Below are 71498 nucleotides of genomic sequence, written 5' to 3'. Positions count from 1 at the left end.
GCCACACCCAGTGGTACACAGGGCTTTCTCCCAACTCTGCGTTCAGGGATCACTCCCTGCCATGCGCAGGGGATCATATAGGATCCTGGGGATTGAACCCGGGCCAGCCGTATGCAAGGCAGATGTCATACCCGCTATACTCTGGCTCTGGTGTATTTTTTTGTATCTTAAACACTCCTTGCCACTTACTTTATAAATCTTGGTCTAGCGTTTCACTCTGGAATTTGGTATTGACTTTGATCCAACAAAACCTAATTTCTGATTACTTTTAATTTCAGCATACTCCTTAAACTAAATTGCATTTTTAGTTCAAGGAGTATGCTTTTATTATGAGTCCTGAGCTACTCATTGGACATTTAGTTTATTTTTTTCAAGCATAAAGCATAAAATATTGTCCACCAGTTGGATATTGGATATATATCCCAGGTCTGACCTAATCCTAATCTGAATTCTAGTGAGAGAAAGAGGTTCAAGTATATATATATATATATATATATATATATATATATAGAGAGAGAGAGAGAGAGAGAGAGAGAGAGGGAGGGAGGGAAAGAAGGAAAGAGAGAGGGGAGAAGAAAGAGAGAGAGAGAGACAGACAGACACACTGTTTGAAACTAACAATCAGGCCTTGGGCTCCCTGGATAGTGCTCTCACCCCAGCATGAAAAAGCTGTCTTTCCCAGCTCTCTAGCCTTTCCAGGGTGTGGAGCACGGTGGTGGAGCAGGGGCAAAGGGAGGACGTTACTGCAAGAGCAGACTGAGACAGGCTGGAGCAATAGCACAGCGGGTAGGGCTTTTGCCTTGCACGCGGCCAACCTGGGTTCAATTCCCAGCATCCCATATGGTCCCCTGAGCACCGCCAGGGGTAATTCCTGAGTGCAGAGCCAGGAGTAACCCCTGTGCATTGCTGGGTGTGACCCAAAAAGCAAAAAAAAAAAAAAAAAAAGCAGACAGACATATTTGGGGACTCCCAGAAAGAAGAATCCCAAGGTGAACCTCTGGTGCCAATGCTTTTGAATGAGACTAAAAATCTCTATGTGGCTCCTGTGAAGTACTTTCCAAGTTGAGACATGGGTCCCAAGTGTCAGACCCATTGGTTTCCCATTCTTGAACAATGAAAACCTTGAAATTAAACCCCACGACATGTAGCTTTTCCTCGATCTCTGAGTCCATGCTTTTAGAATTGTGGTGCTGGAATGTCTGTGCATATTCACCTGCTCTGTGGGGCCTCGGGTCCATTTCACACATGCTCTCTATCACGCTAGATACAATGAGAGCGCGTGCAAGCCTACCTTCATAGTGTCCCAGAAATTGCAGTCCCAAAACCCTCTGATAGATGGTAGGATAATTTAGTTTCATTCCCTTCAGAGAAAAATTTCTTCAAATTTTTTTTTTTACATATCAAATCCAGTTTTCTTTGCTCCTACTTTTGCTGGGACTCAAAATTCATATGCGTGGGAACATTTTCTTGCTTTCTCCCTATTCTCTCAAATGCCCCATGAACGGTATTCTTCCTCACTCAGATCAGGATGTGGAGGAAATCCCCCAATATCCAGCTAATGCATGGGAGCCTTTAGCTTGGTGATTACTACAATTGTTGCCTGTGCAATAGTGAGCCATTAGTTGGATCCTCACCCACCTATTAGTATTACCCTGTAATTTAATCACAATTAAGCTCCCAGAAACCTAGACATAGGAAACAATTGGGCAAAGGAGGCAGATGGCAGAAAACGGGAGCAGCCAGGGGTTGTAGTTAAAAGCACTGTTTTCAGAAGAACCAGGGCCAAGGATGAGTGAATTTGGAATAAGGGATAAGGTCATCCATTGAAGGGTTTGGAGTTCTGGCACTGAGGTTGAGGTCTATCCAACATTGATCTCATGGGCTGGGCTGGGCTGGATAACAAAAAAATTTAAAGAAGTTTTGGGCATGCCCTCACAGCCCCCTGTCACCTTTTGACTTTGGACTCAGTGGGAGGAAAGTCTCATCTCAGAGAACGTTCTTAGACAAGGACGCGTGTGTGTGTGTGTGTGTGTGTGTGTGTGTGTGTGTGTGTGTGTGTGTGTGTGTGTCTTTGCCTCACTTGGCTTCCTTCCCTGGGCCCAGAAGAAAGCTTCCCCATCCATCTGAACTTTGGAGGAGCTCATGGAAGGTTCAGGCCTGGAGCAGACCTTTCCATTGTGTCCTACTAGCAAGTGAGTTCAGATGAGATCGAGCACGTTCAGGGTGGTATGGTTGTAGACCATATGGTGGAGCAATAGCACAGCAGGTAGGGCATTTGCCTTGCATGTGGCCAACCCGGGTTCAATTCTGCCGTCTCTCTCGGAGAGCCTGGCAAGCTACCGAGAGTATTGAGCCCACACGGCAGAGCCTGGCAAGCTACCCATGGCACATTCGATATGCCAAAAACAGTAGCAACAAGTCTCACAATGGAGACGTTACTGGTGCCCACTTGAGAAAATCGATGAGCAACGGGATGACAGTGCTACAGTGCTACAGTGCTACAACAAGTGAGTTAAGCGTCAATGTATGTAATTCAAGAAGCAAATAGAGGAAATCGGAAATCGTAATGTAGAGTTTAGACAAGTATCATTAAACTCTACCACGACTGATTTCCTATTCAAACTCTGGAAACCCCTGGTGGCAGTGGAGAGTCACTCCTGCATTTTAATCCCCAAATGACTAGAGACAGTCCTATCTTTCTCCTCTGTGGAACTGATGTTCCCAGAAAAGAAGCAAGGAGGAAAGTTTAGGTCAGGCCAGTTGTGAGCAGAGCTGGCTGAAGGCTCTTGTGGGGCCAGGGATGGTGTTGGGGGTGGGTTGGAGCAGATCTGGGGGAGCAAGAAAGCTTTTAAGCTGAGTAGTTGTGAGCAAAATGATGACATCATTTTGAAGGCCTCCCACTTTCCATCCCTCTATTCCTCCTTCTCGTCTAGGTCCTGTCCTTCTTCAGCTGTATTTAATGACTGAATACCCCCAGGGTTTTAGGAGACATTTCTAAATTTTAAAAAGTGCCTCTGGCAGAAGGTTCTGGAAGGGTAAATCTTCTTTCCCCAAATCAAAAGGCAAGACCTGGATGCATGGAGAAAGCAATTCTCCTCCTCCTGACTTCCTTGGCATTGGAGTCTCCGTTTCTCATGGTAACCTTGCCATCGCAAGCTGGGGGCTTTCCAGGACAGTTCCACTTTTAAATATTTCATCTTATTGCCTCATAAGTACTCGTGAGGCCACATGCCCTGATTTTGTTATGGAAAAAAACTAAGGACAGCCCTAGCTCAGAGCATTTCCTGTCCAGCTGAGTCTCTATAAATTTTATCCTTCTCCAGCATCCAGACTCAGTGACATTTGGAAGCTTTGCTGAAATCCAGCTACGGAAAAGTTACCTTGTCAGTTTATCATAGAAGCAAGGATAGGTAGTCTCCTGTTTGGGCAACTTGATTCTGAAAGCCCCCCAAATTGTAAGTAAAGCTAACCTTTGGTTTTGACAGTTAAGACTTATTTTTACCATTAAGCCTTAGAAGTGGTTTTGTGGCTTCAGCTTTTCAGAAGTCTCTCTTCTACTAACTCTCTGATAATTCTCTGATAATTTTTTTAAAATAAAATCTTTTTTTTTATTAATTCACCGTGAGATACAGTAACAAAAATTTCATGCTTGAACTTTGATCATATGGTCATCCAACACCCATCCCTTCACCAGTGCACATTTTCCACCACCAAAATCCCTGGTATTTCCCCCTCCCCCCAATTCCATACCTGCTTGTGTGGCAGACAATTTGCAAGGTATTGTTTCTCTACTTTAGTTACCTTTGATATTTCAAGACCAGTCCTGCCTCCCCTCATATCTGCTGAAAATACAATTGCTAGACAATGTGTTTTGTATTGTTATGGATATAACATAATGTCGTGCGGCCATGAAAGCAGTCACGCGCTTTAGGAATTCTAAGATTTTAATAATTAGGGCCTGAAGAAATTGCTGTCGCAGGTTGCTCGTGTCCGAGATTTCTGTGTGTGTCTCTGGATCGTGGCCACGTGGGAGCTGGTGCTTCTTGCTGGCTTCTAGAAAATGGCGACCACTGGGCTCTTAGAGGGCAGGTGGTGGGGCGGCACCTGCCCCCGCCTGGATCGGCCCAGAGGAGAAGGCCTACTATTGCAAAGTCCCGGGCCATCTTTGCTGCAAGCTGCTCGGGCCCGAGATTTCTGTGTGTGTCACTGGATTGTGGCCACGTGGGAGCTTAAGTAGATGGTGAGTGGATGTGGAATCATCTCTGCGTCCCATCAGGGTGAGGGAAGGGCATAAAATCATTTTTTAAAGTAAACTCTAACTTGTTTGTTTGTTTGTTCGTTTGCTTGTTTGTTTGTTTATGGGCCACGCTTAGTGGTGCTCAAGGCTTACTCCTGGCTCAGCACTCAGGAATCACTCCTGGAGGGTTCGATGGTGGGTATCGAACCCAGTGGCCATATGCAAGGCAAGTGCCCTACCAGCTGTACTATCTAGCCCCTAAAAATATCTCCTTAATTGAATAGTCTCTTCACTCTATAAGGAGTAGTGAGTGTTAACTGGCTCTGCCTCCTGGGGCAGTGTTTGTTTTTACACATTGGAGGTCTTAATGCACTGTTTTGTCAATTTAGTGGGCTCTCCCTTTTGGCGATCCATCTGTATCTCTTTTTGTGTATGTGTGTGTCTTGGGACCGCACCCAACAGTGCTCAGGGGCTAGGTCTGGTTCTGACTCATCAGGAATGATTTCTGACAGTGCCTTGGGAGCATATGCGGTGGCAGGAATTCAAACCAGGGATAGAATAATGCAGGATAAGCACTTTAACCCCTGTATTGCTTCTCCAGGCTGCAATATATCTCACCTGTTTCTCCATATCAGAGGTGGGGAGTGTCCATCAAAGCCTAAGGCTCCTGGAATCTGTGGTCTGGCCCTGGTACATGATGGGATAGACAGATATGTTTCTTGTAAGCTGCCTGTGGCCTGTCTGCCTGTTTTCTTTGGCCATAAATTCTGGTATACATAACCCAGTGGACCTTTGGAAGGAGAAATATTTTCAACCCCTCCTCTGCACAGAGGAGAAAGATGAGACAGAGGAGATGAGAATATATCATATTTGATTTGAATAAGTTTTGTTTCATGAGTATCTCCCCTTTTTTTGTTTGGGGGTCATACCTGCCAGTGTTCAGGGCTTACTTCTAGCTCTGGTCTCAGGAATCACTCCTAGTGACACTCAGGAGACCATATGTGATGCTGGGGATCGAACCCAGGTCAGCCATGTACAAAGCAGGCACCTTGCCCGCTGTAAGACGGCTCCGGCTCTTGTTTTTGTTTATATATATAAGGTGTCTTTGATCACTGTAGGATAACATTGGTTTGTCCTTTCTGCCTTGCCGCAGGGAGCTTAGGTTTGTTGGGTTACTCTCATCACAGTACTCCCATTCCTCTATGTTTATTTGTAATGTCTTTCTTTGTGCTTTGTTAACTTGTAAATATTGCTTTTCTCCTTAAGTCCTTCACATGGTAAATTCAGAGCAATGTCCTTTTTGTATGGACACAAGAAGACAATTGATGCTATGCTTTTGTAACTTGGGAGTTAATTGACTCCAAATGATATTCATTTCTGGGGCATCTGTTCTCTCTACTTAAGCCTCAGTTGCCCTTAATTCCCAGCACCCTAAAAACAGGGTCCTGACAAGGGACTGAATGGATCCAGGGCAAGCTGTGAGCTACCCTGGCATCAAAATGGGCCTGGCCAAACGCCATAGTACTTAACTATAAGTTAAGAGTATGGCCATGGACAAATTCTGTCATGATCTAAAAAGTAATAACTAGGTTCTGACCCTGCTAGTGTTAGGAACGATTAATCTGTCCTGAGTAATAATTCTGAGTCTATAGCGAGATGTCCCCAGGAGAGCCACCCTACAAGCTCAATGTATCGGGGCTGGAGAGATAGCACAGCAGGTAGGGCATTTGCCTTGCACGCGGCCGACCCAGGTTCAAATCCCAGCATCCATATGGTCCCCTGAGCACAGCCAGGGGTAATTCCTGAGTGCAGAGCCAGGAGTAACCCCTATGCATTGCCAGGTGTGACCCCCCCCCAAAAAAAAAGCAAGCTCAATGTATCTCTTACTGTGTCCATACAAAATAACTAATATTAAGAAGTAGAATTAAGATGTTAATTAATATTTTAATTAAGTTATTGGACTAAGGAGAGGAGAAAAACAATATTTACAAGTCAACAGAGTCTGATCAGGAGGCAAAGGTAATTGACAGATTGGGGAAGCAGAGCACAAAGAAAGAGGTTACAAATAAACACAGAAAAATGGGAGCGCTGTGATGGGAGTAACCCTATAAACCTAAGCTCCCTGTGGCAAGGCTGAAAGGACAAACCAATGTCATCCTGCAGGTCACTATATAAAATCTTTTTCTGTGGGTCACAGTAATAACAGGTTTGAGACCACTCTCCGGGGCAGCCACAGTTATTGTTCATCCTGAGACAACAGTTGCTAAAGCAGGGCCCATCCCCACGACTGCATTGGGAAGAGCAGGCAGCTCTCCTGCCTGGTGGGGAGGAACTGGGCCATGGGGGTAAAGCAAAGGGTAGGGGAGAGCCTCTGTGTGGCAGTCCTCCCCAAGGGCCCCCAAGTGTCAACAGCACACCAGGCACTCTGCCTGAAATGAGCTAGCCTTTCAGAGTAGTGTTCCCATCATACAGATGAGGAAACTGAGTCTCAAGAGGTTAAACTGCTTGCCGAGGTCACCCAGTTTGGACCTGGTAGACAAAATGTGGCCTCACACCCTGATTTTTCAGCCCGCTCTCAGGCAATCAGAGCCAATAGTTCTTTGGCCTGAGAACGGGGTTTGCTCTTCGTTCAGGTAGCCGTGGTCAAGTCACTCAGCTTTGGGCTCTGTCTCTGGGCACAGGGTAGGCAGGCCAGGGCGGGATGGAGCCCTGGTCGAGGGCACAGGGCCAGGAGGGGCAGGTGCCAGTGGCTTCGAGGGTGGCCTCCCTCCCCCTGCCCTGCTTCAGCTCCCTGCAGCCTTGCTGTTGCAGAATCCACTGCTGCTAATTATAACCAAACAATGAGCAATCACAGCCCGCTGCCGGCTGGGCGCTCAGTTCAGTGCTCGCTTTTCATTAGAGCTTGCTTGCTGCCTGAGGGCTACGCGGGGCTGCAGGGCCCTGCTGCTCTCCCTGCTCCTTCGGGACTTTGGGACGGGGAGTAAGAGGAGTCAGAGCCCGGGGAGCCTCTCCTCTGGCCTGGGGGAACTACAGTGTTAACAGCTCTTGGGTCACCTGTGAACAAGCTTTCTGTGCCGCAACCTCCTCCGCTTTGTGGCCTTTCTTCAGGGGACCCAGGGCCCCTTCTTTCTGTGCGGTGGGAGGGCCTCCTCATCTCTCGACAGGCACTTGCAGGTCTTAGTTGAAAATTCCGCCAATATTACCCCTTGGAGCCCCCATGAGTGTTGGGGACACAACACTCTCTCTCTCTCTCTCTCTCTCTCTCTCTCTCTCTCTCTCTCTCTCACACACACACACACACACACACACACACACAAACATAACACAGTTGTGAGGGTGAATGCTGAACTCTGACCCCAACTGTGTACCCAGAGGGAGTTACTTCCTGCTACCATGTAGCTTCGTCCATATCGGGTATTATTGATACCTTATATAACACTTCCTGCGTGGGAGACACTGGTATAATAAAACTCAGTTTGGTCTTTGTCCCTGGTTCTGGCACAGAAGAGCTCCTGAAACAAAACCCGTGGAATTTCCCCAGGGATACTGTCTCTTGCTATTTGTCAGGGGCAATTCTTGTGTTCTGGTCCTTAGCCATGTGTACCTAATGCAGCAGCTCCAGGCCAGGCCTCTTGATATGCTAGAGGTAAAGTCTGGTCAGAAGGAAGACTGGTCTCTTTTTCTAGGAAGCGAAGAGGGCTAGGAGTCTTTCAGATAAGAATTCATTTTTTTCCCCCTAGGGGTAGAAGGGTTAGAGAGATGAAACCCAGAAACTCATATATGCAAGGCATGCAATCTACCTCTGTGCTATATCCCCCAAAAATGAAGTCTTTTTTTTTTTTTTTTTTTTTTTTTTTGCTTTTTGGGTCACACGTAGCGATGCACAGGGGTTACTCCTGGCTCTGCACTCAGGAATTACCCCTGGCGGTGCTCAGGGGACCATATGGGATGCTGGGATTTGAACCCGGGTCGGCTGCGTGCAAGGCAAACGCCCTACCCGCTGTGCTATCTCTCCAGCCCCCAAAAATGAAGTCTTAAACAGTGGCATCTGAGGAGCTGCCCGGTTGGTGAAATGCACCCACATACATGCAAAAAGGGTGGCCCTCCCAAACTTCAGGGGGAGAGAGGCTGCTGTATTGAGACCACTCCAGACTTAACCTATGAACCTCTCTTCATTGTATTCATCGTAATAAACCAATAGATGAAAGAAAGTGCTTTCATGAGTTCAGGGAATTAGTCTAGCAAATTATTGAACCCGAATTAGGGTGCTGTGAAAGCATCAAATTTGTGTGTGTGTGTGTGTGTGTGTGTGTGTTTGTGAGAGAGAGAGAGAGCCACACCCAACAGTACTTCAGGGCTACTTCTGTCTCTGTGCTCAGAGGTTACCCCATGCAGTGCCAGTAGCTGAACTGGGGTCAGCCGCTTGTGAAGTGAGTACACTTTAATTCCTGTACTATCTGGCCCAAGAAACCTCCATTTTCTAGTCATCTGGGCAGAGATGGGCTAAATCTAGCCACCCTACTTGAGACTGGCCTCTCAAGTGGGTGCAGTGAAGGGGCACTGAGTACTTTTCACTGGCGGACGCCAGGCAGGCCGTGTCTGGCTGGGCCTGAAAGCTTGAGTGCCCAGTTGCTGCCAAAATTCAGCTCTGAGTGAGAAAACACCTCACAAAGGCACGGTCTCAGCACGGGGTTAACTTTGCTCCTCAGAAAGGATCACCTCCTGTGCTCTGTGTGTGTGTGTGTGTGTGTGTGTGTGTGTGTGTGTTAGCGGCAGAGTCTGCCTCTCCTCATTCTCTTCTCCGTCTCTGGCTCTCAGACCCTTTGTTCTTTCCTTGCTTAGCAGTGTGCAGTGATCACTCTAGTACTAACGCTCACACAAACTCCTCCCAGAACCTCAGACTAAAAGGTCCCCACCTGCCGTCAGGCTCTGCCCCTCTGACAGTCCTCTATCCGTTTCCCTGTCTACCCGCTTTACCAGATTCTTTCCATCTCTGTCTCTCCAGTGTTGCTCTCACACTTGGCCCCTGTTAATTAACCTTCTCTCCACCAGTGATCTTATCCCTCCCTGCCACCCCAGTCATGTGCTCCTGTCATCTTATCCTAGACCTTGTCACCAGTATCAGCTGTGCTGTTGCACATAACCCCCCATTTCAGGCAGCTCTCTGACCTCATCTCGGTGCAGTTGGCTTCAGTGATTCAAAAGGAAAAAAACCAACAACGACATTTGAGAGAATTGTATAAAAGCTCCCTCCAAATCATTCAGGGCTCGCTCTTTAAGTCCATGTTCTCCCTTGAACATGTACCTCACTCGTTTGTTTCTTTCCTTTCTTATTTACTCTGGAGGAGCCTGTGTTCTCTCTTGACACATACTTCTCCCCCCCCCACCTCTCTCTCTCCTTATATAGTACTAAATAAATCTCAATTAAAACTATCTTGCTTCACCTTTTCACCTCCTCCTGAAATTCTTTTCTGTGAGGCAAAGGCAACAAACTCACAGCGTGTGTTCTGAGGTTGGAACAGACCTGATGTAGGCCAGGCACTTTCCTGAGCGTCGGTGCCCAAGGCGGGACGAGCAGAGAGTTGGATACACTCTTTTCTTCTTCTTTTTTTTCTTTTTATTTATTTATTGATTTATTGATTGCTTTTTGGGTCACACCCGGCGGTGCTCAGGGGTTTCTCCTGGTTCTGCACTCAGAAATTACTCCTGGCGGTGCTCAGAGGACCAAATGGGATGCTGGAAATCGAACCCGGGTTGGCAGCATGCAAGGCAAATGCCCTACCTGCTGTGCTATTGCTCCAGTCCCAGATACACTCTTTTCTTGAGTAAACCTCTTTGTTCCCTACTTTGCCGAACCACTGGCAAAAACACAAGCAAGCATGGTCTTTGTCTGTCTTCTTAGAAGTCCCAAATCTTGGGACTGGAGAGATATCACAGTGGGTAGGCACTGGCCAACTCGGGTTTGATCCCTGCATCCCATATGGTTCCTGAGCACCACTAGGAATAACTGTTGAGCCAGAAGTAATACCGGAGCATTGCCCGTGTGCCCCCTCCCCACCAATAAAGACAACACAAATGTTACTGGATCAGGGCCGCCTTACCTCACCTGAATCATTTCTGTAGACATGATCATTCTCAGTAGACAGCCACTCTGGAAACATGGTTAGAATGTCAACATATAGGGACCAGAGCAACAGTATAGTGGGTAGCACAATTGCCTTGCGTATGGCCAACTCGGATTTGGTCTCTAGCAACGCACATGGTCCCCTGAGCCCCACCAGAAGTGATCCCTGAATGCAAAACAAGGAGCAACTCTTGAGGATTGCCGGATGTGGGTCCCTCAAAAATAAACAAACAGGGGGCTAGAGTTATAGCACAGCAGGTAGGGCATTTGCCTTGCTCATGGCTGACTTGGGTTCGATCCCCGGCATCCCATATGGCACCCCGAACACCGCCAGGAGTAATTTGTGAATGCAGAGCCAGGAGGAACCCCTGAGCATTGCTGGGTGTGACCCAAAAAGCATAAATAAATAAATGAATAAAAACAAACAAAAATATTCAACATAGACATTTGGGGTGGACACAAACATAACATTATATTTCTTTTCCAAAGATAGAGTTAATCTCCCTCCCTTGCATGTGGGACAAACTTATCCAGTTGTTTTTCTGACAACTGGAATGTAGCCTGGCAAGTCTAGGTCATGAATGGGTCGCTTTTGCTTAGCTCTCACTGGATTGATAGCTTAGTGAGACCATCATCATGCTGTGATGCCACTTCAGCAGCCTGCTGCGGGGGTCCCCTGGGCAGGAACCTACTTATCTGGCAACAGCCACCTCTGAGTCTTCTTGCAACAGATCCTCCAGCCCCTGACAATTGCAGATGACCAATTCACATCTTTGTTTGCTTTGGGCCATACCCAGCAGTGTTCAGGGCTTACTCCTGGCTCTGAGCTCACTGATCACTCCTGGTGGGACTCGGGACCATTTGGGGTACTGGGATTGAACCCAAGTTAGCCAGATGCAAGGCAAGCACCTTACCCATTGTACTATCTCCCCAGTCTCCCAGCTCACATCTTGTCTGTATTCTCAGGACAGATCCCTCAGCCAGAACTTCCCAGCCATGCTGCTGCCCAATGATAAATTCTATCTCAGAAAAGAAAAAAAAAATAAAAAGAAATGGATGGCCATTGTTTTAGACCAGTAAATGTTGAATAACTGTTGAATACAGTCATCTTGACTTCCTTGTTTGCCAGCCTATGGGCCTAGCCAAACCCCAGTGCTAGTTAAATCTAGCCTGACCCTATTCCACACCTATACTCTATTTTTTTTCTTTTTGTGTCACACCCGGCGATGCTCAAGGGTTACTCCTGGCTCTGCACTCAGGAATCACTCCTGGCAGTGCTCGGGGGACCATATGGGATGCTGGGAATCAAACCCGGGTCGGCCACATGCAAGGCAAATGCCCTACCCGCTGTGCTATCGCTCCAGTCCCTCCACGCCTATAATCTGGCTGCTAAATGCAGTGAGAGAAACTATCACTTGTATCACTTGTCATCCCATTGCTCATCGATTTGCTCGAGCGGGCACCAGTAAAGCCAGAAACTATAATGCTTTAAATTTATGGCCTCAGTCAGACGTATCATTGCTGGAGAATTCGCTGTCCCCTACTCTTTGTTTATTACTACTTTTTGTTTATTTGTTTTGGTTTTGGGGCCACACCTTGTGGCTCTAGGATTACTGGCTCTGTGCTTAAGGGATCACTCCTAGCTTTGCTCAGGGGGTCATAAGCAGCGCAGGGGATAAACTGGGCTGGTTACATGCAAGGCATGTGCACTAACAGCTGTGCTATCTCTCCGGCCCCTCTTATTCCTTATACTAACTATATACTCTTCTTTTCTCATATCATTGTACAATGCTTTCTGCTTGTCATTTTCAATCATAATATTATTTTCCCAGCTGAGACAATGAATGGGTCATCCTAGATCTATCGAGGCTAGCCCTCCCCTTTTCCCCTGGATCCCTTCCCTTCTGTATTTTTTCTATAATTATTAGTTTTGGGGCCACACCAGGAAGGACTCAATGGTCACGGGTCACTCTCACGGGTGCCCAGAGGAACATGTATTGCCGGCAGTGGAAACTGGGCCTCTCGCATGCAAAGCATGTGCTCAGCCCACTGAAATATCTCCCTAATCCCCTTCTTGATTATTAAAAGACATTTCTCCCGCAATTATCTTCTCTCTCATCCATATCATCCAATTTTCTCTGTCTGGTGGACCATTCCCAGCTGCATACTAATGGGATATAACTCTCATGTTTTAAATTTTTTTTGACCTTACCTTTCCCTACAGTATTCATTTAATAAGAACCCAGAGCCAAACTGGAAAATTTCTCTTCTGTTCTATTTCCTCACTGCCTATTCTCTGTCACAGATGTTCCAAGTGAGCTTCAGTTCCTACCATGACTGTGAAGGAACATTGACCAGTTTTCCTGTGACTTCTTTTATATATATATTTAATTTTCATAAAAGTAGTTCACAATAGTTTGTTACAGATAATATTCAAACACCAATCTCACCACCGAGCACCATCCCAAAACAATAAGAGGTAAGTGTGTGAGGGTTGTTGTATTTCATTCTGGAGCCATTTAAGCCAGAATATAAGAGAATATAAGCAAATATGTTAGAAACCAAACAAATGTGTGATACTTTTGATAAGTAGGTGAGGTAGAGTATAAGAGGTTGTGCAGCTGCGAATGCAGCCATGCACTCTGGAAATTCTGCAGCACTCTCTTCTGGGAGCTTTAGTTTATAGTCTCTCAGTCTTGGCCATTGATGAGATTACATGGTGCTGGGGGCAATTTGTGGGTGTGACTGCTAAGCTGCTGGAAAACTGGGGAGCTGGAAGGAGGAGGCCCAATCTTGATCCGAGCAGGCTTGGAGATCTCAGTCACGGGTTCCTGCGTACCTGGGTTTTCCAGCCAGTCCGCTCTCCAGTGAGGTTCATCCTGTCTTGAGTGAGGCTTGTCCCCTCTTGGGTGAGGTGGTCCGAGCGTGTGGAGAGTGGCCTTGAGCATGGTGGCGGTTGGGTTCTGGAGGGTTTTGGCTGCTGGGGTTCTGCTTGGGGTGGGGAGGGAGACTCAACCCGCCCCCCTCCGGGGTGCCCCAATGAAGACAGCCTGGTGCAGGGTCAGGAGATTCTTCCTGTGACTTCTATACTGACAAATTCAGTGTCACATCTCTGTTCATTGAACCCAGCAATTTAAGTCATTTGCTCACTTCCTCCCTGTAACCCTTTTTTCCCCCCCAAGTTTTGGGTCATACCCGGTGATGCACAGAGGTAACTCCTGGCTCTGCACTCAGTAATCACTCTTGGTGGTGCTCGACAAACCTTATGGGATGCTGGGAATTGAAGCCGGGTCAGCCATGTGCAAGGCAAATGCCCTCCCTGCTGTGCTATTGCTCCAGCCCCCTCCCCCGGTAACCCTTTCTTGAGTTGCTTCCAGACACCAGGGTTTTCCAGTCTTCCTCCTACTTCACCAGCTGTTCTTCTTTCACTTTTTTTTTTTCTGGTTTCACTATTGGAAACCTCTTAGATTGGACTGTGCTGGAGGTTAGTTCTTGGATAGCCTCTCTCTTTCCTGACCTTCCTCCTGACGGCCTTGCCCAATTCCATGGCTTTTCAATAACCACTCAGACGAGGCAAGCCTGTCTGTTTGTCTGTCTGTCTATCTATCTATCTATCTATCTATCTATCTATCTATCTATCTATCTATCTATCTATCTCCCTAGTCCATGAGCCCAGAAAGAAGGAAGGAAATCAGCTTCCTCCCTTTGGCTGCATTTTCCCTTCTCTCTCTTACTCTTCTCCTGATAGCCCATTTATTCATACTTGAGGGTCACTAATAAAAGAAAAACACTAAAGAGTTCCTAGACCAGTGTTTTCATAATGAAGATATTAGTTAAAATGTCACTAAATCTGTCTTTTCAGAGCATAATCTTTTAATTTTATGTAAAGGCAAAGTTACGTCTCTCTACTGGGATATTTTTCTATGGGATATAGAATTAAGAGAATAAGTGAGGAAAATAGCTGAAGGAACAGGGGAGGGAGGTGGTATGGGAGACCACCTCCATTAACTCATCCTCCATTAAAAAAAAAGGTGGGGGAGACATGCTTGGATACCCAAGAGAGTACAGGAACTTTTGACATGTCAAAGAAAAGAAGTGAGGAAGAGCGAAGGGAACTTGAGAAAACATTGTGGAGTTAATATTATCACAGCTTCAAAGGAGAAAACAAAATCATTGGAGTCTTTTTGAAATAACCTTAGATTACTGGACCATGTTTTCTTCCTAACAGCCCACAACTGAATCTGGGCCACAGACGGCTCCCACTTCTTTTATGGGAATCACACCGCACCAGGTTTCTGAATGATTCTAGCAAGGGAATATTGAAAAGAAACCTCTCCTTACAGTTCCACCCTCTCTGCAGGGCCCCTTCTGATGACAGGTTTATTCCTGCCCTTGAAGCCATCACAGGATCCATGGGAAAAGGCAACCAGGTTACTTCTCCCGAAGCCAGAGGGGAAACCCAGTCATTCCTGATGACCCAATTGCCTGTCCACTAAGAGGAGAAAGGAGATGGGAAGGGGACGTGGCCAGGTGTCCACACACAGGGTGGCCTGCCTGCCTGTACATCTTTCCCTCCCTCTCTAGTGAGCATGATTCATCTCCCTCTTTCCTTCTGAAAAGGCTCTGCTTTGGGGGATTTGTTTTGGGGACACACCCGGCAGTGTTCTGGGCTTACTCTCAGCTCTCGGGGATCACTCCTGGCAGGCTTAGGGGACCCTCTGGGGTGCTGAGGATCAAACCTAGGTCTGCAAGGCAAGCACCTTGCCTGCTCTATTAGCTCTCTGGTCCCCACAAGGCTTTGCTTTTACCCAGGGCCTCTGTGGGACAGGACTGGAGCTTGACCATCTACAAAATCAGTTCGAGTTCTAAATTACTTTTTTGAAAATGGTTTTTCATTTTCATTTTGCTGGGCTGAGGATCAAACCCAGGGACTCATTATATGCAAGGCATGAGCTCTGCCACTGAGCCACCCCAACCCCAAACCCTTGAAAGCAATTGAAATTGCACTGGTGGAAGAGGTTAAGCCCAAGGGTTTAGGCCTTTGAGCTCTGAGGCATGACTCTGAATGTCCCAGCTAAGTAGCACCTGGTGCCATTAAATGCATGGGATATTCCCAATGTGTGCTAATGAAATGATTGAAAGGCTCTGGAAAATAGCCTCCACTTTCTTACACGGGAACTATCCAAAAAGCAGCTTGTTCTCTCCCTGGAAAAAAAAAATGAAGGTGCATGCAACTTTGGTTGCTGCCCGTGACCACATTGCAACTTTTATGCCCCCCCCCCAGGGTGGTGGGAAGAGGGGGGTGTGGTGTCGTTAGGGAGTGTGCAGAGTGTGGGCACACTTGCAGGTACTCAAGGGTTTTTCCTGGCTCTATACTCAGGACTACCTTTGGCAGTGCTCAGGGGAACCGTATGTGGTGCTGGGGTTGAAACTGGGGTTGACCACACGCAGGGCAAATGCCTTATCCCCGTGTTCAGGTCTCCTCGCTGCAACCTTGAAGGTTGAGAGTCTTAGGATGAGCTTGATACTGAGGAAAAGGTAGAGAGCATAGAGCAGATGGCCTTTGCCAAAAGCCCACCCACCTCAAACTCTTTTCATTGGCACAGACCCTCCATTGTTGCAGACACCCTGTTTTCTGCTCCTGTGATTAAGACTATCCATGCTGGGGAGATGGTACAGCGGGTAGAGCAATTGCCTTGCGCGTGGTCAACACAGTTTCGATTCTGGGCATTTCATATTGTCCCCCCAACCTGCCAGTGGTAATTTCTGAATTCAAAGCCAGGAGGAACCCCGGAGCACTGCCAGGTGTGGCCCCAAACAAAACAAAAGAAAACACCCATCCTGACAGCCGAGAGCTCAGGATGTACGGTACCGCAGCTCAGAAACACCAGCACGTGAGGTCTGAGAAGGAGCTGTCCTGGTGCAGGTGCCAGGACTCTGGCTTTAGTGGTCCTTCTTGGGAAGAAGGGAAGTTTGGAGAGAAGAGGCTAAGGCACTCATTGGGCCAGACCTAGCGCGGCCAGGGCCGTGGCTCAGTGGCAGACTGTCTGCTTGGCCGCTGTGAGTCTCTGGGTTAGGTCCCTGGCACCGAAAAAGATTCCCAGCCACAAGTATCCCTCTGAACTTGAAGATGACCCTCTGACAGTGGGGGACTCGAGCTGCTAAACCCAAGCAAGGCAGGGGCTCTTTGTCTCTGGTCCTTGAACTTCTAGGAGACCCATGGAGAGACAGCAGCAAGTTCATAAAACTCTGCCACTGTGTGAGGAATCCTGTTTTATGTGCATTCCCAGCAGGTTTTCAAAAGGGGAGAATGATGTAGCTAGAAAGAACATGGAGATTAAGGCGCTTGCTCGGCATGCAGCCAACCCATTTTTGATCTCCAGAACTACACAAGATCCCCTGAACATCACCAGGAATGATCCCTGAGCACAGAGCCACGAGTAGCCCCTGAGCACTCCTGGGTGTGACCCACAAACAACAATAACAACAACAAAAGAAGGAGAAACGTTGTTCTATGTTTAAATGGTATAAAATCCTCCTGCCCCACCTGCCTTGGTTTCCCCTTGTCACAAAACAGGCATGATTAACCCTCTTCCCTTTGATTCCCTGAAATAGATGGCCATCTGATAGCTCATAGAGGGCAAATAAATCCAATAAAGAGAAAAGTCACTTTAAAATGATCAGGGACTAAGTTCCCCAGAGAAACGAGCAGTGGCAGGTCCTACAGAGAGGACTCCCGGAAATGAAGACAGAGACCAGCTTCAGTGCAGAATGACAGGGATCAGATCTACTCTGTGGGGCAACCACACACGTGGGTACAGAGGGACCATGTGCCCCTTGATGCCTCACACCGTGTATGGAGCTGGGGCAGCAAGTGCCATTTCTACTGTCTGTGGGTTTTCTTTTCTTTTTTTTTCTTTTTTGGCTTTTTGGATCACACCCGGCAATGCACAGGGATTACTACTGGCTCTGCACTCAGGAATTACTCCTGGCGGTGATCAGGGGACCATATGGGATGCTGGGAATTGAACCCGGGTTGGCTGCATGCAAGGCAAATGCCCTACCCGTTGTGCTATTGCTCCAGCCCGTCTGTGGGTTTTCTATGAGCATCTCATAACATTGACTCATTTGTGCCATGGGAAGGAGGTTTCTCATTTGCCCTGGGTTTAGACAGTTAGTGATGCTCGGGGCCCTCAATAAGGGAGGCTAAGTGATGCAGGCTGTTTCCTCTCCTCCAACCCCGACTAATCCGAGGCAGCGGTTGGATGTACTTGCAACTGCTCAGTTGCAGCCCCAGAAGCTCTGATTATGTGGAGATGGGGCAGGGCCTCGGATCTGGAATTTTGGAAGCATACCAAGTGAGTCTGATCACCAGCCAGGTCTTTTGTTGTTGGCACAAAATAATTTATTTTATGTTGCTAGTTACGCAAAAATGGTGAGTGGAATCATCAAAAAATAGTTTAGTAGAAGAAGATTAGTGAAAATTGTTATCTCTCACAATGGTGTTGTTAAAGTCACTGAGGATTTTCTGAGCTGTTTGCTGCTAGTTGAGCCTTCTGTATTATTGTTTTCACTTACTGGGCTTAGTGGGCTTCTATGCTGCTTTCCCATCTAACTTGCTGTGCTCCTACTGGGATGTGAGTGTTGTGAAATTTGGAGCTACAGGAGCTTCAGCACCTGTAAAAGGGGGATGATTCTTGGCCCACTTCTCTCCCAAGGAGGTCCCAGAGTTTTCAACCCCAAGACAGGTGTACCTGTGAATTTCATCAACTTGGCATCTCTGCTGAGCTTAGACACGAAGCTGTGGAGCTAGGCTGTTTGTATGTCACAGGCTACGGGATGTGGGTATGGATACTGGGGCCTCTGTCAGGATGGGAAGCTGCCTGACACACTCCAAGAAGGCCCGAGAGTTTTCAGCCCAAAGACCAATGTTCCTGGTTTTTGGTCTAAAACCTGGGCAACCTGCGTGTGTGTGCATGTGTGTGTATGTCTGTGTACGTGTGTACATACAAGTGCATATGCATATACTTGTGGGGTAAGCCACCTCCTCCAGGCAGGCACAGCAAACCTATTGGAATAGGTGATACATCTCACTTGCTCTTATGCCTCTCTTAGGGCTCTTCAACCTTCCCGACATCCCATGGTTTTGCTAACCTCAGAGAAGGTAGCTTAATCCCTCTGAAGCATCGGTGTGTTGTGAGCTCTTAGCAACTGATAATTTTTCAGATTCAAAAGTATTCAGTAGGGGCAAGAGGTAGCACACTAGAACACTGGGTAGGGCACTTGCCTTGCACATTAGCAACCTGGGTTCGATCCCCGGCATCCTATATATGCCCCCAAACACCCCCAGGAGTGATTCCTAATATTGCTAGGTGTGACCCAAACGTGTGCCAAACACACACACACACACACACACACACACACACACACACTTCCTCAATGCGGACCAAAGAGAGAGTTCAGTAGGCCCAGGTTCTGGTACTACATGGTTCCCTAGTACCATTGGAGCATCCCCTAGCACAGAGCCAGGAGTGGCCCCTCGCACCACTGAGTGTGGCGCCCAAACCAAAACCCAACCCAACCAAAACCAAGTGGTAAATGTCTCCGAGTTGAATTGCAGACTTCAGGACAGGAAATTGGGTGTGGGAGCTGTCTCGGGGAGGGAGAAGTCTAATATTACTGTGTGTGGTTGTATTTGTGCCTCCACAGTCCTACCCATGCCCCTTTCCCCCAGCTCAGGTCCCCCACCTCAGTCCCCCCTCCGTATAAAGCCCACGACACTCTCAGCATGTGGAATGGATACGTGTGACACGCAGGTCCTGTTTGGAGCTTGCAGCCTTTGTTTTGCAGGGAGAGTGATGTCAGTGCTCCCGTTCTCAGTGCTGGGTCTCACCATGAGGCAGGCTCGAGAGGCTGGCAGGGAGGCTTTGGAAACTGCAAGTTTGTCATGGAAACGCTGACAGGGCTTCAGCACGGCTTGCAGGTGGCTCACTGCTGCCCTGCCCCCCCTAACGAATTCTCATGTTTCCTGTCCGCCACCCCCAGCAAGTCAGGTGGCCTTTAAGGGATGTGTGTGTGGGTGGGTGGGTGGGGGTGTCCTTACCCAGATGGAGGCTGTGTCCCTTTGGTGGTGGTCTTCAGGCTTCTAAACAAGGAGCAGGGGGTGTTGGTGCCCCTTTCACTCTAGGGAACAGCTCCGGAGGGAGCAGAGAAAAGGTGGAAAGGAGGAAGAAAGGAAGGGAAAGGGCTCAGGTGCCAGGTGGAACCGTAGAAGCATCTAGGCTTTATCTTTATGACTTAGTTGCTATTGGCTGACCCAGTGAGTCATAAAGGTCACTTCTCTGTTCTAGAGAAGGAAGTAGCGCCCACAGTTCATCCGTGGAGGGCGAGGTGGCCAGGCAGCGTGGGGATGGGAAGCTTCCATCCCGCTTACTCTCAGGGGTGTAAGACTCTCCCCCCAAGTCCTCAAGCAAGGCCCAAAGGCCCTTCCCTGTCAAGGGAAAGGCTCTGCACTGGTCATGGTTCCCTGGAGATTTATGTTCTCTCTCTTTCCCAACAGGGCCCCAGAGAAGCACTTTGGTTATGAGCCCGCAGGGCATCAGGGGAGGCTGGGGGGAGAGGGCTGGGAAAAAGGAGCCGGGTAGGGTGGGGGGGTCGCGGGGGGGTGGGGTTCCTGTCTGTGGGAAGTTTCCATTTGGCGCAGCACGGACAGTTCCTTGAGACTCTTAGGTCCGTGCAACAAGGTGGGAGAGCACTCTGATCGGGAGGGGTCCAAGGAGGCGCAGAGAGAAGGCCCAGCCCGGACACTACAGGGTGCACAGCCCAGGAGAAGGACCCATTTCAGCACTGGACACAGACCACGCAGACCAGACCAAGCCTCTCCAGAATGGAAGCCAGCCCCTGCCTGGCCTGTGGCAGGAAGCCTGTTCTCTGTGCCTGCCTGACCACCAGCCTCCCCCTGCAGCTCCTGCCCTCAAGGATGCCTGCTTCCCGGGGCCTTCCCGCGGCCTTGAGGGGGCACAGCTCTGCTGGGACACTGGTTAGTGGTCCAGGGAGCTCAGCTCAGGCCCACCTTCTCCTTCCCGCCAGGAACCGGGGCGCTCAGGAGACATTCCAGAGCTGGCTCTGACCCAACTCTGCTGCTCAGAGCACCAGGCGACCAGCGCTGACTCCTCTCTCTTCCCTCGGAGGTGTTGATAGTAACAGCAGAGACGAGCTGCCAAGTTGGCAGGAGAACAGGGAGACTGTGCACTGCGGAACGAGGGGGGCTGGGAGCAGCAAGCCAGCAGCGGAGGGCTAGGCCAGAGTGACAGTTTGTTTATCCCAAGGCCCAGCGGGTCTGACCTCCAGCCTTGGTAGCAAGCACCTTTAGGAGGAGGGGGTAACTGGACAAAGAGGGAGGCCCCCTCCCCTCCCCCCACACACACACCGGGTGTCCGAGGAGGGTGGTAGAGTGGGGTGAGGCATCTGGGACGCTCCCAGGGCTGCCACAGCAGGGAGGGCCCTGGGGGCTGGGCTCAGAGCCACGGGCTGGCCTGGTCCCGAGAGGCGAAAGGCGAGAGGACTCAAAGGCAGCACAGAGGCACCTGTGTTCCTGCGGGTGTGAAACTGCAAAGGTGTGGGTGGGGGCGGGGAGGCTAAGGTGGGGTGGGGGATAGAAGGACTGCTGGGTTCTGCGGCTGCCTCCTTCAAAAGAAGACCCAGACCCAGCACCCCACTTCTTGAGCCTCTGGGATTAATCACTCCTACTTCAGAGTGTGTGGCAGCAGCAAAAGTACCCCCATACCACAGGACTCTGTCCTGAGAACTCTAGGTATGCGAATGTGCTTGATCTTTAAACAACTTTAGGAGGTGGATGCGGCTATTATTACCATTTTATACTGAGGGGGCCAGAGAGATTAAGTGGGAAAATTAGGGCTTAAGTGGGGGAGAGGAAGTTCTTCTTGCCTTGCAGGAAGCTGCCCTGGTTTGATTCTCAGCACCACATATGGTCCCCGCCCCCTCACCCCTAAACACTGCCAAGAATAATCCCTGAGGACAATGAGGAGTGATCCCTGAGTACCAGGGGGTATACTACAAAACCTGCCCCCACCACACACACAAAAAAAAAAGTCACCGAGGCTCAGAGAGGTTAAGTAACTTACCTGAGGCCACAGAGCTCCTGAGTAGCTAAATTGGCTTGGAATGCAGCTGTGTGTCACCAAGGCCACGTCCCCAGCCCTTTCACATGCCGCCCTCCTCATGTGACTGAGCTCTTAGCACAGTGCCTGGACACATTGCAAGTATGAAAGCATGCCAGTCTCACCGTGACACCCCTGGAGCCATTCCAGAGAGGGGCCCGGGGGCTCCTAACATCCTCCCCGGGAGCTGTGCGTGGCCTCCGTTTGTCTGTCCTCCTTTCTGCCTGGGTCTGCGCTGCCTGGCTCATGCTCGGAGCAGCTTCTTCCTCCCCTGGAGCGAGCTGCTCCCGCCCTCCTCCGTCCCCTCCTCCAGCCTGAGCCAGGCAGCGCCAGCAGAGCCGAGGAATTCTCAGCTTCCTCTAGTTACCCTCAGCCTGTAAAGAAAACATAGTCTGCTGCGTCTGCTGCCAGTGCCTCTCCGTGCCAGTCCCAGCCTGTTTGCTCAGCGCCAGCCCCGGCCTGTGCTGCAGATCCCCCGGGAAGCCCAGTGCTGGACCCCTGGGCCCCAGGCCTCCAGGGCACTTAGGAAGGAGACCTAGGCTGGCCGCAGCGGAGAGGGGTGGGGGAGGGGCGACTCACAGCTGTGAGGACTGTGAGTGACACTCAGTGCAGCTGCTGCGTCGGCATTCTCATCCCAGGCGAAAGACACTCAGTCCCCGTTTCAGGGGCCAGACCTGGGGAGTGGGTTCGTTAGAGAAGCTCCACCAATCAGGAACCAGCTCGGCAAGCCCACCCGGCTGCTTCGGGCCACCCTTGCCTCTAAGGAGGAACCAGGGGACGAAGCCTTTGCTACCTCCTGTCAGCTCTGAGATGTCCAGCCAGGCCCCAAGGCCCTTGCAGGCTGCCTCCCAGGCCTGGATTCCTCCTGGGACATTCAGTGCTGATGCCCAGTGTAGAGGCCAGTGTAGAGGCCTCAAAGTCACAGTCAGTGTGTGTATGCAGAAAGCATAGTGGACCTCTCAGCTCCAAATTTACCCTCCCAGTAGTTCCCTGCAGGCAAGGACAGGTGAGGGGAGGGAGCCATGGGGCTTGGGAAGCTGAGGCCCAAACTGCCCTAGCAAAGTGCAGAAGGAAAAGGACTGTTTTTGTTTTTTTTTTAATTTTTTTTCCTTTTTGGGTCACTCCTGGCTCTGCACTCAGGAATTACCCCCTGGCGGTGCTCAGGGGACCATATGAGATGCTGGGAATCGAACCTGGGTCGGCTGCGTGCAAGGCAAATGCCCTAGCCGCTGTGCTATAGCTCCAGCCCCTATTTATTTATTTATTTATATGTAATTTAAAAAATATTCAGCTTTATACTTAGAGAAAGTAGGGAATGGCATCTTCTGGCCAAAAATCTCAAAGGAATCTTCAGCCCTCAGGGACCAGCAGGAGCAGGGTGTCAGTTTTCAGGGACAAACAGCTCCAGTCTGTGCAAACGCTCTGGGAAACCCCTCTGGAGCCTTGGGCCTGGGAGCCTTCTCTGCTTGGGCCAGCGGGATGGTGGGGAGACTGAGGCACCAAACCCCAGGAAAGGTCCTGAGATGTTTCCAGATATCTGTAGAGTGTGGTTGCCTTACACCCCAGAGGGCTGACCACCGTTTTGGTCTTTGGGGCCCCAAATATTGAACTTTCTTTGCCAGAGAGGTTCAAGAAGTGTCCTCTCAGCAGGGTGGAAGGCTGGCGCCCCCCCTCCCCCCCAACTCAACGGGCTGGCCACTGTCGTTCTGCGGTTAGTCACCGAGGTCTTTGTTAAAGGCACCCAGAAATGCATTTCCTCTGTCAGGCCCTGTGGGGGCTCCGTGAAGATGGATGAGGAGGAATCCAAAGGATGGGGACAGAGGGGAGACTCTGGAGGGGGAGCAGCTCCCTCCTTCCACCGCTGACACTGCTGGTTGCCTAGCAGCGGCCGGAAGAAAGGCACCAGGAGGGGGAGAAGCCCAGGACCCCAGCTGAAAGGAGGCGGAAGTTCCAGGGTTCAGAGCATGAAGGCGAGAGCAAGAGCTGACAGGCGTGGGCACCAGCGGCTTTGGCAAGAGCCCCAGGAGACAGGACCGAGGGACAACATTCCCAGGGGCGTGGGGGTGGCAGAAAGGGGGCATGTGCCCAGCTCTGGACCTCCTCAAATACAGGACAGACAGGCCTTACTGGAAGCAGAACATGCAAAGAAGACCTGTAAGAATTCCTTTCCTCTGCAGGCCTCTGCAGAAATCCAGAATGGACCAGTAGAAGTGGCTTGAGGCTCCATTTCCCCCAAGAAGGTCTGCGCTAAAGATGGGATGTGTTGACTCTTTATTTATTTATAAGGCTATCGATTATAATGCAGCTTCTCCACAGGCTCCCGAGGTAGCTGGAGTGGCGAGAAGGAGTTACCTGCTCAAGCCCTGGGCAGCCAGGGACTGGTTTAGCTCAGTGGCCTCTTGTACCTCTCCTGCCCCTCACGCCCGAGGATTAGGGGCTCTGGCCTGGTCCTCTGTTCCCCTTCCTCAGGTTCTAGCTGTGCTGGGCTCCTCCCAATCTCTAGGACATACTCCTGCACCCAACACCCTGAGAGCAGGGCTTTTATTTATTTATTTATTTATTTATTTGTTTGTTTGTTTGTTTGTTTGTTTGTTTATTTATTTATTTTCTGAGCTTTAAAAATCCTCTGAAATGCTTCCAGTTAAATCCTCCTGTTCTACTGGAAGGGGCAAGGCCAAGGGTAAGTGATTTCTCCAGCACTGTACAAAAGGAAAGGCACAAGCTAGACAAGCTGGGAGCTCCTGACTCCCCAGGGGAGGGCTGCCCGGACTGTGCCCAATCTCACCTTGAACTCCTGTGTGCCTGAACCCCGTGTATTTGAACCCCTGTGGGCTTGATCACCTGAGTGTTTGAACCCGGTCTGCTTAGTAACTTCTTTTCCTTTGAGTCCAGGCTGGGGATAACCCTGAGCTTGCACTCTCCCTTTCTCTCTGGGGTTCCTGCCCTCCCCCCCACTTTCCCTGTAGTTTCACAGCAGAATCCCTCGGTTTATTTTGGGATTGATGGACTCTTTGTTCTTGGCTGCCCCACTCCAAAATAGGAGTGAGACAGCTCTGTCCACCCCTGAGAAAATAACTCACGATGGTGACTGGGTCTGACCAGCCTGGCTGCCTAGCTACTCCTTTTTCATGGACCCTCTTTCCTGAGGCCTCCCCCAACCTTTTGGGGGACAGAGATGCCCGCTCCTCCTTGTGAAATAAGACAACGCTTCCTCTTCTCCCTTGGCTCTAATTCCGGGGCTCAGTCTGCTGGAGAGAAAGGACCGGCCTTTCCCAACGGGCTGAATGCAGAGATAGGCACCACTCTGCACCCTGCTCCAGTGGCCTGGCTCCCCATCTTTGGACCGGCCCAGCTGAGTGTGGGCTATGGAATTGCACCATTGCTTGGGGTGTCACTGCCAAGTTATTTTTCCATTCAGTTTTTTTTTAATTTTTATGTTTTTAATTGAGTCACCATGAGATACTTAATTACAAAGCTAGTCATGATCGGGTTTTAGTTATACAATGCTCCAACACCCATCCCTCCACCAGTGACCATTTCCCACCAATGAGCCCAGTTTCCCTCTGCACCCCCCCCCCCCCCAGCCTGCCTCTATGGCAGGTACTCTCTCTCTCTCTCTCTCTCTCTCTCTCTCTCTCTCTGTTTTTCTGGGCACTATGTTCTGCAACATAGATACTCATTCTGTGTTTTAAGGTTAATGCCAGTCCTCTTACTGACTTTGCTGCTTCTTGCTTCTGTGCTCAGGCCTTGCTGCAAGGAATTCAAAAAGAATTCTGCACACGCACCACGTTTCTTCCTGTGCTCCTCCTGTTTTAGAATGACCTGCCGTCCAACTCCACACAAACAGAAAATCCACATTCCATGCCTCTTGCCCTGAATATAGCAGCTGCATTTGCTGAGTGTTTCCTATTTGAGCGACCCAGTGCTGTGACATTACAGTCGCGTCAGCATTCTTCCTATTTCTCCGGAAGCTCATCCAAATGGCAAAGAGGAGTTGGAACCCAGACGTGTGGCCTCCAGGCTCACAGCCACTACACTCCAGGCTCACCTCAGAGGCATTGTGGTTTGCTTCTAGGACACTGCCACACAGCAAATATCACCACAAAGTGAGTCGCAAAAATTCTTGGTTTCCCAGTACATAGAAAATCTCTGCTAACTGCACCGTAGCATTGTCTTTTTTTTTTTTTTTTTTTTTTTTTGCTTTTTGGGTCACACCCGGCTCTGCACAGGGGTTACTCCTGGCTCTACACTCAGGAATTACTCCTGGCGGTGCTCAGGGGACCATACGGGATGCTGGGAATCAAACCTGGGTCGGCTGCATGCAAGGCAAGCGCCCTACCCGCTGTGCTATCACTCCAGCCCCTACCATCGTCTAAATAGTAATGTACATACCTTAACTAGAGGTGACACAGATACACAGTGTGCACACACTGTTGGGAAAACAGACGTGAGAGGCTTGTTCAAGGCAGAGTCGCTACACATCTCCATTTATAAAAATACACTATCTAAAGTCACAATAAAACAAGGTTTGCTTGCGTGTTGTCCTTTCAGAAAAAAAAAATTTTTTTTTTTCTTACCTAGTATTTTATCTGCACTTTTGGATTTTTTCATTGTAGTTACTGATATCAGTAGCTTGATTTCCTTACTAGACTGTTAGCACTGCAAAAGTAGGGATGGGGGTGACATTTGGCATGACTCCAGCACCAGGCCCAGTGCCGGCATAGGGCAGGGGTTCATTAAGTGTGTTTTGAACAAAGAGATGAATACACAGCAGAATGAACTGAATCATAGCCAGGTCTACTGCCTGCCCCAGTGGGGTAGGGACTTGGAACATGCCTTCTGAAGGGTCCTGGTGTCACAGTTCCTTTTTAAGGGCACCAGGGGAAAGGAAGGGAGAGGAAGAGTTCCACAGATGAATGAACGTGGAGCACGTCCCCTGCCTGTTGGTAATTACAGAACCTCCTGTGCAGGTGCTACTGACAGTATCCTGGGGTGTGTGTTTTCAGTTCTCTGGGCTGGGAACTACAGGTACTCCTGGTGGTTTTATGGATCTGACAAGGCTGTGAAGGGGAAAAAGAAGATGAGGCTAAATAAAACTCTGGCCAGTGGCTTCACCAGTTACTGGGCCTGCCTCGACAGCTTTTCAGCATGCAGACCCTGTTGGCCAAGGCAGAGGGAACCTAGCCACTTTCTCTATGTTCAGCTCGTTAGGGATCAGGCGCTGTACATGGAGCAGACCCCAGCAGGGTGGACTCTGGCTGGCTTAAGGACTGTGTCTACCACATGGGGAAGGACCTGCCCCCATTCCAGCTAAGGCTGACAGGTGATGCTGAGGTTTATATCACAGGGAAGAAAGAGAACCCAGAGAGTTAGCAGCATCTATAAAGGGGGGTTCATGAAGATGTGGGAGGCAGTGAGGGGCCCCAAGAAGGGGACTGTGGTTCCCGAGTGGGCCTGCTTTTGCCAAAGTTTGGTTCGACTCAGCTTTCCCTGGGTCGAGTCATAATGGTCAAAACAGGCCCTGGCTAGAAAGTTCTGTCACTTTGGTTGAGAGAAGTTGGGCTCCCACCACCTGCTACTCACCATCTTGTCCTCACAACCCTACGTTCCCCTCCTGCCTGAACAAAATGGTCCAAAAATCTCATATTTACGTGGCCCTTCTACTCTGATACTTATACTACAAAGCCATGTACATGCATTATTTCCTTCCACTCTTAAAATAGCCAGAAAGAAAGATGCGTGCCGAAAGTAGACTATAGACCGAACATGATGGCCACTCAATACCTCTATTGCAAACTACAACATTCAAAAGGAGAGAGAACAAAAGGGAATGCCCTGCCGCAGAGGCAGGGGCGGGGGGGGGGGGGGGTGGGGGATGGGGTGGGGGTGGTGGGAGGGATACTGGAAACACTGGTGGAGGAGAATGGGCACTGGTAGAGGGATGGGTAAACGATCACTGTATGACTGAAATGCAAACACGAAAGTTCATAAGTTTGTAACTGTACCTCACAGTGATTCACTAATAAAAATTAAAAAAATTAAAAAAATAAAATAACCAGAAAGTGGAGGGGCGGGAAAAAAGATTCTTTTGAGGAATTGAGGTTGAGCTAAACTTTGTGACCTGTGTAACACACAAGTTGGCAGTAGCACCCCAGAAACTCCCCTGAGACTTCTGACTCTCAGAACTTTCCTGTCTTCAGTTCTGGGTCCCCATGCCTTCCTCTCCTTCCCTTCTTATCTCCTGAAAGGAAATCACTGAGAGGCTCCAACTGCTTTAGAGTGTTCCTATCCTCACTTCCGGTGCTGGGTAAACAGCAGTTTCTAGTGGTCACTTAGGACCCCAGGCTCCATCTGACTCCTTTCATTCTCCCCTAATTCCTGAGAAGGTCACCTCAAGTGAGAATCCTCTATAGAGCTCCTGCAGGCATTGTTGGAGTGCATGGGGGTTCTGGGGGGCTGCTTTCCTAGGAGGAGAGCCAGTGATTTTTGGTCTTCCTGGGAGGGACAGTGGGTCAGGAAACTGTGGTGGCTGTTTCTTTGAGACTCAGAAGTTTTATCTTCTATCTGCAATTTATCTTATCTGACTTGGGGATGAGTCATCCCTGATCTATTCAGCCTTTACTTCTTAACTAGTAACCATATGCCCATCTTTGCTCTAGGTGCTGGAGATAGCACAGTGAGTTTCTTTTTCTTTTTTTTTTCTTTTGTGTGTTTTTTTTTTTTTTTGAGTCACCCGATATTGTACAAGGGTTACTCCTGGTTCTACACTCAGGAATTGCTCCTGGTGGCAGCGCTTAGGGAACCATATGTGATACCGGGGATTGAACCCAGGTCAGCGTGTGCAAGGCAAACACCCTACCTGCTATATTATTGTTCTGACCTCAACAAGCAAGTTTCTGATCAGAAAAGGGCACCATCATTGACATGCTATTACTTGGGGCTGGAACGAAATGAAATGAGACCTGAATAAGGAAGTCAGAAAGTTCAGGGAAGAAGCTGGGAAGGTCTCTCAGGGAGGAAACAAAGCTCAGCTGAGGCTGGAGAATTGAGAATAGCATTAAGGTAGCCAAGAGAGGAGAGAGTGTCTGGGCCTGGGAACTAGCACGCATGATGGTCCAGAGGCTAGAGACCATACAGTACAGTCACTGAACTGTGAGATGTACACAGGCTCCAGTGTCACATGCGGTGGGAAGGCAGAGGGAGCAAATGCTAGGAAATGAGGTTGGGAGATATAATACACCAAGTAGGGCCTTTGTCTTGCACCTGGCTGACCCACGTTCAATCTCAGGCGTTCCATATGGTCTCCCATACCCACCAGGAGTGATTCCTGTGTGGACAGCTATAAGTAAACCTGAACATTGCCAGGTATGATCCTCAAACAAAACCAACCAAAACAAAACAGAAAATAAAGCTGGTGCTGAATTATGAAGGGTTTGAACAGTATACAGAGATCAATGAACTTTGTTCCAAGGACAATGACAAATTGATAAAAGTTTTAAAGATGCATACCATGTCCAGATATTTGTTTTAGGAAGATCCTTTTCACTTTTGTGTGAAGTAGTGCTGTTTGATATTTGATGAGAGCCTTGAGTGTGTCACATTTAAAGTTTTCTAGTAGCCACATGAAAAAAAATCAAAAGAAACAAATGATCATTTTGAATGCAAAAAATTTAATTAATGTATTATCAGTAGGGAACTATTATATTTCACATTATTTTTAGATCAACCCCTCAAATCCAATTTGCATTTTATACTTTTGGCACATCTTAATTTGCATTAGCACCCTTTTGAGTGCTCACTTGCCACTAGTTTAGTGTCTCTGACACTAGACAGGGCCCATATAAGGAAAGCATTTGAGGAGAGCAAGAATGGTGAAGTGGTTTCAGTGATGTGGAGAAGATGTTGGCTTGGGGATGGTGTTCCAGATATGACTCCCAGGTTGTCATACCAGGTCTGGGTTTAGTATCTTTGAGCTTCTTTTATCTGAAAAAGAAATAAACTTTTATTTAGTTTGGCCTATTTTGCTGGATTCCCCCCTCCACCTTCTACTCATTGTTGGACTTATTTCTAATGAATATAGTACCTAAACAGAGACGTCCAATGGCCAGTTAGAGCTGATGGATCCAAATAAGGAGACAGGTCTAAGAAAGCCATACATAGATTTGAAAGTTCTGAATTGAATCCATGGCAACATATGAGATCACCAAGGAAGAATGTTCTAGTAGGAATAATAATCCAAGGAACACCAACTTTTAAGGATGGACAAAGAAAGAGGAGCCTGCTGAGGAGACTAGAAGGGGCAACCACCAGGGTAAGAAAGAAATGGAGGTTCTAACCAATGAAAGTAAGGAGAAGAGTGGGCAGAGGGGACTTCTACAGCAGTAACAATAGCCTTCTCTGTGGCTATCACGAATGGAAATGGCACAACTTAGGTGTCTGCTGTGGCCCCAAATTCCAACAAAGCCAGGTCATCACTCTTGCTCCATGAGAGAGAATTCCCATATTCCCATTTTTTCTCTTTCTTTCTTTCTTTCTTTCTTTCTTTCTTTCTTTCTTTCTTTCTTTCTTTCTTTCTTTCTTTCTTTCTTTCTTTCTTTCTTTCTTTCTTTCTCTCTCTCTCTCTCTCTTTCTTTCTTTCTTTCTTTCTTTCTTTCTTTCTTTCTTTCTTTCTTTCTTTCTTTCTTTCTTTCTTTCTTTCTTTCTTTCTTTCTTTCTTATTATACCCCATGGTGCTCAGGCTTACTTCTGGCTCTCTATTCAGGGATCATTCCTGATGGGCAGACTCTAGGGATCATACATGGTGACAGGGATCAAACCCTGGTCAGCTGTGTGCAAGGCAAGCACCTCACCCTTTGTACTATCATCCTACCTTCTGAGAGTTCCTAATTTGTTCAGGATAAAGGTCTAGCTCTTAGCAGGTCCTTCAGATCCTGCCAAAGTCTGGCATTGGCTTCTCTGTCTGTTGCCTCCCCAGTCCATGCTACCCCTCCCAGACCAGCTTCCTACTGCTCTCTTCCCCGCCTAAGCTTGTGTACTTCTCTCTTACTGATAAGCCTGCCCTCCCTCTCTTCTTTATCATCCTTCCTCCCCAAAATCCTACCCAGGATTTAAGACTTCAGATGCTCTTTTTTTCCCCCTCTAGTTCTGCCAGATTGTCTCCTCTTCACCCCAAGCGGCCAGAGTAGTTTGCTCACTCTCAGCCACAGCACATTTTTTTTTCTTTTTTTTTGCTTTTTGGGTCATACCCGGTGATGCACAGGGGTTACTCCTGGCTTTGCACTCAGGAATTACTCCTTGCGATGCTCAGGGGACCATATGGGATGCCGGGGATCGAACCCGGGTCAGCCGTGTGCAAGGCAAATGCCCTACCCGCTGTGCTATCGCTCCGGCCCCCAACACAGCACATCATTTGTGTGTGTACATGTGTCTCCTCAGTGAAACTGAGCTTGAGTGTGAGAATTGTAAGGCTGTGGATATAGCTACTCATTCCTGTTCCTTTATAAATGTTTAAACATTGTTTGAGATTTTAAGGAACTATTGTCCATCATAGCCCCCAAATAAGAGTGCAGTCTCTGTCTTCTTTGTCATCTCACTCCAAGGGTAGTGGAATGAGGGAGATAAAATTAAGAACCCTGACTTAGAGAGAAGTAGATAAGGAATGAAGTTTGAGTCCTGTTGTTCAAGGAAATAATTTCAATGCCTGGATTTCCACTAACCCAGGCTTGTATCATCTAAGTGCTGAAGAAACATTATTACTAGAAAAAGCAATGGACTTAGAAATGGTTCTTTGATTAATCAAATAAAATTGATATAAATGAATACTTTATGTAAGGCTAAGAAAAAAGGGGAAGAAAATCTCAGGTATGCGGGGCTTGTGACCAAAATCTCCAAGCTCACACGGAGTTGGGAATGGGCGACCTCTCCCCATTTCCCTTTCCTTCTGGAAGCCTGGCAGTCAAGCCCACAAACTGTCTCTGGTGTCATGTAAGCTCAAAATGGCCATGATCCAGAGACTCAGAAATAAATCTCTCAGAAGAGAGCAACATGAGCAACATGCTGTAAAGATGCCTCTGGACCCCAAATTCACATCCAGTTTAAAAAAAATTAATTAACTTCAGCTGTATCACTGTATTTAAAATTTTAGAATTCCTGGAGCTTTTGAGGCCACATGACATCTCATGCTCTACACCACTGGTGGACCAAGACAAGGATTTAATGGCTCCAGGGTAAAATACAACAATCTTCACACATTTATCTCTAAGGAAACCTTTTGGGTCATTTTTAGCAGATTATTTATAACAAACAATACAAAATAAATTATGTCCTGCTTTTGGGGGCAAGCTTTAGGAAGTGGGATGGAAACTATTCGAAATATGGTGGTGGAAAGGTGTAATGGTGGTGGAATCGGTATTGGAATATTAAATGTAATAAATTATTATAAACAAGTTTATAAAAATAAAATAACATCTAAAAAAAGAAAAAAAGAAGACTTAAATTACTAAAATCAAGAATAAAAGAGGAGACATTACTACAGACCCTAGAAGGAAAGATTATAAAGGAATACAATGAACAATTACATGCCATTAAATTAGATAACCTTTATCTAGGTTGAAAACATCTTCAAAAAGATTAAAAATAATGTATCTCAAGAAAAAAAGTCACTGTCACTGTTACTGTCACTGTCATCCCGTTGCTCATCGATTTGAGTGGGCACCAGTAATGTCTCTCATTGTAAGACTTATTGTTACTGTTTTTGGCATATCCAATAAGCCATGGGTACCGTGAAGAAAAAAAGTATCTCAAGAAATATGAATTAATAGATCTAAAACAAGTAAAGATTGCAATAGAATTTTTCTCAAATTTCCCATAAGAAAAAATCCAGACTTAGAGGGATTCATTGGTGAATTATGCCTAATATTTAAAGAATACAGAATAGGGACCAGAGCAATAGAATGGTGGATAGGACTGACACAGATTTGAATCCTGGCACTCTCTATAGTCCCTTAACCCCCATCAGGAATAATCCCTGAGCACAGATTCATAAATAAACCCTGAGCACTGCCACATGCGCCCCTCCCCCAAAAATTCAGAAACAAAATAACTAAAAAAGAAAGTATATCTCAATAGTTCATGAATATAGATGTAAAAATTTTGAACAAAATACGAGCAAAACAAACCAGATGTATATATAAAAAAAGTTATGTGTCCTCACTAATGGCATTTATGCCAGGATTGCAAAATTAATTCAATATTTGTAAATCAGTGTAATGCCTCATATTAATAGAGTACATTAAAAACACATGAGCATCTCAATAGATGTAGAATGAGCATTTGAAAAAATTCAGTATCCTAGAAGTTGGAGAGAGAGCTCAATAGGTTGGAGGGCCTGCTTTGTATACAGGAGGCCTGGGTGGGTTTGAGCTCAGGCATTACATAGTCCCACCCCATATCTCACTAGCATCATCAGGGGTGACTCCCAGGACAGAGTCAGGTGCAGCCCCTGAGCACTACTGGGTGTGCCCCCCTCCAAAGTTGGAAAAAGTCAATGCTCTTTCATGATAAAAACCAACCAACCAACCAACCAACCAACCCCCCATCCTGAAAGTTGCCCACACCTCTCTCCTCTGGGTGTACCAACCTTTCCCTTTTTATTACTGGATGCACTCTAGGGGTAAAGGACTGGCTTTGCATGCACCTGACCCCAGTTTGAACCCTGATACGACATATGTTTTTCTGAGCGCTGCTAGGAGTGATCCCTGAGCACAGAGCAAGGAGTAAGCCTTGGGAACACTGGGTGTGGTCTAAAAATATCCCTGACCTTAATAACCAACTGATTTTCTTATAACAAAAGAAAAAACACTTGTTAACCAAACTCGCTAACCAATGGAATAGACATGAACTTCTACAACTTAATTAAGAGTAGCTGCAAGCCCTCCTTCCTTCATCTCTAATATTATTTTGCACTGCAAGACAAGGACAAGACAGCTCCCAGTACGTAGCTCAATGGTAGAGTGCTCTCACCAATTCTACTCAACCTCTAATGAAGGTTTTAGCCAAGACAGGAAGGCAAGAGAATGGAATAAAAAGGACTAAGTTGGAAAGAAAAAATTAAATTATTTTTGTATTTCCAAATATGAGGATCTCTCTGAACTTAAAACAATTTAATTTAAAATGGCATTTAAGATGTATTTGTCAAAAGAAATTCAAGGTACATATTCTGAAAAAAAAAAAATACACACAGCACAGTGATTGGGCTTTCACCTTTCACGAGGCGGACCCGAGTTCGATTCCTCCGCCCCCTCAGAGAGCCTGGCAAGCTACCCGTGCATATTGGATATGCCAAAAACAGTAACAATAAGTCTCTCAATGAGAGACGTTACTGGTGCCCGCTCGAACAAATCGATGAGCAACGGGATGACAGTGACAGTGACACACACACAGATTTGGGGCCACATCTGGCAGTACTCAGAGTTTACTCCTGGCTCTGAGCTCAAAAATCACTCCTGGCAGGCTCAGGGGACCTTATGGAGCGTTGGGGTATCAAATCTGGATCAGATGTATATGCAAGGCAAGTATCCTACCTTCTATATTATCTTTCTGGCCCCAAATTACAGCATATTATTAAAAGTAGAGAACATCCAAATAATTACAGTTTCACAGGTCAGAAAACTTAATATTGCTAAGAGAGCAATATAACCCCCAAATTCAGCTATGATTCAACATAAATCCTGCCAAAATCCCAGCTGACTTTTCTGTTTGCTTTTGGGCTACATCTGGGTGTGCTCAGGTTTTACCCTTGGCTCTATACTCAGGAACCATTCCTGGCAGTGCTTGGGGGGGCCATATGCAGTGCTGGCAACTGCACCTCAACCCAGGTCAGCTGAGTGCAAGGCAAGTGTCTTAACCTGCTATATTATTTCTCTCATCCATGGATTTTTTAAAAAACTGGAAATTGATAAAATGATCCTGAAGGTCAAATGCAAATACAAGGGCCCCAGATTAGACAAAGAATCTTGGAAAAGAAGATCAAAATTGTAGGGCTGGAAATTATTTATTTTAAATTGCAACTCGCTCTGGATAGGAAGGACCCAGTGTAAATTGTAAGTATTGCTAGTTCTGAGGAGAGAGAGCAAGCTTGACAGAGTAGACAGAGTCCTTTGAGTAGAGGAAGCTATGGTGTATCCTTTCAAGCTACACCTCTCTGTCATTAATGGGCATAATCAGCTTAATCATATTAAAATATTAAAATACTATGAGTATTTTCCTAGTTAAAGAAACTATACTAGGTCCAGGACCCCACACATAAGAGATGATACATGTTTGCAAGAACTATAGACAAGCATAAGATTAGTGGCTTTAATAGAATTGGGTCCTGAATGTTATCAAAGTATAGAAAAGGAGTATGCTTTCCACGGGCTCAGAGAAGGCTTCATAAGGGACACTCAAATCCAAGACTCAGCAGGAAGCAAAGCTAAAACCTCACACGCTAGAGAACCACATGAGCAAAGGTGTGGAATCTGGGTGTAGGGAAAACCCCAAGCAGTTGATGGTGTTACTAGAGCATGAAAAGTGCGAGGGGAGTGTGGGGAGGTAAGGCCGAGGAGTAAGTTTTTTTCTGAGCAGAGATGCAGGAAGTGCCTGGATTTTAGGTAGTATAATGCACTATGAAGAATACTGCAGTATGGATTTGTGGGGTAAAAAATTAAGATTGAGGGCAGGGAACTAATTGGAATCGATGAGGACTGTGAGATTCTTTCTCTCTTGTTTTTTAGGGGGCCATATCTGGTTGTGCTCAGGGCTTACACCTGGCTCTGTGCACAGGGATCACTCCTGATGGGGATTGGGGGACCATACAAGTGTGCCAGGGATCAAACTGGGTCAAATGCATGCAAGTCAAGCACCTTACCTGCCATACTTGCTCTCTAGCCCCTGATTCTCATTTATTATGAAATTGAAGATTTCATAATAAAAGAAGGGATGGACTGGAGAGAGAGTCAGATGGTGATGATGGAGACTTGAGAGTGTCAGAAGCAAATGCAGGGTCTTGTAGGTCTGTGACACATTGGATGAAGGGCCCTGTGAACTGAGATACAAAATAAAGGGAAAGGGAACAAATCTGAGAGGTGGTGGTGACGGCTAACATTAATCACTTAGATATGTCAGACATTGTGCTAAGAGTTGGCATGCACTTTTGTTTGTTTCGGAGTCACATAGAGCCATCCTGGGAGCTAATCCCAGCTCTGTGCGTCTGTGCTTTGGGGGTCACTTCTGGAGATATTGGGAGACGATGTGGTGCTGAGGATCAAACATGAGCCTCCTTCCACATACAAAGCATGCACTCTGGTCCATTGAGCTCTCCTCTTTCTCTCTCTCTCTCTCTCTCTCTCTCTCTCTCTCTCTCTCTCTCTTACCCTCTCACTGCACCCCCCACACCCCCATTTGACATTTGACTCTCCTGTTTTCTTATAATTCTGTGAAGTAGATACTACTAGTTTTAGCTTATAGCTAAGGAAAATGAAACTCTGAGATTTGGAATAGTTTGGCTAGATTTGCATGGCTGGTAGAGTGGTAAAGAGATATGAATCCAGGCACACTGGCGCCAGGCCAATGCTCTTAATGAGCAGCTGTAAGTGTGTGTATGTAGATTCTAAAGAGTCTGTGGGACCCACACATGACAGAGGTCTGGGTTTTAGGGGCACTATCAGGGCTTAGACCACGGTGAACTATCAATGTGAACAAGACTACTTAGGTTTAGAACATTCCAGGGAACAATTGTTTTAACGAAAACGCTGGTTATAAAGGGTAAGAGGCCACCCTCTTACCCAGTGAGACAAAAACCAAAGTCACCTGATTTTTTTGATTTTTAAATCTGAAGTCGTGACTGTTAACCTGGCACCAGAGAACTGGGCCATCATGAGCAGTGTAGCAGCTTCAAGGAAAAGCGTCCACCCAGTTAAGTTGACATATTAATTATAACAGTTACTATGTTGCATAGTAATTATCCTAAACAGTAAGCATTTTACATAAATAGCAGTAATTAGTATAGCACAAGTTTCCCAAACTGAGTCCTGTGGAATAGTAGTTCCTGGAGATGTTTAGTAAATGTTTGGATAAAAAAGCAGCTTTGGAGTCAGGAAGTGCCAGTATAATTTAGATAGAACCAAAACCTGGCTTACACTTTTCTGTCAGGTATTGGACAGTGGGATGGCCAGGAGCATAGGCTCTGGGAACAGGCAGCTTGGGGTTGAATCTGCCACTGACAAGCTGGATAGTTTTGGGCAAGTTATTGAATATCCCTCAAAGGTAGTTTTCTCATCTGTGCAGGGATATGGTGATACCCTCTGCTTGTACCTAGGAGTAAATGCAGTATAATAACATTTACACAATTAGAATAGAGCCTGACAGGGTGAAGTCTCATAAACACTATCATCTATAAACCACTATCATTAACAAGTATCTGATAATCTTGACTCACACACACCCTAAAACCCTATATATTGAAAGTAATTATATATATATCTCTATATAAAATTTGTGCCACATCCGGTACTGCTCAGGGGTTACTCCTGACTCTGCATTTAGCTGGGGGGGTGGGTGGGGAAACCATATGGGATCCTGGGAATCTAACTGAGTGGGCTGCATACAAGGCAGATGCCCTACTCACTGTGCTATCGTTCTGGTCCCTGTCTTTTGGGTGTTAGAAACTCAGGCTAACCTTTCCTCATATTCCCTTCCCTCTGTTTCCATAGGGGCCCCACCCCCCTATTCTCTCACAGGGATGCTGACATCAGAATACCCAAGAGGTGTCAGAATACCTCCTCCCTTGACTATTTCTCTGATATCATCTTGACTAAGGTAGGGAGATGACTGAGGTAGGGAGGTGAAAGAGGCAAGAGGGGAAGGTTTAACAGCTTGCCCCTGACACATAATGAACCCCAAATGTTGATGCTCCTAGTCAGAATGGTCAGGCCGTGCCTGACCTCCCCATCCCACTGAAAGACATGGGATGGGGCGTTCCTTATTCATCGCGGGGTGCAAACACCCGGCACCTAGTACTCTCTAGTGCTCTCAGCCCATGAGGTAGACACTTCCTTCGTGAATTCGTTAAAGGGGTGATGGTGGGGTGGGGAGAGATAAAGCAGAATTTTCTGCCTTCTGCAGTGGATGGGTTGGCAGCAGGCAGGCACTGCCCATGGACTGGCCTCTCCACCCCCTAAAGGGCTGCTTCCTGGCAGCACAGATTTCCAGTGAACCTAGGCCTTCCCTGTCACCATTTGGAAGGTCCCCTTCTCTCTAGTTTTCTTTAGGAGGTGAGCAGAAGAGAGGGTGCTTGTGCCAGCTCATGGCTCTGGCGTGCCACGTTCGCATCTCTGGAGGGTTCTTTCCACCCTCCTCCTCGCCCTGTCCGCTACAATGGGCAGACTGACCCCGCCGCAACAGCTGACTTTCACCTCCATCCCAGGGTCCCCGGACCGGAAACGCTCCAGCCCTCGCAGTTGGCGCAGAGGTGCGGCCTGGCTTGCTCAGCTGCCAGCTAAGGTCCAGCGGCCCTGAGACTCTGAAACAAAGGCTGCGGTGGGACCTTCCCCAAAGTGGGGGTGGGGGGGTGGAGGGAAGAGCACTTCAGCCCATCATTGTCTTAAGACCCGAGGCTGGGGTGGGATGGGAGGCGGGGAGTAGCGGGAGCTGGTGGTGTATGAAAAAGTCCTGTCTGAAAAAGTGTCCTCTCTCCTTCCCGTGTCTCCCTAATGGAGCATCCCTCCTTCCTCTCCCGGCAGCGCTCGCCCGGGCTCTGAAATCGCCATCCCATCGCTTCCCTTCTTCCCTTCCAGGCTGCGGTGCTGGCGCCCCTCGACCCCCACAGGCCCCGCAGCCCGGCCTCTCCGCCCCTCTCAGGCCGGGCCTCCGCAGCCCCAGGTGACGGGGTCCGCATTCTTCTCCTCCTCGCCGGCGAAGGCCCCGGCGGGCTCCCTCCCCCCACGCTGCCCGCTCCCCTCCCCGCCCGGCTGCCCTCCGCCCCGAGGCATTGTGGGAGGAAACAAGATGTGGGGCGAGAGCGGCGCGGGGAGAAGCCCGCAGTGCGGGGCCGGCCGGGCGCAGCCAATGGCGAGCGCGGACGGCGGCGCGCGCGGCGGGGGGGCGGGGCGGGGCGCTATTTCAGCGCGGGGGGGCCGGCGCGTCGGCCGGGCTTAGCGGCAGAGCGGAGCGGAGCTGCGAGGCGCCAGCGCGGAGCAGGCGGGCCGGCGGGCGCGAGGCGGAGCGCAGGCGGCCGGGGCAGCCCGCAGGGCGGACGGCGGCGGCGAGCGCACGGCCCGGGCCCGCGGGAGCCGGACCCCGCGGCGGCGGCCGGAGCCGAGGAGCCGAGCGAACACCGCCCTTGCCGGCGCCCTTCCTCAGGCCCTCGCCGCTCCCCTCAACCACCCCCGGGGCCCCGCGCGGACTCGCCTCGCTGAAGGTGAGCGGCGGCCGGGGGCGGCCCCGGGGGCCGGGCGGCGGCGGCGGCGGCGGCGCCTCGCCTCACCTCAGGCGCCGCTGCCTCGCCTCACGCGCCTCACGCGCCGGCCCGGCGGCGGCGGCGTCGACCGCCCCGGCGCGCCCCGCCTTTCCCGAGCCGGCGACCACCCCGGGGCGCCGCGGGAGAAGCCCCCGTGGCCGCGGCCGCGCGGCTCCTCCCCGGGCCCCTGCCCCCCGCCGGCCGCCCGGCGCTGCGTGGAGGCCGCGGGAGAGCGAGGGGGTGGCGGCGAAGGCTCGGGCGTGACGCGGCCGCCGCCACCGCCGCCGCCTCCCTCTGGGGCGTCCTTCCTGCGGCGAGGACGCCCCGTCACCCCGCGCGAGCCGCTCGGCTCCGGGCCCTGCGCACCCGGCCGGGGCTGGGGAGGAGGCGGCGGCGTTCTCAGGCCCGCGGGGCTGCCCTTGAGGCCCACGGGCTCCCCGGCTCCCCGGAGGAGGGGCCGGTGTCAGGAGACGGGCACCCGGGAGCAGCCTCGGCGAGCAGACGCGAGCGTGTGTGCGGGGGCGCGCGGGGCCGGCCGGCCGTGAGGGCAACGTTTAAAAACCCGTGGCGGGGTGTGTGTGTTGGGGGGGGGTGTCGGGGTACTGGGGGTAAACTGCCCCGGAGTGTCCTTTCCGGTTTTGAAAGGCGCCCCTGGCTCGTGACGGAGGCCGCTGGCCTGGGTCCCTCGGGTCAGCCTCTTGCTCAGGCCCAGATCTTTGCTTCCCCCCTCCCCCCTCCCAGCACCCGCTAGCTCCCCCGGAAGGGGCTCTGCTCGGCACTACCTGTCATTGGCCCGCTGGCTTTCGAGGCACCTGGTGGGACTCGGGACTCACCCTTTAGACCCCTGGGGGGCGGGGTGGGGGGAGGGGTGTGAAGAATCGGGACCTTCTAGTCACAAGACCAACCTTACATAACGGCGGGCTCCCTCCTGGAGAGTAAGGTGCCTTTTAATTACTCCAACAAAATTGCACCTTTGGACTTATGGGACGAGGCAGTGGAGCAGGGAGCTTGCTGGGGAAATGGTGCCAGCTTCAGACTTTCTGCAAGTAACCAGGCCCCACCTTGCCCCCGCCTTTGTAAACAGTGCCCTCTTCTGAGTGGTGACCTGGACTGGGCCACCAGGTCCACCCCTTAAGCAATCAAAATCTGGGAGTGCAGGACCTAGCCTGGTGCTGCTGTTGTGCTGTACTCAAGCCCACTGAAGTTTTTTTGTTGTTGTTGTTTTGAATGAAGATATTCTCTTGCCCAAGGTCATATGGCAAGTCAGGTCTTGGAGTGTTTTGACCTTTGCTCAGTACTGGTGGTGATCATAGACTCCTCCTGAGGCTCTGACCTTTTATGGGGGCTGTGGGGTAGAGTGTGCTGGCCACTAACCCTTTGCTCTGCCAGCTTTTGCTAAACTGTGACCAGCCCTGCTTCCTTACTGTCAGACAAAGGTGCTTTGGATCAAGCGCTGCCTCGTTGGCAGCTGGCATGAATGCGTTCTTGCATCTGGTGAAGGAGTATTCACGGGTTTTGCTTCCCTGTACTTTCAGTCACTGCCCTTCCTTCACCCAAACTGTTCGTCATGAAAACTGCACTTTGCTTTCTTCGCTTTGCTCCCATTTTTTTCAGCTATCATGTGTCCATGGGCTGGAGCAATAGCGCAGCAGGTAGGGTTTGATTCCTCCGTCCCTCTCAGAGAGCCTGGCAAGCTACTGAGAGTATAACGCCCTCAAGGCAGAGCCTGGCAAGCTCCCCGTGTCGTACAGGATATGCCAAAACCAGTAACAACAAATCTCACAAGGGAGACGTTACTGGTGCCTGCTCGAGCAAATCGATGAGTAACAGGGAGGACAGTGCTACAGTACTTTCAGTCAAACCTGTCTTCAAGCTAGTGTGGACTCTGATCCAGGCGGCTTGAATTTTTCTTTGAGCTGGCAGGCTTTGTGTTTCTTCCTATGAGATAGGGCTGCAGTGACTGTCTAATCCATTGGCTGAGCCACAGTGTGGCAGGTTCCTGGTGGAGGGGTTACACATTTTTACTGTTCAATGGACCTGTGGTCAAGGACAGAGGTTAGACTTTTGCAGCTATCATTTCTGCAAGCCTCACTGTAGTCAGTTGTTACTCTCTTGTCTAGGCCTCTTGTGTCACCCTATGAAGGGACTAATGCAAGGTGTATCTCAGAAATTCTGGCTTCTGTAGGTTGGAGAACAGGACGTGAAATAGATTTGTTGAATAGATCTTTACCTTTTGTTAACTGTGTTCACCAGGCATTTGTAATTTAGGGATTGACCTCTTTATCATATGAAAGGTGTGATAGTAAGCATTTCACCCTTTACCAGCTATTTGAGTTCAACTACTCAATTCTGTTACTGGAGTGTGTTCCTATAAAAAATATTTACAAAAGCAGGTGGTGAGCTAAATCTGACAGATGGGATGGAACCCTATATAGAATATCCTTGTTTGCAGTTGTTCATATAACTTTAGTTAATCCTATGACAACTACCAGTAGAAGCTGATCCTCATTGCCAACATGGAAGTTAATCACAAATGCAGAAATGCTAAGTGACTTGTTCAGACCACAAGAGATCATAATCAGGACCAGAAGTCAGGCCTGATTCATCTTTGGACTGTGATACCACTGAAATTACAATAATCATTAAATCAAGGGCTTACTGTGTTCAGGTGTTATGCCACCTGATTTATCTCAGGATAATCCTGTAGTCCGTATTTTATGATGGTGTCTTGAAAGCACAAAGGCTGAGTAACTTGCTCCAGGATAGCTAAGAGGTGATACATTGTTTTGTCTTGGCTATTGGTGCTAATGTTGATCATAGTGGAAAAGATTTAGAACTGAAAAAACTTCATTTTATAAATATTTATTTGAAAGAACTTAAGTATTTTGTCTCTTACTAGTGTTTCCCAGCCATTGTTACTGCTGGTAATGGCTGAAGCTGCTAAAAGTGGCTAAAAGTGTAGGAGCTCCCTCTTCTGAAACTACGTGTATGGGGGCTGGAGCAATAGCACAGCGGGTAGGGCCTTTGCCTTGCACGTGGTCGACCTGGGTTCGATTCCCAGCATCCCATATGGTCCCCTGAGCACCGCCAGGAGTAATTCCTGAGTGCAGCACCAGGAGTAACCCCTGTGCATCGCCAGGTGTGATACAAAAAGCAAAAAAAAAAAAAAAAGAAAGAAAAGAAACTATGTGTATGTTTCTATTGCCTTTATCTTGGATAGTACAGCGTGGCACTTGCCTTGCATGTTTTTTGGCGACCCAGGTTCGATTCCTCAGTCCCTCTCGGAGAGCCCAGTAAGCTACTGAGAGTATCCTGCCTGCACGGCAGAGCCTGGCAAACTACCCGTGGCGTATTCAGTATGCCAAAAACAGTAACAACAAATCTCACAATGGAGATGTTACTGGTGCCCACTCGAGCAAATCAATGAAAAACGGGACTACTGTGCTACCCATTTTCCCATTGAGTTCCCATACCCAGCTACTACTACCCATTGATCAAGGGTTGTTAGCCTCACTTCTCTGCTTCTTCCACAGTGTCACGATGTCTGACCGGAAGGCAGTAATCAAGAATGCAGACATGTCTGAGGACATGCAGCAAGATGCTGTTGACTGCGCCACACAGGCTATGGAGAAGTACAACATAGAAAAAGACATTGCTGCCTATATCAAAAAGGTGTGTGGGGAGAGCTGTGGCTGGTGACCAGGGGTGGGGAATGGGTAGATGGACTGTGCTTGGGGGAGGGGTGGAACTTAGGGACATAAGAAAGCAATATATCCTATCCTATTATTGCAAAGCAGATAACAAGACAGTGATTCCCTCCTCCTCCCCTTTATACTCAGCTGCATTTAGGGTGTACTCCTGGCTCTGCACTTAGGGATCATTCCTGGCAGGAGTTGGAGGACCATATATGGTGCCAGGATAGAACCTGGGTCATCTGAGCAAGGCAGTGCCTTACTGGCTGTATTATTCTCTGAGCTCTACAGAGTGAATCTTTGTCAAATCACTCTTCATAGTAACTGCTGGTGTGTTCACAGACATTGGTGAGAAAAGCCTTAGAATTAACTATAACTGGCCCAGTTAAAAATGAAGATCAAGAATATTTGGACCAGTATTAATAATATGTAAATTTTTCAGGGAACGGATTTTTACAAAATTTGTTGGTACCAGGGAACACACAAGAGACTGTGTTCACAGGGTCTCACATAAGACGTGTTCTACATCTCCAGTTTATGAGCTCTGTCATTTTTAGTGGGATATCCCTATAATAGTCTTAAAGTGGGAGGTTTCTTTTTCTTTTAAAAACAACTCATACCGCATCACTCTCTCCTCCCAACATTCTCTTGAAAAAGGAGTAGGCTTGAATATGTAGCTTTAAAAACTGAATTATCAGTACTGGCAGGTTTGGTCCCTGAAAAATTCCTGAGTGAATGGATATGGTTACCATGAGGAGGAAAAAGCTGAGTGAGAAGTGGTGTCCATGGTTTATGATTCCTAGTTTGGATCCATGTCCGTTGCTCACTTACACCCACTGTTTTATATTCTTCAATCTGGTATCCCAAGAAGACACCTGAGCAGTGGCATTCTGGTGCATAGAGGCAGTAGAAGATCCTTGAATTTTGAACTTTGCTTTTCTACCCAGACAATGGGGATGAGAAAAGGAAACGTTGGGAATTTGAGATTTGTGGAGCTAAACCTGCTGGGTGCTGCGGACACTTTGTCAGGCATTGTGTTGTGTGTAGAGAAAAGTTGTAGAATCATGGACTCTTGAGAGACATAAGAATGATTTGGTTATATCTGGTCCAGCTTCCTTATTTTGCTTCTGGAGAAAATGAGACCCATGGGAGTAACTATAGCTCTTATGTTACAGTCTTGAACTAAGATTAAAGCTGGTTTTCTTGTCCCATGTCCTTGATAGTGTCCCTCACTCCCTATTAGGATTATGTACTATGGGAACTAAAGAGGCTAAACAAGTTGCATTTTGACCTCCTGGGGGAACAGAGGTAGAGTTTTGGCATTATTGGTAGATCTGTGATAGATCCTACTACCCTTTTATATACAGTGACAAAAGAATTTAGAGTAGAGGTTCGCCAGTTTGCTTGGCCTACCATCTTCTTTTTAGAAACAATTGCTCGGCACCTCCCTCCATGGGCTACTGCCACCTCTAGGATTGTTCCAGCACATGCACACACCCATAGGGGCCAGGCAGTGGAGCTATCACCTACTTCTGGAAACACTGATCTAGAGTCATCTGCCTTCTGTGTCCACTGGAAGGAGTTCCCTCCCTGCCTGATTGTCATAAGGATTTTTTTTTTTTGGTTTGTTTTTTTTCGCCGCACCTGACAGTGCTTAAGGATTACCCCTGGCTCTGTACTCAGGGATCACTCCTTGAAGGCTTGGGGAACATATGGGATTCCAGGGATTGAATCCAGATTGGCTGCATGCAAGGCAAATGCCTTCCTTGCTGTACTCTTGCTCTGGCTACCCCTGGCTCTGTACTCAGGGATCACTCCTTGAAGGCTTGGGGAACATACGGGATTCCAGGGATTGAGTCCGGGTTGGCTGCATGCAAGACAAATGCCTTCCTTGCTGTACTATTGCTCCAGCCCCAGTAATGAGGATTATATAGATGATTTTCATTATGACCTTGTGCCCTGGAGAGAATTATTCATGTTTTCAGCCCAGTGCTGCTTGGACCCAGTAGAGCTGTGGGCTGCTGGGGCCACCTGAATGGTACTTGAGGGACCACCCCATGCAATTCGGGGAATCAAACCCAGGGCCACTTCAGGCATGTACTGCAACCCATTGGACTCTCTCTAGACCCCTTTAATGTTAACGTGCATCAGACTGTTTCATGGTACTCTTTGATACTTAGTCCCCATTTTCTCTAGTATCCTGTCCACTTGCACCCCCCCTTTTCATTTTGAAAAGTTGGTTTAGTAATGTGGGGTGCAGGGAGTGGTGAGTCAGGGAGATTTGCTTCACTGTTTCACTCAAGCTGTGTGACTCTGGTCCTTTATTCCACTGACTTCTCTGGTTCCATTGCTGATTATCACATGGTTGGCCAGGGAGTAGGGTATCTAGAGGGAGGAGAGTTGATTGGGTGTAAGGGTGTAGCGTGTTAAGAAAGAAATAATGGAGCCTTTGTGGTATTAAATTATTAACAAGGGAAGGAGTGTCCTAGAACCTGAGCTTGGGGTTCAGGGAACTGAAACCATGGGCTGGGGGTAAGATGATAATTAAAATGTGTGGGTCTGGACTTCTAGGGAACAACTCCTATTCTTGATTTCTTATTTTTAAACTGTTCTAATTTCTTTTCTCTTCTTATTTTAGGAATTTGACAAGAAATATAACCCTACCTGGCATTGTATCGTGGGCCGAAATTTTGGCAGCTACGTCACACATGAGACAAAGCATTTCATCTATTTTTACTTGGGTCAAGTTGCAATCCTTCTCTTCAAGTCAGGCTAGGTGGCCACAGTGAAGGTGTCAGTGGCGGTGGCAGCGATGGCAAGCAGGCGGCGTTGCTGGGACTGTTTTGCACTGGGGCCAGCATCAGAATGTCCTCTCCAATGGCTGTGCTACTGCATGGACTGTATACTCGATTTCATGTGTATGTTGCAGTAAACAAAACCAAACTTTTTTCTGTTTAGTTGCCTGGGGAAGAAGGCTGCTTTATGTTTATTTTTTAAGACTTAAATTTTTTTTTTTGGTTGTATTGCACTAGGAAATCTCTCACCCCTCCCTTTTCTCTTTCTCTCCCTTAACAAAATAAAAAAAAAAACCAACCCTCAACTATTTGTAAGATTAGAGGGTTGAGGAAAAGAAACAGGTTTCTGGAGGTGGAACTAAAATTGTGCAGCTGCCTCTTTCTGGTGGTGGATGCTGCTTTGGGGAGGGCAAAAGAGGCTGCTGGGTGGGCAGTGTTAGGATTGGCAAGGAGAGAGGGATAGGATGGAGGGTGAGGGGGATTGATCTCTAGTACCAGGGAGAATATTCCACTGAACTGTGATTCCACGGCTTGGGGCAGAGGGTGGGGTGGGAGGGCAGATTCTTCAAGGGGCCCCAAGACGTGTTTGTGCTGTGTGGGAGTGGGGAGCAGATTCGTCTTGCTGTCTCTGTCAAAAGAATTTCTAAGTAAGGGCTGTGTCTTTGTGGATTACCTTTTATTCTTCCTGCCAGTGCTCATGCTAGGAAGATGTTGGATGTTGGGGGTAGGATTAGCTTGATTTTTTTTCTTTCTCTCTTCTCTCCTGTCTGCTCCTGCTTAGCCCTCGGTTTTCTCATTCCTCTGGAGTTCTCTTAAAGCAGCCCCTGCTAGTTGACTGGCAAGGGAATTTCTGATGACTATAGTTCTTTAGTTAAGTCTTAGCAATCAAACCAAACCAATGTCTCTCTTGATTCTTTTGTGTGTGTAAGTGTGTGTGTGTGTGTGTATGTTTATGTATTGGTTTGGGGTAGAGGGGGAGGGTGGGCAGAACAGAGTGGAATCTCTAGAGTGTTTGGATAGATAGGATGCACAGTTAGTTTTAAATGGACTTCTATGTTCAAAATCTCTGTTTTGGGGGTAAATCCCCCACAGCACCTGGTCCAGACATTGTGATTGCCCTGTGGCTGTGTGCTCCTAGAAGACCTTTAGAGGACAGCGTATAATGAGATGACCATGCTGCCCGCTGCCCTGGAGCTGGGTCTTGGTGGAGAGGGAAAGTGACTTTGTGGATGCCTGCAGCTTCTTGTGAGAGGTAGGGATGGAAGTGATAACATGTTATGAGGGACTTTGGAGGAACCTTGGAGGTGGTCAGGCTTGGAGTGATGAAGCCAGGTGTCAGGAAATGTAACAGGGCCATTAGTGGGAGGAGATTCCAAGGAGAATTCTGGGGAAATTTGTCTGTTGATCAAACAGGGATGGGGGGCTAGTCATTGCTGGTTGAGCTGCTGATTCTTGTAAATCACCTTCAAATCTCTTCGTGTGTAGGGTTAACACTGGGTGGGGTGGGTTTGGGATCCAGCTCATTTCTTTTCCTTCCATCTTTGGGGTTAGTGGTAAGCAGGAGAAAGTATGAGTTTTTCTTTGATGGGGGAGGGTGGGGATTGGGATGGTGAACGAGTTCCCTATATCAAACACTTTGGATATAGGATTGACTGTTTGATTTTAGGTTTTATTTTTATTTTTTTTATGAATGTACAAGTCTTTGTTTTCCCTTGCCCTCCCAGAATTGTGTGGCCAGTTGGAAATGTCTGGTTTGTGTTCATCTCTCCCTCATTTCTGGAGCAGGGGCTGAGACCCCTCCACATCTCCTATGCTCTGCATCCATGCCTCTTTTGGACATTAAAGGTCGATTGATGCACTTCTGAACTGTTTGGGTTTCTTTGGGGGTACAGGGTTGGACTGGTGGTCGTGGTGCTACACATAGGATGGGAGTAGTGGGTACCTCGGCTCAAACAGGATTTGGGGCTGAAATGGAAAGACCAAGCAGAGATTTGATTGGCTTGAATTGGGCCTTAGTTGTAGGGTTTGGACTCCTTAAGTGGGGGAAGAACCAGCACTCAAGAGTTTATTTCCACCTCCCAGTTTATAGCTGCTCTCTTAGATCAGAGGAGCTTTGCTTCTTAATATCTTTGGCCAATGCTTATAGCCCTCTTCATTCTTGATTTTCATGAGATTAGAGACTATCAGCATAATGAAAAAAGAGTAAAGTCAGCTGTTCACTTTTGAGAGTGTCTGCCCACCCTTAGCCCTAAGTCAGTGGTGTCTGGGCTATCACTTTGTAGCCTTGGAAGTGTTGAGAATGCAAGTGTGGGGGGCTGGAGCGATAGCAAAGTGGGTAGGGCATTTGCCTTGCACACAGCCGACCCGGGTTTGTTTCCCAGCATCTCATATGGTCCCCCAAGCACCACCAGGAGTAATTCCTGAGTGCATGAGCCGGGAGAAACCCCTGTGCATTGCTGGGTGTGACCCAAAAAGAAAAAAAAAAAAAAAAAAGGAATGCAGGTGTGTTCTACTCATTTCAGTTGTCACTTCGTCACTCAAACATTTTGCAAATTTTTGCTTGTGTCTTTGGGCCTAGGAAGCTGCAAATGGGAAATAGGTAAGTTTCTTTCCATTGGATATATATTCAAATGGACATTTGTATTCAGACAGTCACACTGATAAGCTTTTTCTAGTGGCTCTAAATCCACTATCAAATAAATTTAACTGAGCTATTGTTGGGGGAGGTTGATTAGCTTCCCTCCCCAATTTTATGGGCTGGATCTTAGAAAATACTACCTCACTACCTCTGGAGCAGTGAGATCCTAAGCGGGAAAATCCCAGGAACTCCAAAACCCCAGCTTCTAGAGGAACAAGGCTAAGAGTTCCAGCTTTTATTCCTGCCTTTGTGGTGGTGTGGGAAATTTGAAAAAACTGGGGCTCTGGGGGATGGAGAATGAGTTCTACATTTTGCCTGTAATGGGTGGTCCAAATTCATCCTCTTTCATCTCTGAGGGGAGAGGCAGTCCAGGTGGTATTTAGTGATGACACATCACTGCACAGGTAGGTGTACAAGTACTGATCTAAAAAGGATTCCTGCCAAGGTTTCTTGGAGAGGATGAACCTCCATCTAGGAGTGAGGAGGGTGGTTTACAGAAGGGGCTGTGTAAGTCCACTGGAAATTGTGACAGAAATGCAGCCAGTGTCAGACTTGCCAGGCAGGGGGTGGGGTGGGGTGGGCACACCAATATACCACCTCTTAATCTTGTTCTCCAGTCTTTGGGACCTTCTGTATCACCCTTTGGACCTAACTGAAAGGCAAATGGCAAGACAGAATCAGGAAACAATCTAGGTGTCAGCCCCCATTCCCCCATGCCCCCTGGGGTGTGCAGGCCAAACCAGCATGGTAGGGAATTAGATATTGCTGTGAGCAACACATCTCCCCCTCCCCTGAACTACTGTCTTCTAATATGGGCCTAACATTTGACTGTTCCTAAAGCAGTTCCTCTTACTTGTTCAGTTCTACTCAGATTTCTTTCATAGAGCCTGCTAACTTCCTAAGTGGTAGCGCCTCTTAGCCACCACTTTGTTTTGGGGCTACACCTGACTGTACTAGGCTTATTCCTGGGCTTGTGCTCAGGTCATTCCTGATGGGGCTTGAGGGGCCATGCGTGATGTTGGGGATCAAACTTGGGTCAGCCACGAGCAAGGCAAGCACCCTACCTGCTGTCTTCTAGCCTGTCCCACTTCCCTGTTAACTCAGCCAACTTTGGATGTAATTTATTAGTCCTCAGAGCAAAAATAAAAGCTGTGAGGTACTGTTGCGATAGTACAGGGGTAGGGCCTCATGTTCGGTCCAGAGCCTGGCGTGACCCCAAAGAACTGTTGGTGTGGGCTCAAAATGTGTTCCCCCCACCAAAAAAAAAACAACACAACTGAACAGAGCCATTTCTCATCACTGCTTTAACTTCCAGTGTACTAAATAGCATCTGTCTTGTAGGAAATACTTGTTAAATGGGGAGGAAGGGGGAGAAAAATGAAGCCAGCATGGGCAGCAACCTGGCCTTTCCTGAAGAAACTTCTGCCTTAGGCTAAACTACCCTGCTGCCCAGGCCTTGTACTGTCTGGAAAGGAATAAATAGTTACAACTATGTTCAAGCCTTGACCTTTAGGCCTTTCAGTTTATATGTCACTGAAACTTCAGGGACCCTGAGTGTAGACCCAGAGCCACACCTGCAGATAGGCAAACTCGGGAAGAGTGACTTCATATAGTGAAATATGTCGGTATACATATTCTTGCTGCAGGCTTAGATTACTGCCGTGCCAATTTAAAGGCTCATAAAGTTAAAGGAACTTAATAAACCGGGATACTTGGCATTCATTGCTTTGTCCAAAGTTGTGTAGTGTATGGTAAAAGCTACTAGACATCGCCGTCTGGGATTTTTAGAGCGGCCATAAGGAAAACGTGGTTCAGGGAGAACATAAGCTCTAGCTAGCACCAAAAGGCCTGGGGTCAAGTCTCTGCTCCAGCATTTCAACCACTGAATGAAAGCAAATCATTTGATTTCTCTGAGACTCCCATTTCTTTACACTAAAGGGGGTTATGAGGAAATCTTGTATGTGAAAGTGATATTGAAATTAGAAAAAATGAAGATACTAATTGGCTCCCTCTCACACTTGGAAATCCACACCCTGCAGTGCGTGGGAAACCATATGGCGTGCTGGTGATGGAATTTGGGTTGGCTACATGCAAGGCAGGCCCTTTACCCACTGTACTAACACTGGCCCCTCCCCCTCACTTTATGACACCAGCCTCCTGTCCAATTGCACCACTATAAAGAAGTTAAATTTCCTTTAAGGAGACTGACTTAACCTCCTCTAAGGAAATGTAAGGGAAATTTAACAGGGAAAGAAACCTAGATCACATGAAGGTTTGAGACAACTAGCATGTATAACTTGCTTTTCTGACTCCCAGGCCAGATTTGATCCTTGTTTGAGATGGAGGATCCAGTTCACAGAACTCCTAAGTTCTGGAATGTTGTGTACAAGTATGCTTAGAATATCCAGAGTTGCGGGCCAGAATTATTGCATAGTGGGTAAGATGTTTACCTTGCATGTGACCAACCTGGGTTCAGTCCCCAGCATTTCATACAGTCCCTGTAGCCTACCACGAGTAATCCCTGAGCAGTCGGGAGTAAGCCCTGTGTGGCCTAAAAACCTCCAAACAATAAAATGAATAGAGTTGTGTAGCCATCACCACTATCAAAGTTTCTTTGTTACCCCATTAAAATGCTATGTTTATAAAAAAGTCCTCAACATTTTCACTCCCAAAAGGAACCTATTATTTGTAGTCACTCTGCTCTTCCTTACCCACCAGAAATTACTACTGTTACTGTGAACTGTAGATATTTAATATGAAAGGAACCATACAATGTATGGTGTTTTGTATCCGGCTTTTCCCTAGCATAAATTTTTGGAACACATTCATCAATGTAGTTTAATTTTTTGGTACCTTAATAAAGGTATTAACATAACTTTTGAATTTATTTCCTCTTCCCATCACTTTTCCTATTTTTTTAAATGTGTTAGTGGAGTCACACACCTGTATGCCCACATATTTAGTTGTGTTTGAAGGGGTCTTCTTATCTCAGACTGTGATGCTCTTAGCATTATGGGTGTTTTTTAATTTTTATTTTATTTTTATAAAGTAGTTCTCAATATTTGATTACATTTAATATTTGAATACCAATCCCACCACCATTACAGCTTGCCACCACAATATATATATATATATATATATATATATATATATAGTTTTTTGCTTTTTGGGTTATACCTGGTGATGCACAGGGGTTACTCCTGACTCTCCACACAGGCATTACTCCTGGCGGCGCTTGGGGGACCATATGGTATGCTGGGAATCGAATCTGGGTTGGCATCTGCAAGGCAAACGCCCTACCCGCTGTACTATTGCTACAGCCCCCAATCACCACCATATTTTGGGTCTTCCATCCCGAACCCTAACCCCTGGCCAAGGCAGAGCTGAAATAATTTATTCTGTATTATTATGAATAAACTGCTGAAAATAGTCCTAAGAACTTTCCTTAGAGGAGAGTGTATGAAGATTTTTGAATTTCACCCAGGGGCCCTTAAGCCCTTCTATAAGAGTTACTAATATGTTGTTAAAGCTTGAGCCTTGTGTGCTTATATGTAAAAGTATATTTCTGAGCTTGGTTGCCTTCTATAAACCCCATCAAATGTGGTGCACTACTCTTGGAGCATTTTGTTTTTAAGACTAATGTATTATAGCATTTAACTACTGCATTACTTTTTCTGGCCAAATGATGATCCATTATTTGGATATAGCACATTTTTTTATTCATTATTTGACATTTAGTTTTCACAATTTCTGTGCAGACATGTCTTCAGTTCTCTTGGAACAGCTTTCTATAAAATGTAAATTTAGGGCTGGAGAGATAGTATAGCTGGTAGGATGGCACATGGCTGACATTGGTTTAATTTCCAGAACCCATGTGGTCTCCTAAAACCCCCCAGGAGTAATTCCTGAGAGCCAGAAGTAAGCACTACAACCCAATGTGGCTCAAAAACCAAAACCAGACTCCCTCCCCCACCACCATATCCACCTCTTCGAAATCCCTCCTCCCCACAAAAAAAGCATGCCAATTTTCAGGCTGGAGAGAGAAATCAACTGGAGTGCTTGCTTTACATGTGGAGGCCAAGGCTGGATCCTGGAAGCTTGTGGTCCCCTAAGCACAGAGCAATGAGCCATAAGTAGCTCCTGAGCACTGCCAGGTGTAGCTCCAAAACAAAAAGCTATAGTTTATGAGCAGGAGTGATAGTCAAACAGATAAGGAACTTGACTTGCATGTGACTGACCTGGATTCAGTTCCCAGCACTCCATATGTGGTCCCCAGAGCAAGCCAGGGGTGATCCCTGAGTGCAGTTGGGATTAAGCAGCTGGGTGTAGCCCTCAAAGCAAAAAACAAAAAACAAAACAAAAAAACTCCACACCCTAATTTACTTAAAATATCAAAGTTGATAATTTTTTCCCTCATAAAGGGAGTCAGTAAATATTTTAGGATTTGTGGATCTTATGACATCAAGTATGTAGTGTATATTGTGACAATTACTGAACCCTACCTTTCCAAAGAGAAAGCTGCCAAAAGCATTATGTAAATATGGGATGGAGGATTAATACGGCAAGTAAGGAGCTTGCCTTGCATTCAGCTGACCCAGGTTCCATCCCTGGCACCCTATATGATCCCCCACTGCCAGGAGTAATATTCCTGAACACAGAGCCAGGAGTAAGACCTGAGTACAGTCATATATGGCCCAAGGGGTTCCCCCATGCAAAAAAAAAAAAAAGTATGTTTTTAAAACCTTTTTTTTTTTATTTTTATTTTTATTTTTATTTTTATTTATTTATTTATTTATTTTTATTTTTTAATAATTTGAGGGTACAGTTACAGATTTATACATTTTTGTGCTCATGTTTCTCCCTTACAAAGTTTGATAACCCATCCCTTCACCAGTGCCCATTCTCCACCACCAGTAAACCCAACATCCCACCCCCCCTTCCCAGTCCCGTCTCCCCCCACCCCACCCTGCCACTATGGCAGGGAATTCCCTTTTGTTCTCTCTCTCTGGTTAGGTGTTGTGGTTTGCAATAAAGGTGTTGAGTGGCCATTGCGTTCAGTCTCTAGTCTATATTTGGCCCACATCATCTTTCCCCCACATGACCAACAACCACATTTTACTTGCTGTTCCCTTCTCTGAGTTGCCCAGAATGAGAGAACAGCCTCCAAGCCATGGTGACAACCTCCTGGTATTTATTTCTACTATTCTTGGGTGTTCGTCTTATAGTCTATTATTCTATATTCCACAGATGAGTGCAATCTTTCTATGTCTGTCTCTCTCTTTCTGACTCATTTCACTTAGCATGATACTTTCCATGTAGATCCACTTATATGCAAACGTCATGACCTCATTTTTTCTAACAGCTGCATAGTATTCCATTGTATATATGTACCAGAGTTTCTTCAACCAGTCATCTGTTCTAGGGCACTCGGGTTTAAAACCTTTTTTTTCTTTCTGGGTCACACCTGGTGATGCTTACGGGTTGTTCCTGTCCCTGCACTGAGGAATTACTCCTGGCGGTTAGTGGGAGACCATATGGGATGCGGAGATTGACTCTGGGTTGGCCATAGGCAAGGCAAATGCCCTGTGGCTGTACTATCACTCTGGTCCCCTATTTATAAAACTTTAAACAGACAAGACCAGATCTGGGCTGTGGATTATAGTTTGCCAACCTTTAATTTAGGCGATACATTTCATGATTCAATGTTCCAAAAATAGAAAAAGTAAAAATTGTCCATTCCATTCTTGTTTCCCAGTCACTGAGTTTTCTTCAGAAGTTATTATTGTATAAGATTTTATGTTCCTTTCAAAGACAACTGGTAGAGGAGATTTTAAATTAACATTTCAGTGTATTATAATTTAATAAACATGAAAGGATGAACATCTGAAGGTATGTCCTCCCTGAAATAAAATTTCTGATATTGCCTTGGCCTGACCAATTAATTCCTTCATAATTTTTTTTTCAGGTGGTGGGGGCACACCGACTGTGCTTAGGGCTTACTTCTGGTTCTATACTCAGGGGTCACTCCTAGCAATACCTGGGGGATCATTTAAGGTGCCTGGGAATAGGACCTAGGTCATCCGTGTTTGAGGCAAGCTCCCTGGCCACTGTAATATCTCTCTGGTCCATAGAATCTTATCAACTGCTTGAATTGGCTCAGGAATTTTGGTTACCAAACCTGATAAATATGTTTCCTTTTGGATCAACTCATAAGGGATGCAAGATTTTGTCAGGGGGTTTTAGTATCAGTTCTGTCAGAGAACTCTTAGATCATTAATTGATGGATTGCTAGAAATTGACTTACACAATTATGGGGTGAGATAGGTGGGTCTGGAATGCACAGTGCAGGCTGTCAGGAAGGCCAGCCTGGAAACCCTTAGATGCTGGTCCTTAGTCCACAGGCAGAATTTTTTGAACCCTAAGGTATTTCAACTTGTTGACTCAGAACTATCCAGATCAAAAATATCCCCTTTAAATTCCCTGCCATAGTGGCAGGGTGGGGTGGGGGGAGACGGGACTGGGGAGCGGGGGAGGGATGTTGGGTTTACTGGTGGTGGAGAATGGGCACTGGTGAAGGGATGGGTTATTGAACTTTGTATGGAGGAAACATGAGCACAAAGATGTATGGATCTGTAACTGTACCCTCATGATGACTCTCTAATTAAAAATAAACTAAAAATAAAAAACCAAACCAAAAATATCCCCTTTATAAAAATTTAACTGATCTATGCTAATCACATCTACAAAATACTTCCAGAGCAATGCCTGACACCTAGATTAGTGTTCGATAGAAGATTTAGGCATAGACTACTAATCAAGTTAATACATAATGCAATAAATACATGTACAGAAGCCCTTGATCCTTAGGGCTAAAGCAAGATTTATTGTTTTTTATTCTGATCAAATTCCATTGATTAGGTGAGAGTTGGTGAGTACAAAGTTGGTACATTTGAAAAAGTAAGGATCATCTACTGTCTTATCAGTTTGAGAGAATGTCTTCTGGGAAACAGACCGTCTGAACTCCTGTTGTGAAGGCCGTCCTTTCTCTAGGAGCACCGCATCCTGGTGCCATCATGGAAACGCAGGCTCTCAGGCTCCACCCCAGACAGCAGATTCTTCCCTGTGGCTCCCAGGGAAGAATAAGTAATAATATAAAGTATTATTTATATAAAGTAATAAATAAAGCCTGTACATCTCCCACAGCTGATCCGTGCCTTGGAGTCGAGAACCACTGTCCAGGGACACACGAAACTCCCGAGAGCGAAACAGAAGACATGCATCTAATATCCCCTTTGCCATTCTTTAGCCACGTGACTCTAGAACTGGCTTTACTTCCCTGGTCTCGGATGCCTCGTGTGATAGTAGGAATGACATTGCTCTCTGCACTTCTGTTTGGGACTTGTTGCATAGAACTAGTGACACTTGAGTATGAAGGTACTTTGAGTGGACCCTGGAACTATAATCTGTCACTTAGTATCTGAGACTGGGGAGGGGATGACTGATGAGTTTAACTTTACTGCTGTATTCTTTCTTCCTAGCTCCGAGTAAACTTCACCATGTGTGAAGGAGATGTGAACAAGTCAGCAGATGATGCATTTATTTTTTAACAGATTAATTTCTCTATCAACTCTATTTTTTGAGGGCATCACTGTATTACATTAATGCCTCAAATTGTAACAATACCAGCTGGTACTGCAGGTGTCACTTGTATTCACAGAGTGAAAATTCAGAGGGGTAGCATGGAAATTGTCATATGAACCCCAGTGCTACTTTCCCCTTTGGGAGCTGATTCCCCATTCCCACCTCCGTTTCCAAAGCATTTTCTTTTTGATAATTTATTGACATCTCTGCAATTTTTCTCCAATGGATTTTTAGGTCTTGGGCAAGCAGATATTCTTCATATTTATTTATTTATTTATTTTTTATTAATCTATGATTCATCAGAAAACAACACACATAATAGGGATGCAAAAAATATTTGTGTAATTTGAGTAGAGTAAAAGCTAAAATTTACCACGTTAGCTTTATTCATTAATTTATTTTCAGCACGAACAGAATTATGAGATAATCTGTCATTGACAGATTTAGGACCAGGATCTGTGTCCCTTATATACTTACTACACATGTACATCTTTTTTATGGTTATTCTGGGCACTGCTAATTGTGGCTTCTCAGCCCCCCAAAATGCAAATTCTTCTTTTAAGAAAAGATTCATTGGTGAGTGCTATGCTATAAAATATTTAAGAAATAATGTACACAAAAAATTGCAAAAAATGTAGAGGTGAGACAGAGTTCTGCAAAGTTTAGTCTGATGAAAAAACCAAAGACATTACAAAGAAAGAAAATTACAGTTGAAATTCCCCTTGAAAATAGGTACAAAGCTGCTGTTTTTGTTTGTTTGGAGGCCCTACCTGGCAGTTCTCAGGACTTACTCCTAGCTCTGTGCTAAGTTATCACTCCTGGAAGGGTTCAGGGGACCATAAGGGATTCAGGGGATTGAACCCCATTGACCATATACAAGACAAGTGCCCTACCCACTGAACAATTATCACTCTGACCCTTTGGGTTACATGTGGTGGTACTCAGCGGCTTACTCCTGACTGATAATATAGGTTATTATCCCTATGATCACTGTATCACTGTCATCCTGTTGTTCATCGAGTTGCTTGAGCGGGAACCAGTAACGTCTCCATTGTGAGACTTGTTGTTACTGTTTTTGGCATATCGAATACACCACGGGTAGCTTGTCAGTCTCTGCTGTGCGGGTGGGATACTCTCAATAGCTCTCTGAGAGGAATGAAGGGATCGAACCCAGGTCGGTCACATGCAAGGCAAACGCCCTACTTGCTGTGCTATCGCTCAGGTCTCCCAGAACAAAGTAGTTTATATAAAACTGAAGAAATAATGAAGTAAATTAAGAGCAATTATAAGCCAAGTAAAAAAATTTAGCTTCAAAATGCCAGTTGTGGAAAACCTCCAGAACCCAACGGCTGCCGCGCTCACGGCTCATGGCTCACGGCTCATGGCTCACGGCCCTCCATAGTCTCAGGATGCAACCCTCACACATGAGAATGAATGTGGTGAAAAACCCAGTATGCGGCTTTTGTGACTGAAATCTCCAGGCTCTTGCAGAGTTGGGAATGGGTGACCTCCCCCCAATTTCTCTTTCCCTATGATACCCCTAGATATACCTAAGTATTTAGAGTGGAAGATTTAAAGGTAAAATATTGAATGCTTTCCCCCTAAGATCCAGAAACAATCCACTTTCATCATCCCTATTTAATATATACTGGGAGTACTAGAAGTACAGAAAGGAGAAAAAAAGGGAAGAAGTAAAACTATTTCCATTTGTTCTTATTGAGACAGATACAGGATAACTGTATCACACAGGGTGAATTATAAGTGCTATTGTTCTTATTTGGTGAGTAAGCATGGACCAGGGCAGGGATGGAGAATGGCTGGATGTGAAATCATAAGGTCTGGCCTTGGCATAAACCAGACAGAAACGTATTTCCCATTGGCCGCTTACAGGCTGTCTGCCTGTATTGAATGGTCCACAAATGATGTTATAAATATCCCATTGGCTCTTGGTAGAAAAAATGATTCCCTGTTCTTTGTCTAAGAAAATATGTATGGGTGGCAAGTTGACCAGAGGAGGACCATGATGACCCCCCATGTATTATTAGACAACCTCATGCATCATTACACAACCTCATGCATTATTACATGCCCCATGCATTATTACACACCCTCATGCATTATTGCCCTTTCTTTACATTATTACCCACCACATGCATTATTACACACCCCCATGTGTTATTACACACTTCCATGTATTATTTCACCCCATGAATTATATGGGCTGGAGTGATAGCACAGCGGTAGGGCGTTTGCCTTTCACACGGAAGACCCGTGTTAGATTCTTCTGCCCCTCTCGGAGAGCCTGGCAAGCTACTGAGAGTATCAAGCCTGCATGGCAGAGCCTGGCAAGCTACCCATGGCGTATTGGATGTGCCAAAAACAGTAACAAATAAGTCTCACAATCGAGAGATGTTACTGGTGCCTGCTCAAACAAATTGATGAGCAACAGGATGACAGTGATACAGTGATACAGTGATGAATTATATACCCCTATGCATTACTATACACCTCCATGCATTATCATTTACCACATGGATATTATACACTCCCATGCATTATTACCCACACCCATGGATTATCATCTACCCTATGTATTATTATATACCCCATGCATTATCATTTACCCCATGCATTATATACCCCCAAGCATTACCCCATGCACTGTTACCACTCCATGTATTATTATATACCCCATGCATTACTGTATACCCCCATACTTTATTACACGCCCCATACTTTATTACACATTCCCATGCGCTATTACTACCAGAGATCCAAAATGGAAAGAGCTGATCCCAAGAATCAAAAGGGATAAATAAACCACAAAAAGTAATCTTTAAAACAACCTCAAAGGCTGTGTGGCTAAGGAAGTCGCTGATGACCAGGGCTGCCTTACACAGAGAGAATATTCTGCAAATCTCTTCCAGACCTTTGCCGAAGCTTCCAAAGCTTCTGCACTTCCCCCTACCCCATGTGCACATGCACGTGGCATTCAAGCACCATGCACACACACACACACACACACATACACACACACATGCACATGCAATGTACCGTCATTGTTAATGCCACCTGAATGGCCTGTTTTCCCTCCAACTCACTGTGCCCAGAATAAGCCGAACTCACGTGCCGGCAGGATCATGTGTCCAATGAGCAGAATGTTTCCTGCCTGTGCAGAAACCTAGTCCAGAAGGTGACTGATTCCATCAGAGGTGATGAAGCTTCAGAAGGGGCAACCACCACCACAACAGCCCCAATTATGCAGTCAGGAACCCGCTTAGTCAAGACTATGTCCAACTGCGCAGTTCCCATAAGCTGAGCCAGAGAGCTGTGTGCTGGGCTGCATTTTATGGGTTTGGGTTTGGCTCTGTTTTGGGCTCCAGAGTCTGTGGAACCCATTCTTAGACTCCCGAAGATTATGACAAGCTCCAGATTGTGGAAGGCAACCCAGAGCTGGCAACCCAGGACCCATGATTTCTCCCATTGCTATTTACAGTACCTAACAAAGTGCCTGATGCAAGGTAGGCACTCAGAGCATATTTAGCAAATGAATGTTGGAAGTATGTTGTAAAATTCAAATCATGGACCAGAGGAGAGATAGTACAGAGGTTCACTGTGCTTGCCTCATGCTGAGGACCTCCATTTGAGCACTAACTCTAAATATGATCTCCTAAACTCTTCCAAGAGTGATCCCTGAGCACAGAGCCAGGAGTAAGCCTGGAGCACTGCTGGGTGTGGCCCCAAGACTGAAAATAAATAAATAAATACCATTGAATACTAGATTATATAAAAATAATAAGACTACACATGTTAAAAAATGGTTACATCAGTCTGAAGCCAGAAAATAATTATACTGATGATTTCCTTTCCTCTTTATAAACTATGTAGTTTGAACTGGTGCTGTATAAGTTGGAGCCAAGAGCTGAAAACCAATTTAGAAGAGAAGATGGACTTCTTGAAATCCTTAAAAATTCAAACACACCTGCATCAGAGCTTCCTTTTGAGCCTTAACCCAGTTCCTATCACTGGATAAAAGGGTCAGCCAATAAGCATCTACAATAAACACTGACCCTCATCGCCCTAAATCTGAAGAGACGGAATGAGGCATGGTCAAGTTACATGACCCAAGTGCAGGAGACCATTTAGTATGACTACAGGCTGAGTGATGAGTTAAGAGAATATTTTTTAAACAAAGAATTAAATTCATAATATCATTCTTCTAAAAAATTGGCCAGTTCAGTAATCTTTATTGAAACAAAGTTGTTGCCTTAAAGAAAAGATATTAGAGAAATTCTTTATCCACTGTGCAAGTAAATATGATTCCGTGGGAGAGATAATTAAATTCAGTTAAACGTGTTTAAGGGCTGCCTCTTAGATTGCCTATGACTTTGGGCATGCTGATGACCCCTAGGCACCCTTATGTCACTAGAAAAGTCAGAGTAGTAGCACTTACTATATGCTGTTGGAAGTAGTCAATCACATTCCACCAGTGTGACAACTCTTCTCTCCAGGCAGTGGGCCACAAGGGTGAAAGAGCTGGCAGAGAACCTTCTAAAACTATTTAGAAATTGACCTGATTTCCACCAGGGGGAGGTTATTGCTAAAATAATGTAGTTGTGGGAAAGAACTGTAAAGGTAGGAATCCCCAAATAATGAAATTGACATTATATCACTAGCATTAAACTTTACAGATATTTATTGAACATCTGCTATGTGATATTGTTCTGACTCTGGGGATCTGGGAATAGGTGAGACAACTCCTATCAGATAATTCACACGTGTGAGTCAGGAGCAGCATTTGTACAAGATGTACATATGTTGTATGTATGTACATATGTATCTATGTAGCTCAGTGGGCTACAGCTCACGTTTTGCACGCAGGATGCCTGGGGTCAATCCCAGGACTGCACAGTGTCCTGAGCACCACCAGGTGCAGTCCCCACCCCCAGGTGCAGTCCCCACCCCCACTGCAGAGCCAGTAACAGCCCCAAGCTCAGAGTCTACTCTTGACTCAGCGCCAGGGTCACTCCTGGAGATGCCCGGGGAACCATCTGGTACCAGGGATGGACCTGGGCCTCCTGCACACAAAGCCTGCAGTCATTTTTTTTTTTTTTTTGCTTTTTGGATCACGCCTGGCGATGCACAGGGGTCACTCCTGGCTCTGCACTCAGGAATTACCCCTGGTGGTGCTTAGGGGACCATATGGGATGCTGGGAATCGAACCCGGGCCGGCCGTGTGCAAGACAAATGCCCTACCTGCTGTGCTATCGCTCCAGCCCCATCATTGGTGTTTTAAGCTTTTTTTGAGCAAAGGATTTTTTCTCTTCTTTGTCAATGGTGCCAGGGCTTCACACATAAAGAAAGGTATATAGTTTACCACTGAGCCATATCCCCAATCCTGTGCAAAGGTTTTCCAAAATTTAGTGGTTTTTTTTTTTCTTGGTCAGGACTGGGGCATCAGTTTGGCATGGGCTGTGCTCAGGTATCACTCCTATGGTGACCAGAGACGCACTATATGCAGTGCTGCAATTTAACCTGAGTTAGCAGCTTGCAAAGCAGTCCCAACAAATTCACTTTTTTTATTTTTTTTGCTTTTTGGGTCACACCCGGCGATGCACAGGGGTTATTCCTGGCTCTGCACTCAGGAATTACCCCGGGCAGTGCTCAGGGGACCATATGGGATGCTGGGAATCGAACCCGGGTCGGCCTCGTGCAAGGCAAACGCCCTACGCGCTGTGCTGTCACTCCAGCCCACAAATTCACTTTCTTTAGTAGAGTTAGGACTATTCAGATGAATATTTCTTGTTGAGTATTATGTTTTCTTTTGGGGGGTTTTGGGGAGATATTCCCAGTGGTGCTGGGAGGTCACTTCTGCCCAGTGCTCAGCAGCTGCTCTTGCTCAGAGACCTTCTTACAAATCCCTTAAAGAGCATATTGGGGTCCCACAATTACCCCAAAGCTTCATTTACATGCTCAATCTGTCGGGTCTTTTCAATCAAATGATCTCCATCAGGCATAACCAGTCAGGTAAAAGAAGCAACTAAAGGTCAGAGATGTGTAAAGTATACAAACATAGGTCACTGTATGGACAGAGAGAGTGGGCAGATGGCCAGGAGGAGGACAGAGTAGGGCAGGCTAGTGAGAGAATGAGAGACAGAGGCAGCGAGCTATGAGAAGGAGCAGCACTGAGGACTTTGTCCAGGACAGAAGGTTCCTGTTTCTGGAGCTGCTGCAGCTTACAGGTACATACTTCTCTGAGTTGTTACTGAGCTGTGACCCAAAGATAGAGGGTGGTCTGCATGTTAACCTTACCGCATCTGCTGTGACAAAATCACCCTCTTTTTCCCTGGAAATACTCTTTACCCTGAAATCTCTCGCATCTCTTGATTACTATTAGCACGGAGTATATCTTCCCTTCCCTTTAACACTTATTTACTCTGTTTTTGTTATTTTTTTCGGGTGTGGGGCATGCATGCCGGGCAGTGCTCCAGGACTACTTCCAGCTCTGTGCTTGGAGGTTGCTTCTGGCCATGTTCGGGGGTCTTGAAGTCTGGGGATTGCAGTAGGTCTGTCACATGCAAGAGTAAGCACCTTAATCTCATCCAGTCTGTCTGGCCCTACCCTTTAATTTTAACTTGTGTTTTTAATGCCCAGGAGTAGATATATTTCAGAGTCAGATATATTTCAACTCCCAAATATTAGGAGCATAACATTCTGTGTTTAACCAAAGAACATTGCTCTCTAGGAAAATATAAAAAGGCTATAGGGGAGATAGAAAAGCAGGTACAAATACACAGCACTTCAAATACAAAGCAGTACAAATACAAAGTTCAGAATTACCAGAATGTTTGGCTTATAAGTAATCAAGACTGACTTGGAGAACTGTGATAGTAAGGGGTAAAATACAACAGAAAGGTTAAAGATAAACTTTAACTAAATTAGGGATTCTAGTCAGAGCACGGTAAGCTTCTCTGGGAGGAAGAAAAGGGGCAATTCACCAATGAAGCCTAAAACACTTAGGGTTAATATCCAACAAGGAGATAATTGGTTCATGCATTTAATAAATTTGAAATATTGTGCTTTAATAAATTTGAAATATTGTGCTAAGTAAACAAAACCAGACACAGAAGGCCGCATGAAACTTGTGAGATAATAAGCATAACTATTTATTATAATGATAATTTAATTATACATAATAAACATGTATTATTTAGGCAGTAAGTCTGGGGGTAATTTGTTACTCAATATTAGGAATGAGTGCAATGGATTTGCTTGCACTAGTATAAATAGAATACAGATATATTCCCTCTGAAGTACTATCACTTTGTCCACTGAATAGAGATATAGAGATACTAGGTATACTATATAGCGGTTGGGCGTTCGTCTTTCACGCAGCCGATCCGAATTTGATTCTTCTGCCCCTGTCGGAGAGCCCGGCAAGCTACCAAGAGTATCGAGCCCGAGCAGCAGAGCCTGGCAAGCTACCCGTGCGTATTGGATATGCCAAAAACAGTAACAACAAGTCTCACGATGGAGACATTACTGGTGCCTGCTTGAGCAAATCAATGAGCAACGGGATGACAGTGATACAGTGACAGTGAGTTATATAAATACTCCTTAGAATTTACCTGCTGGGAGGAGGGCAATGTCTTGTTTACTTCTATATGTCTAGAACTGTGCCTTGCACACAGCTGCCGCTCAGATCTGTGCAAATATCCCATCAACAATAACATCACATTTAGTTGAACTAAACTAGACTCCATAATGATATAACTCATATCCTGGAGTTGATTCAAGAAGGGATATTGCTTGTAAAGATCATGAAAAAAAAAAAAACGTAGACACAACTTGACAGTTTTTCCCTAGAGGTATGGTGAGTTTATTCCATACTCTGAAATGTTCTATAGCTCTTTAAAAAGGATGAGTTGACAGTCTTATTCATCAACCTGAAAGGTTCAGCTGATATTGGGCAAGATAAGCAAAGTGGCAGAGATTCATGAGATCCTATGTGCTAACACACCAGGCCGGAGGTAGTACAATGAGGATTACTTCCACCCACTCACCTTGCATGTGGCTGACCTGACTTCAATCCCCGGCAGGGGTGATCTCTGAGCGCAGAGCCTAGGGTAAACCCTGAGCACAACTGGGTGTGATCCAAAATAAAGCAAACAAACAAGACTCCCCATCAGTGGCCAGCATACCCTCTGAATCAGTGAACTTTGATGTTGGTTGTGATTGTGGACACATCCAGCCTCTCAGACTGAGGAGGTGGTAGAAAGATTGCCATGGAGGGTTCGAGATAACTACCCACACAAATGCAATAAATACAAGCTAGTTAGGATGTTAGAAGAGTTGAATAACAGCCTCAAGGAAGGCAGCGCTAAGTCTCTCTGTCACTGCCCTCGTCACCTGATGGCAGGTTCCAGATATTCTGTCCATGTGTCAGAAGGGGGAAAGTGGACTGCTGCAGCCTCAGCTCTGAGGCCCTCCGCACACCAATGGCGAGCAGCCCTCTTTCAGAGAAGCCCCTGCTCCCCGCCCAGCCCTTCCAGCAGGTCCTTTTCCTGCCCAGACTGTGGCCAGGAGCTACCCTTTCCAGACTCCTATGCAGGAAGGCAGGGGCTGCTCCACAGGTCAGTGGTGGTGACCTTTTCTGAAGGGAAAGAGGATGGTCAGTGTTTCTCTGACTTGACCGGGTACAATACTTTTCATTTTGGTGGGGGGCTTGGGTCACATCTTGAGGTGCTCAGGATAGGCTTACTTCTGGCTCTGTGCTCAAGAATCACTGGGAAGTGCTCGGGGGACCCTCTGCAGTGCAGAAGATTAAACTGGGGTCAGCCTTGTGCAAGGCAAAAGCCCTAACCCTAACCCCTCGACTATCTCACCAGTCCCGGAAATCCTTCTTTTATTGTGTGTACATCATTTTTTCTTTTTCAAGGGTCTCTCTCTAGCAGTGCTCAGTGGTCCAGGGACGACTGGCAATACCAGGCCTGGTTTTGTTTGCTGCTTAGCCCTGCGATATACTTTTCAGGCTTGGTGATGCTGGGGTTCCTGGGATCACACCTGGCAATGCTGGAGTTGGGGGTGGCATGGGTACGTAGTTCTGGGAATCAAAATTAGGGCCTTTGCAAACTCCCTGTGTTCTCTGGCTCTTTAAGCCATCTCTCCGGCCCCTTGCACAGTCTATTTGTTTATTTATTTGTCCACACCTGGCTGTGCTCAGGGCTTACTCCGCTCTGCACAGGGACTCCCAGGATCATACGGGGTGCCAGGGATTGATCCTGTGTTGGTCGAGTGCCAGACAAGAGCCACTATACTATCACTCTGGCCCCTGTGCAGTCGTTACAAAGGGAAAAATGTTTCTAGGGACGTTGAGTGTTGACAAATTAATTTTGTCATATCACTTAAGTCTGTATAAGCATAAAACTAGGTATAAATGTATGCTAGTAGCCCTCATGTGACTATGAAACAGAAAGCAAATTCACAAATGAAATACAAATGAAATTACAAGACCTATCAAATTTGAATAAGTGGCACTTAAGTGAAATTTTTTTCTTTCCAAGTTACAACTTCTGCTTCTAGGAACAAGAATTTATCAGCCACAGCGTAGATTCTTCAGCTGGGCAGGCTGTGGTATGGACGCACCCTTCGCTTGTACCCCAAGTCTCTTGCTTCGAGATTTTAGCAACGCATTTAGGAGACATTTGGCTTTCTTGGGGCATGAGAGCATCGCTTAGGTATGAGATCTGTCTTCCTGTCTCTCTCATTTCGGCTCTGAATATTAAAATAGTCATGGTCTGTAAACACAAACAGGTTCAAGGTGGTTTATAAAGGCTGCTGGAAAGATAGTACAGGGGTTAAGGCTCACACTTTGTGACCAGCGCTGGTTTGATGGACAGCACCACGTGGTTCCCTGAGGAGCACAGGGTGAGCCCTGGAGGCTGCTGAGAGCTGCTGGGTGGGGCCCTGGAGGTCCCTGTGAATCGTCTGGGTGGCCTGGGTAATCCCTGTCACCAAAAGGCCCACATAACACTACATCCTCTCGTCCTCTCATTGAACTGCTAGCCCGGTTGTAGGAAATTTACCAGTAAGGGCCCCTGAGCCTCCTAAGCACTGTTTGCAAGTTCCCCCATCACCCCCCCAATAAATAAAGTGGCCATCCAGAGTTTATTTTTTCAAAAGATTGTTATCACAACAACAATGGCGAGACCTTGAGAACATTATGGTAAGTCAAAGAAAGACAAATATGGTGTGATTTCAAGTCAAACTAGTAAAAGCAGAGAGTAGCCTGGTAGCTGCCCGAGCTGGCAGGTGCTGGGAATGGGGAGATGTTGATCAAAGGGCACACATTTTTAGCTGAGTAAATTGTGGGGGTTCCGTGTACGGAACGGTGACTTGACAACGCTGTGTTGTATACACAGAAGTTGCTATGAGCGTTGAGCTCATATAATACTCTCACCATAACAGCAACAACACAACGGGAAGAGAGATGGGGGATGTGTCAGCTTCTGTGATGACAATTCCACAATGGAGTCTGTTCAATCATCAGTCATGCTTGTGCTCCGCTGAGACCTGAACCCGGGGCCTCACGCAGGTGAGGCACGTGCCTTGCTTCCGAGCATCTGCCCACACACATCATACACTTAACATCTTCTCAATGTCCTATATCAATTACAGCTCCAGAGGCTTGTGGGGAGGCGGTGGGAACATGATCAAATGAAAATACAAAGTGAAAAATTATTTCAGTGAATTCCTTTTTACTTGAAGTATAATTGAGATGCACTATGTTTGTTTCAAGTGTACAAATATGGATTGAATATTTGCTTTTCTTGATCCATCGGGCGTCGGCTTGAGGAACCCCGTTTTGCCTGAGAGATGCAACATTGGCGAGCACTGTCAGAGACACCTCAGATTCATTATGCTTTTGATTTTGAATCAGTTTTCAGTTGTCGAGTGTTCAGAGGCTTTTAACTTGCCGAATTTTTCATGACCCCGACCTTCAGCTGTAGGAGCAGCTGCAGGATTAAAACCCACAGTTTTAAAAATGAAGGTCTAGTTAAGCATCTGTCATCCCTCTAGTGAATTCTAATACTTCCAGGAACACCTGTGTTAAGAATAAGCTCTGGGGGGAAGAGGGACAGTTTTAGAGACTTGAGGCCTCACTTCTTTTTTTCTTTTTGGGCCACACCCAGCAATACTCAGGGGTTACTCCTGGCTCTGCACTCAGGAATTACTCATGGCGGTGCTTGGGGGACTATATGGGGTGCTGGGAATTGAACTCCCCACTGTCCTATCACTCTGACCCCCCAGAGCCTCATCTTCTGACCTGCTCCTTGGCAGCTATGTATATTTGACAGGTAATTTTGCTCAGCCTCAGTTTTCCCACCTGCAAAATAGGGAGGGTGATATCCCAGAGGGTTCCTGTGATCTACCAAGATCTATTAAAATGTAGACTATCATTCTTTTAAAAATGTTATACGAAGCACCAGGACTTGCAGTACTGTTAGCAATAGGGTTTCATGCATTCAGTGCTACAGCCCCACACCCTCCACCAGAGTGCCTGCTGCCCCCACCTTGTCTTGGTGTCTCTACTGTCTTACCTGCTCCTAGGTAAACTCTTATTTTTAGGAGTAGCGTTGTAGCACTGTCATCCCATTGTTCATCAAATTTGTTGGGGCGGGCACCAGTAACGCGTCCATGCACACTATACTTCCAAGTCATCTGTGACTTGGTCCCTTGTAGCGGCCTTGATCTTCTCATCTATAGAGTGGGGATTGAAGGTCTCGACTCACAGAGGAGGGATGACCGAGGAAGAACACTTTATTCATGGGATTTGGGATAACAGCTGCTTTTTGTTGTCTGTCACCCCGGGTCGAATTTCCAATGGGCCCAGCCAAAGGTTTACTGATTGTAAAAAAAACGGGATCTGAAAGCACACAGAGGAGCAGTGCCATCTTGTGTCCAATGTGAGTAATGCTACAGTGGAGTTGGAAAGAGGAGCTCTTTTGTTTTTTTGTTGTGTCCACACTTGGCGGTGCTCAGGGCTTGCTTACACCTGGTTGTGCTTGGGGAACCATATAGGATGCCAGGGATTCAACATGGGTCAGCTACGTGCAAGGCAACCACCCTATGGCTGTGCTATATCTCTGGTCTCCTAAGATCTCTTTCTCTCTCTCTCTCTCTCTGGTTTCTTGGGTCACATCCGGTGATGCTCAGGGGTTCTCCTGGCTCTGAACTCAGGATTTACTCAGGAATTACTCCTGGCAGTGCTGTGGGGGTGGAACCCAAGTTGGCCGCACGCAAGTGCCCTAACCACTGTACTATTGCTCAGGCCCAAGAGCTATTTCTTATAGGTGTAAGAACCCTCTAGAGAGAGGCTTAGCAAAAAGATATACTCTCTGCTTTCCTGTATTTGTCATCCCCCATCACAATTTTAATGAGAGGATAGTCCAGGTGATTTGGCCTCTGAAATACAAGGGTTGCTTGGCTCTGGGGAAATGTGATCTGAATCATTCCCTCCCAGCAAATTGCAGCTGGACAAAGCAGGCTCAGAGAGAGGCAGGTGACTCGAGACCCCCTTCCAGTGCCAGAACTGAAGCTGGCATCCAGACTCTTCATTCATACTCGCCCCAGGAGCCTGGCTAGAGACCACCTTCCTCCCAGAGGCTGGTGGCTCTGAAGTGGTCACATTGGGTAGTGATGGCTGCAGGCAAGGAGGAGAGAGGGTTGAAGAAACACAGTTTACTGAATACACTGTATACCAGCACATCCTGTGCATTACCTTAGACTTTGCCATCTGCACAATGGGGACTAATAATTGCAACTATCCGAAAGAGTTGTCAAAGTGACAGACATGGAGTGTTATATATAAAATGGTTGCATGTTTGTACAGCTATGGACTATATAGGCACTTCATAAGTTTCAGGTTTCCCATCAGTAAGATTTTCAGGGATGTATTGAAGTTGCATGGAAATGATCTGTGTATCTATCTTCTATCTACTAGTTATGTACTTTTTTTTTTCTTTTTGGGTCACACGCAGCGATGCTCAGGGGTTACTCCTGGCTCATGCACTCAGGAACTACCCCTGGCGGTACTTGGGTGACCATATGGGATCCTGGAAATCGATCTCCCATCGGCCGCGTGCAAGGCAAATGCCCTACCCGCTGTGCTATCTCTCCAGCCCCATAGTTATGTACTCTTGATCATCTACTACTTAGCTACTGTCTGTGTGCTAGCTACAATTTACTATCTGCCATTATGTATTTACTATCTTCTTTTTTGTTTGTTTTTGGGACATACTTGTGACGCTCAGGGGTTACTCCTGACTCTGTGCATGGGAATCACTCCTGGCAGCGCTCAGGAGACTTCATGGGATGCCAAGGATCCGATCAGGGACCGCTACATGCCAGACTAGCACAGCGCCTTAACCCCTGTACTAGCTCTCTGGCCGTAACAACATTTTACAGATGACAAAACTGAAGTTTTGAGAGTCTCTTTGGATCTCACAGCTGGTCAACCATGGATCAGGATTGGGACCAGGGTGGGCCTGATTCTGAGTCATTGATCTTGTCACTGCTTCACGTGCTTGGTGTGGTGTGAGTACATGCATGAAGGGGTGTGTGCTTGGGTGTGTGTGTGTATGTATGTATGTATGTGTGTGTGTGTGTGTGTGTGTGTGACAGAGAGACAGAGAGTGGGGGGACAGAAGGGGAGAGAGGGGGAAAGAGAGTGGTGAGGGAGAGAGAAAGAGAGGAGCATTTATCCTCAGCACAGTTCATTCCCTGCCTTGATCCCAACTCTCCAAGCCTCCCTCCTCAGAGAGGAAGATCCTGTGTCCAGGGCTGGGTGCTCTTGACGTGGTGTCTGTGTGGTGTGGTGGAGAGCTCTCGGGGACTGATGGCCTTCCTTTCTCCCAGCTCGTTCTCTTTTGGTCAGGGGTTTCTTCTTCTCTCTGCTTCCATGGGAAGAGGCATGAGCCCCCACACCTCCCCTGTGATTTTCCTGACTCCTGGCTTCTAAAGAAAAAAAAATTTTTTTTTTTTTGCTTTAGTTTTGGGTCACAGTCAGCACTGCTCAGCAGTTCCTCCTGGCTTTGCACTCAGGAAGGACTTCTGGTGCTAGTCGGGGGACCATATAGGGTGTCGGGAATTGAACCTGGGTTGGCTGCAGGCAAGGCAAAAGCCCTACTTGCTCTACTATTCCTCCGGCCCTAGTTTTTTTTTTTTTTAATTAGGTGAAAGACAAATTTCTGTTCCTGTTTGCCCTCCATAACCGCATCTTGTTTCTCCCCACCTGTGTTTAGTCTCTTCATAACTGAGCCAAGGGCACCACCAAGGTTCTATCGCTTGGGCCCCCTTCCTGCCTTTACTCTGTGTTCCTTCAGGCAGAGCTTCCGAAGGGCACAGAGCTTGCCTTTGTGTTTGACCTAATGCAGGAAGAACCTACCTGGTGCCCTGTGCCTGGGCCCACAACTGCTCAGTAAGGTGCCCCAGAGAAAGAAAATCCTAAGGACTCCTTCAGGTGTGAATTCCCCTCCCCCCTGCACCCCCCCTTGATAGGTTAGTAGTTCAGGAAGAATGCATGGGGGGAAGGGTTCGACAGGAGAGGGGGCAAGAGGTTTAGCTTTCTGATGAAACTTTAAGCACCAGCCTGGGCTGGCCTGTGGGAGTCTCAGGGAGGGGAGGCGGTCAAGAAGAGAACCTGTTCCAGGGTTAGAAAGGCGGCCTCCAGGGCCCTCAGGGGCAGCTTCTCTGGGGAGGGAGAGGAAGGGGTTTCCAGGCAAAGTGGAGTCAGGGCCTCAGGGCCCCCAGCAGCTTCCTCTTATCAGCACCCCTGGCTCTTTCAGGCCACTTGGAAGGCCCTGACTCTGGGACCGTTTGTCAACCGTGCTTTCCACCTTGGGACTAGAGCATGTTTTCTTGTGACCTGGCAGGGAACTGAGGGTATCCCCTGTCTCTGTGGGCTGCACCTGCCCAGAGATGGGTCCAGAGAGTCTCTCCGGGGACACAGTTCCAGGCAGATGCCCTGATGGCAGGGAGGACTCAGTGGCTGACTGTGTGTTCTGAGGGGGCCTCCAGGGACAGGACAGGGGTCCCTGAGGGGTGGCTGGGAGGTGGGGACAGACCAGGATGGAGGGACTGTGCCTCCTCCAAAACAGGCCACAGTGCTGTTACCCCAAGTGGCTATTCCCCCAGGCACCCGGTAGACTTGCTCTCTTGAGCGAGATGGGGGTAGGAGTGACACATGTGACTTCCAGGAGGAAGCTCTGGGAGCCAGGCCTCTGTCGGCTTCCAGAGTGGGTCAATCCTGAAGGCACCCCTCGAGGGCAGGGCTTCAGATGGTGTTTGGGAAAGGCGGGGACATCCCTGCACAAGTCCATCCCAGGGGAGGCTGGAGGGGAAGGCGCCGGAGACCGTTTGCTCCGAGGCTGCACCCGCCCTGGGATGTGAGGATGGCGCCATTCGCCAGAACGCAGACTTGCCTTATCATCCCCACACGCCTGGACTCGAGCCTTTCCTTCCTTCTCTTTCTTTCCTTCTCCGCTTCTTGGTGCTGGCTTTGACCTTTGGTAGCTCCCGTGACTTTTGCGATCTCTACTTCCTTTATTTGTGAGAGTTCAGAGGCTGGGTTTGAGGGGTTAGAGGTAACACAGGCCATGTGCACCGTTAGACCTGGACAGGAGGGCTCCTGACTCAT

The 71498-nt window shown here is 47.1% G+C and overlaps 1 protein-coding gene and 1 long non-coding RNA gene across 2 annotated transcripts; one reads left to right on the top strand and one right to left on the bottom strand.

The window, feature by feature from the left end:
* Positions 1–38757: 38757 nt before the first annotated feature.
* Positions 38758–47380, top strand: DYNLL2 (dynein light chain LC8-type 2). Its single transcript, XM_055130430.1, has 3 exons — positions 38758–38996; positions 42569–42707; positions 45366–47380. The coding sequence occupies exons 2-3, from the start codon at positions 42576–42578 to the stop codon at positions 45501–45503; spliced, it is 270 nt and encodes an 89-aa protein (XP_054986405.1). The 5' UTR covers positions 38758–38996; positions 42569–42575; the 3' UTR covers positions 45504–47380.
* On the bottom strand, positions 46275–54634 carry LOC129403372 (uncharacterized). Its single transcript, XR_008629141.1, has 2 exons — positions 53601–54634; positions 46275–52902 (listed from the first exon to the last, which is right to left on the bottom strand). It is a non-coding gene; the product is annotated as an uncharacterized LOC129403372 (long non-coding RNA).
* Between the last annotated feature and the right edge of the window lie 16864 nt (positions 54635–71498).

The sequence above is a fragment of the Sorex araneus genome, chromosome 3 (genome assembly GCF_027595985.1).
Source record: "Sorex araneus isolate mSorAra2 chromosome 3, mSorAra2.pri, whole genome shotgun sequence".
Lineage (NCBI taxonomy): Eukaryota > Metazoa > Chordata > Mammalia > Eulipotyphla > Soricidae > Sorex > Sorex araneus.
The sequence above is the reverse complement of the archived record's forward strand: the minus strand, read 5'-3'. Positions and strand labels throughout refer to the sequence as shown.

Bases quoted from the DNA above. Each gene is read 5' to 3' on its own strand.
- DYNLL2 (XM_055130430.1), top strand. From the start codon at position 42,576: ATGTCTGACCGGAAGGCAGTAATCAAGAATGCAGACATGTCTGAGGAC. The intron at 42,708-45,365 runs GTGTGTGGGGAG...TTCTTATTTTAG, and splicing joins TTGCTGCCTATATCAAAAAG to GAATTTGACAAGAAATATAA.